The 68,963-nt window shown below is 54.6% G+C and overlaps 1 protein-coding gene and 1 long non-coding RNA gene across 2 annotated transcripts in view; both read right to left on the bottom strand.

The window, feature by feature from the left end:
* Nucleotides 1–15,944: 15,944 nt before the first annotated feature.
* Nucleotides 15,945–19,326, bottom strand: LOC140365391 (uncharacterized). Its single transcript, XR_011927822.1, has 2 exons — nt 19,202–19,326; nt 15,945–17,505 (listed from the first exon to the last, which is right to left on the bottom strand). It is a non-coding gene; the product is annotated as an uncharacterized lncRNA (long non-coding RNA).
* A 36,930-nt stretch (nt 19,327–56,256) lies between these two features.
* dcps (decapping enzyme, scavenger) overlaps nt 56,257–68,963 on the bottom strand; it is a 17,592-nt gene continuing 4,885 nt past the window's right edge. Inside the window, exons 3-6 of the mRNA XM_072451780.1 lie at nt 67,481–67,626; nt 64,696–64,809; nt 63,705–63,815; nt 56,257–56,999 (exon numbers count right to left, since the gene is read on the bottom strand). Of these exons, the coding sequence (XP_072307881.1) occupies nt 56,733–56,999; nt 63,705–63,815; nt 64,696–64,809; nt 67,481–67,626 (638 nt within the window). The 3' untranslated portion in view covers nt 56,257–56,732. The remainder of the gene's footprint in view (nt 57,000–63,704; nt 63,816–64,695; nt 64,810–67,480; nt 67,627–68,963) is intronic.

Below are 68,963 nucleotides of genomic sequence, written 5' to 3'. Positions count from 1 at the left end.
GTTTAATTCAGACTGACTGATCAGGATATGCATTTATTTTCAACTTAAAACTGTCAGCAAATGTTTACCTGCGCTGCCCGGTGGTGGAGTGGTTAAGGTGGCAGCACACATGCCAGGCTCCGTGTGCAGTCGGCCTCGCTCTCATCCCCATTTCACGCTAAAGCTGTGCTGTCTATTAAAGCCTACGGGCCAAAAAATCCTTAAAAAAAAGGAAACGTTTACCTTTATCGCTCTATTCAGTTTTAGATTCTATGTCGGATGCCCCCTACTGGCCATAAGGGGAAGTAAAGCATTGGAAATGACAAATCAGCAGCAGCTATTGCTTGCTCCTGCTAATGTTGCCTTCTTACCGCAATTATTCTGAGATTATTACTACTGCTGCCGTTGCTAACACTACTACTATTACCACTACAGTTACAACTACTACCCCCACTACGAATACTACACTGCTGGTTCTTTTGCTGACAAGAATCTTGGAACAACCACATTGTCACCTCACATCACACACAAAGATAAGAAAGTCAAAACAAAAATCATCAACATTGAAAATCCATGCCCAAAAATTTAAAAAAACAAAAACAAATTAAAAAGTCCACTTTTCTCCCTTCACGCTGCCTCTGTACTTTCTGTGTTGTGATGATTTCAGCTTTAAAAAATGCTGTCTAACTTTTTCCAGCATGTGACCCACTTCAATCATAAAAACCTTGTGGAAAACGGCGAAAGACGTTTTTAAACACTTTTTGATTTTTCAAAGCCAGTATTTTCCAATGAGTCAATACATTTCCCTAAATTATGGACAGATTCGATGTATTGAAGTGGATGGAGTGGCAGTGATTGTATTGTATGGGCGTATGAAGCAGTTGAAAGGTGCTGTAGTGGTTTTAATGAGAGAGCCATGTGTGAAGAGAGCAGGTCTGGACTGGATCAGGAGCAGGCGCTGGCCAAAGAGAAAATTACACAAAATCATTTGCTTCTTGTGTAGGTTGACATTAATTTAAATGTATTATATTATGCTAAGATGTTTTTTTATTTACATTGTCTTTATGTCCACAGACACAAAGAGCAGAAATGGGACTTTGTTTTTACATTATGATTAATGAACAATATTTCAGGGACAGAAATCTCACACTAACATTCATTTCACCTATTTTTCATCTAATTCCACTTGAGGAACACTCATTGTGTTTTCTATAGACTGAAATTATGAATGACTTCCATCTTACATTTACAGGATTGACATTTTAAAACGATATATAAAAACTAAAAAGCATATGGGGACATGTGATGCTCTACCAGACACACAAAAAACCTTGATGACAAACATTTGTCTTGAATTCGGTGCATTTCTTCCCATATCCCACTCCATAATTATGAGAAATTTGAATTGGTTTAGCGTTGTGTGTTCCTGTTCTGGCAGTGATTTTTCAGACAGTCTTGACGGCTCCTGAAGGGGACACTAATATGTGCTAACAGATGTAGCAGATGTGCAGACACATGTTTACAAAGGCTGTTCTCTCCCCCGCTCGTCTTCATCTCCATTCTCTCTCTCCGGTTGTAGAGCAGCTTCATTCAACTTTTGAGGTGTTCACATGCATCAAAATGAGGTCTAATGCAAATTATCTTAGCACTGGATTCTTTCATGAAATACTTTGCCTGATTTATTAATAAACGACAAACACAAGATAACAAAAGACAATCCTTTTTCATAAAATACTTTGCCTGATTTATTAACAAACGACAAACACAAGATAACAAAAGACAATCCTTACACATAAATCATAAACAAATGCAGCAAAACAAAGCTGTAAAAGTTTGGGAAAACTTTATTTTGCTAGCTTACTTACTTAAAATATTGGGACTCTTTACGATGGTCCAACGTCAATAACTAAAATCAGTGGTCATCTGACAGACCCATTGACTCTGGACAGAGGGGTGGGCAGGTTATGCCTAGTCCCCCCTCTTGTTTGCTTTGTACTTGGAACCATTGCCCAATATATTTGTACAAAAGGCCCCTCGGCCCCTGTTTCTATGCTCTCGTAGTTCATGGGGCGACCACTAGAGGCGCGCCAGCACCACAGGGTGTCTTATGGACATCCCTGCATTCCACCCTTTATTCTTTCCTCCTGCATCACCTTGACGTGGTTGTTGTTGTAGTTGTTGTTGTTGTTTTATGGCGGTTGGCATCCAATTGTTGCATTACCGCCAGACTTTATTGTTGTTGTTGTTGTTGTTGTTGTTGTTTTATGGCGGTTGGCATCCAATTGTTGTTGTTGTTGTTGTTGTTGTTGTTTTATGGCGGTTGGCATCCGAGTGTTGCATTACCGCCAGACTTTATTCCTCAGACGTTTCGTAGTCCTCAGACTCTGTCGTAGTCCGTAAAAGTACTCCTCCCATTGCTTTGGCGTTACAAAGCCCATGAGGTCATGATGTGTTTTTGTGACTAGAATAGTTGTTGTGTCAGAGACCAACCGGCTTTATTCCAGGGAGACTCTTCTTCACCTTCCTCGCCCTCTTTGACGGTCGGTGCTTTGGGAAGTACAAAGCCCATGAGCTCCACACTTGGAACCCATTCATATGACATATATACTTGTACCACTGTGTTTATGTGTCATTGTTTTCAAAGCCCATGGGATCAAAGCGGAAAGAATGAACTCGGCTCCACTCCAGGGAGACTCCTCCCCACCCTCCTCGCCCTCCTTGACGTTCGGCGCCCCGGAAGCACAAAGCCCATGAGATCATGGGACGTCTTTGTTGTTTTACAAAGCCCATGAGGTCATGGGACGTCTTTGTCGTTTTATCCCTTAGAAGTCCTTCTTCCATCACTTTGGCGTTTCTAGGCCCATGAAGTCCAAGCGCGTTAGAACATCCTCTTGCTCCTCATCCTCGGCTCAGTCTCCAACACCCCCCACCTCTATAAACGTTTACCCAGCCCTGTGCTACATAAGTAAGCAACCACAGCCTGACACAAACCCTGTGACTGGATCGCCAGAACGTTCCGCAGATTGAACTCCCGCCCATTATTCCGAAACCACAAGGCCAACCCGGCCCTTTCCCTATCATAAGCCTCACAGCAAATCAGCACATGCTCGACAGTCTCTGGCACCCGACAGTGACCACACAGACCGGTCGGATGTTTGCCTATCCTACTTAGTGACCAATTGAGTCCAGTATGGCCAATCCTCATGCGGGCGAAGGCCCTTTCCTCCCACGCGTTCCTGCCCATAGACCCGCAAGGACCCACACTACCCTGTATGTGATAGAGATGCCGTCCAGTAACACAGTGGCTCCAAAATTCCTGCCAAAGGCCGACCACATGACTCTTGATAACAGGCTTGATTTCAGATTTGCTTAACTCAACCGCCACATCAATTGATGGCCGCCGAAGGGAACGTTTAGCCAGTGCATCAGCCATTTCGTTACCATCCACCCCCACATGCGCAGGGACCCAAATGAAGGAAACCCTCACATCCTTCCTGGACAGGGAGAGCATCAGACAGAAGATGCCATTCAACACATCCTGTCTGCAATCCGATTTCCCAGATTTAATGCTTTGCAATGCAGAAAGGCTGTCAGAGGCCACCACAATGCCGTTACCGCCAGACTTTATTCCTCAGACTTTTCGTAGTCCTCAGACTCTGTCGTAGTCCGTAAAAGTACTCCTTCCATTGCTTTGGTGTTACAAAGCCCATGAGGTCATGAAATGTCTTTGTGACTAGAATAGTTGTTGTTGTTTCAGAGACCAACCGGCTTTATTCCAGGGAGACTCTTCTTCATCTTCCTCTCCTTCTTTGACGTTCGGTGCTTCCACCGTACAGCTTTATTCTTTAGGCTTCATTCTATAGGCTTTAATATTTCCACTGACGTCGCTGCTTGGTAGCCGTGCGTCTACGAGACGGGGCGAGGACAGGAGACCACCCCCACCCCCATCTCGTCACTCTGATCACTCTGACTCCCCAAAAGCAGACCCCCATCACTCCGACTCCCATTTAGCGCCTTTAGCCTGTTTTCTATATCTGCCCAATCAAGCTCCTTTGTTCCAAGGAATCTCCCTGCAGCTTTAGCAATGATCCTGATCCTTTCAGTTCTGCTTTGAGTCTGAGCAGCACAGTTTACAACATCCACCATAAAAAGTACAAAATCCTCTCTATCCACAACCAGGGTATTCTCATTAATTCTGGAACCTGCACACTTGGGACCTCCACTCTTGAAACCTTCACACTTCTTGGGAGCCACGCTAGTTGTTGTTTTATGGCGGTTGGCATCCAAGTGTTGCATTACCGCCAGACTTTATTCCTCAGACTTTTCGTAGTCCTCAGACTGTCGTAGTCCGTAAAAGTACAGTTTACAACATCCACCATAAAGAGTACAAAATCCTCTCTATCCACAACCAGGGTATTCTCATTAATTCTGGAACCTGCACACTTGGGACCTCCACTCTTGAAACCTTCACACTTCTTGGGAGCCACGCTGGCCTTTCTCATTTCGCCCTGGCTGGGAGCAGCGCTGGCTCCCCTCTCTGTATTTACTCTAAACTCGTTACTTGAAACTTTCTTGACTGCATCTGCATAGGATATACCTTGAGAGACCTTTATTTTCTGCACCTCAGCAGCTCTTTTGCTAAACCTGCATCCCCCGAAGGCAGAGCTATGTTCTTCCCCACAGTTACAGCACTTCAGTTTTGCTCCCACGTCACACTTCCCATACTCGTGGTCTCCTGCACATTTACCACATCTTTGCTTCCCTCTACAGACCGCTGCAATATGCCCAAAGCGCTGGCTTTTAAAGCAACGCAGGGGCGGCGGAACATATGGCCTGACGCTATAGCACATGTACCCAATGAACACCTTACTAGGCAGGCACCTCCCTTCAAGTGTTACCATTACCGACAAGCTGTCACATCTTACCCCAAACCGGGTCACCTTCAAACGCCTAGCGTCCACCACCGTAACTCCAGTCAAATTCTCCTTAACTTCATCCACAGACGTCGCCGTAGGGACACCTACGATAACCCCTCTGACCGTGTTTCTTTCAGCATCAGACACAAGAATGTCCTTTCCACCCAGACGTTTAGTTCCAATCGCCTTCCGTTGCTGAGCCGCGTCCTTGCACACGACCAGCAGCGAGCCATCTCTAAGGACACTCGCACTCTTGATCACTCCCACAGCTACAGTTAGGCTCTTTGACAATGCCACTGAATTCCACTCCTTAAAGGATGCACTATCCTGTGCAAGCTTTATGATCACCTTACAGTCTCTGCTCTCACCCCGGATATCAATAGCTTCAGCCTCATCCTGCTGCTCATTCCCAGAACCCTCGGACGAGCTAAGGGACTTTTTACGTTTCCGGGCACGTGCAGGCAGAAAAGGCTGCTCCTCCACGCCGTCCAGAACGTCTTCCATCCCCGATCCACTCTCCTCCGCCATCACCCGTCTCTCCAGACCGGGTGTCTGGAGAGCAGATGGGGGTCTGCTTGTGGGGAGTCAGAGTGATCAGAGTGACGAGATGGGGGTGGGGGTGGTCTCCTGTCCTCGTCCAGTCTCGTAGACGCACGGCTACCAAGCAGCGACATCAGTGGAAATATTAAAGCCTATAGAATGAAGCCTAAAGAATAAAGCTGTACGGTGGAAGCACCGAACGTCAAAGAAGGAGAGGAAGATGAAGAAGAGTCTCCCTGGAATAAAGCCGGTTGGTCTCTGAAACAACAACAACTATTCTAGTCACAAAGACATATCATGACCTCATGGGCTTTGTAACACCAAAGCAATGGAAGGAGTACTTTTACGGACTACGACAGAGTCTGAGGACTACGACAAAGTCTGAGGAATAAAGTCTGGCGGTAATGCAACACTTGGATGCCAACCGCCATAAAACAACAACAACAACAACAACAACAACTATTGCAGCGGTCTGTAGAGGGAGGCAAAGATGTGGTAAATGTGCAGGAGATCACGAGTATGGGAAGTGTGACGTGGGAGCAAAACTGAAGTGCTATAACTGTGGGGAAGAACGTAGCTTTTGGTGTTACAAAGCCCATGAGGTCATGATATGACTTTATTCCTCAGACTTTTCGTAGTCCTCAGACTGTCGTAGTCCGTAAAATAACTCCTTCCATTGCTTTGGTGTTACAAAGCCCATGAGGTCATGATATGTCTTTGTGACTAGAATAGTTGTTGTTGTTGTTGTTGTTGTTTTATGGCGGTTGGCATCCGAGTGTTGCATTACCGCCAGACTTTATTCCTCAGACGTTTCGTAGTCCTCAGACTCTGTCGTAGTCCGTAAAAGTACTCCTCCCATTGCTTTGGCGTACAAAGCCCATGAGGTCATGATGTGTTTTTGTGACTAGAATAGTTGTTGTGTCAGAGACCAACCGGCTTTATTCCAGGGAGACTCCTCCCCACCTTCCTCGCCCTCCTCGACGTTCGGTTAGAAGTCCTTCTTCCATCACTTTGGCGTTTCTAGGCCCACGAAGTCCAAGCGCGTTAGGACATCCTCTTGCTCCTCATCCTCGGCTCAGTCTCCAACACCCCCCACCTCTATAAACGTTTACCCAGCCCTGTGCTACATAAGTAAGCAACCACAGCCTGACACAAACCCTGTGACTGGATTGCCAGAACGTTCCGCAGATTGAACTCCCGCCCATTATTCCGAAACCACAAGGCCAACCCGGCCCTTTCCCTATCATAAGCCTCACAGCAAATCAGCACATGCTCGACAGTCTCTGGCACCTGACAGTGACCACACAGACCGGTCGGATGTTTGCCTATCCTACTCAGTGACCAATTGAGTCCAGTATGGCCAATCCTCATGCGGGCGAAGGCCCTTTCCTCCCACGCGTTCCTGCCCATAGACCCGCAAGGACCCACACTACCCTGTATGTGATAGAGATGCCGTCCAGTAACACAGTGGCTCCAAAATTCCTGCCAAAGGCCGACCACATGACTCTTGATAACGGGCTTGATTTCAGACTTGCCCAACTCAACCGCCACATCAATTGATGGCCGCCGAAGGGAACGTTTAGCCAGTGCATCAGCCATTTCGTTACCATCCACCCCCACATGCGCAGGGACCCAAATGAAGGAAACCCTCACATCCTTCCTGGACAGGGAGAGCATCAGACAGCAGATGCCATTCAACACATCCTGTCTGCAATCCGATTTCCCAGATTTAATGCTTTGCAATGCAGAAAGGCTGTCAGAGGCCACCACAATGCCGCAACACTGCAAAGCAGATTCCGCCCATTCCAACGCCAACCGTATCGCTATGAGTTCCGACGTGAAAACAGAAAGGCGATCTGTCAACCTCTTCTTGACCGCTAGCCCCAGGTCAGGCACAAAATAAGCGGCGCCAGTACGCCCACTCTCAGGATCCCTAGACCCGTCGGTATAAATAAACACATCACCTGAGTGCTTATCGATGATCGCTTGAACGGCAAACTGCGGTGCCCTCCCAGCGACTCCTCTAAGCTTGCCATGCAAGCTAACATCAACAGGAGCCGGGACAAACTTCCACGGAGCTATAGCAGACAAAGCCACCGACGGGCTCACACGCAGATCACCAACCCCCGCAAGCCGCGCCTTCGCATTTCCTACCTGGCTGAAAACCATACCGCCAGCCTCACTCTGCCCCCCATCAACCCTGAGAAAGTCCCTCACCGGGTGAGAGCTCGTATGACCTTGCACATTCACCCAGTAAGCCAACAGAAGTTCTAGCCTCCGGAGCCGTAACGGCAATTCCCCCAACTCAACCTGCAGCGCCGAGACAGGGGAGGTCCTAAAAGCCCTACAGCAGATGCGCAAGGCCTGGGCTTGCTCCACATCAAGCTTCTTTAAGTTAGTCTCAGCCGCAGACATGTAGGCTATACAGCCATAATCAATAGCCGCCCTCATGACGGCCCGATAAATACCCAGGAGCGACCTTCTGCTGGCCCCCCAGTCCTGGCCGGATAGACAACGAAGCAAGTTATTCACCCTTTTGCATTTACCACTGACCTCATCAATGTGCCGACGCCAACTAAGCCTCTCGTCAAAGGTGACCCCCAAGAACCTCACCTCCCTGACCTGTTCGAGCACCTGCCCATGCAGTCGAAGGGAGACGTCCCTATGCCCATTGAAGAAACAGATCACTTGAGACTTCCGTACGGACAGTTTAAACCCCCACTTCAGGGTCCACTGCTCCACCTGCTGTATTGCTCTTTGCAGTTTCGCCTCGTAAAACCGGAGATTCCTCCCTCTCACCCATAGAGCGCCATCGTCAGCATAAAGGCTCCTCCCAACAGACCCATCCACGTCGTCAAAGATGTCCTTAATCATAACATTGAACAAGATAGGGCTACACACACTCCCCTGCGGGATCCCATTCTCCACCCCATAGACCCCAGAGTAAGCAGCGCCCACTCTGGTTTGGATACGCCGGCCAGACAGAAAGCTCCGGACCCAGTTAAACAGTTTACCCTTCACACCACACTTCCGCAGCTTAATGAGGAGCCCATCCTTCCAAACCATATCGTACGCCTTCTCCACATCAAAGAGCACCGCAATAACCTTTTCTTTCTGAGCCCTGGCCAGCTGGATATCAGATTCCAAACACAACACGGAATCCATGGTGTTCCTGCCCCTACGGAAACCACTCTGGTGCGCAGGAAGCAAACCCCGACTCTCCAAGAAGTAATCCAACCGCTCGGTAACCATGCGCTCCATCGTTTTCCCGAGCTGCGACGTCAAGGCAATCGGCCTATAACTTGAAGGGTCAGACGCTGGCCTACCCGGCTTCAGAACCGGCACCACCGTAGACTGTTTCCACGCAGATGGAACACAACCTGAATCCCAAACACGGTTGAAAAGACCCAGGACTAGCCCAAGCGTGTCATCAGTCAAATGAGAGAGCATGTCATAGCACACCTCATCTCTACCCGGGGCTGTCTGTTTCGCCTTAGAAAGTGCTCTCCTTAGCTCAAACAAACTAAACGGAAGGTCAAGGTCATCTTGAGTCGAAGGCTGGTGCCCAATCAGCTCAGAATTCTGGGCCAAAGTACTCTCCCTGTAGTGCCTTTCCGCAGGTGAGAGATTGTCAGAGCTGTGCACCGACACAAAGGTGCTGGCCAACAGTTCAGCTTTGTCAACGTCGCTGACTGCTTCAACACCATTCAGTACTAGGACCGGGGTCCCATGACGGCGCTCAACCCCATGCATCCGCTTAATCATCCCCCAAACATCCCCGAGACGCGTTTCTCTCCCAATTTTGGAACAATACCGCCTCCAATAGGCACTCTTGGCCGTTCTCACAGTTTTCCGCACAACAGCGCGGGCCCTCTTGTAGTCAATGAGGGCACCCTCAGTGTGGGCAACCCTTAGCCGGCGAAACGCCGCATTTCTCGCCCTAACAGCATGACCACATGCTTCAGTCCACCACGGCACCCGCTTCCTATGTCCACTACCACCACTCTTAGGAATCGTGCCTACCGCTGACTGCGTGATGAGCGAGACAATTGCACTATTGAGATCATCCACCTGAGTCAATCCTCCTTCCTGCAGAACCCTAGAACCATCATCAGCTTTCCTCAGGAAAGCCCCCCAGTTCGCCCTTGCCAACTGCCACCTCTGGATCCTCGTCCCCCTGACCACACAGCTCCCAAAGCCAATCACGGTGCGGACTAGATAGTGATCGCTACCAAAAGAAAGATTACCAAGAACCTCCCAACTACAAACACCAGCTAACTCCTTGGACACAAGTGTAAGATCTATTGCACTTTCCGCACCGGTCCCCATATCATAGCGGGTCCCACCCCCATCATTCAGACAAACCAACTCCCTTTGATTGATAAAACCCTCTACCACCTGCCCATGCCTATCGGTACCACTACCGCCCCACAAAGCGCTATGCGCATTAAAATCCCCACACCACACGGCCTTTCCCCGAACATCCTTACCGATACTATGCAAGGACTCTAACGTTAACTCACCACACGGATTATAAAGGTTAACCACAGTAACAGCTTCACCACCCAGCCAGACCCTCACCGCCAGGGCCTCCGGCGCTTTACTCACACTGACAACAACGTAATTTAGGTCATCTCGAACAAACACAGCCACACCTCCGCCTCTACCCTGCTCCCTATCATTCCTAACACACACATACCCTTGTATCCCAAAACCCCACCTAGGTCGTAACCAAGTCTCCTGCACGCACATAACGTGAGGCTTGTTCAACAAGGTAGAGACAAAATGCTTAAATTCCTGGCCATTAGCACAAAGACTACGCGCATTCCATTGCAAGACAACCACCGCCATTATGAGCCCCCGGAACCTGACGGCGCATCGGGAGCCCCCCCACTCCCACTGCCAGAATGGGGCAGGGCGCCCTCCCGCAGCGCATCCTCTATCTCCGTCCACTCGGGGCCCCCAGCTCCAAAGTACTTCCCTGCAGCCTTAGCGATGATCTTAGTCTTTTCGGATCTCTTCTTGGTTTGCCCAGTACAGTTAATCACTTCCACTATAAAGAGGAAGAAATCTTTCCTCTTCACAACCAGTACATCCTCCGCACCCACAGGGCCTCTGCCCGTGGAAGGCACACTCACAGGCATCCCAGTGAGGACCTCCCCCTGGCCGCGGGCAACGCTGCCCCCTCCCCTGTCGCCTAGGACACCAGCAGCACTGGCAGCCCCCACTGCATCCACCGTCACCTGACTACCAGACACCTTCTTGACCGCATCCGCGTAGGATATGCCTTGAGAGGCCCTAACTTTTTGCACCTCAGCAGCCCTCTTGCTGAACACGCATCCCCCGTAGGCAGAGCTATGCTCTCCCCCACAGTTACAGCACTTGAGTTTTGCTCCGTCGTCACACTTCCCATACTCGTGGTCTCCTGCACATTTACCACACTTCTGCTTCCCTCTACAGACCGCTGCAATATGCCCAAAGCGCTGGCACTTGAAGCAACGCAGGGGCGGCAGAACATATGGGCGTACGCCATAGCGCATGTACCCAACGCACACCACACGAGGCAGGATCCCACCTTCAAATCTAATCATTATCGACAGGCTGTCACACCTTACCCCATCCCGGGTCATCTTCAACCGCCTAGCATCCACCACCTTAGCTCCAGTCAAATTCTCCTTTATGTCATCCACAGATGTCGTCGTAGGGACGCCTACTATAACTCCCCTAACCGTGCCTCTTACAGCATCAGACACAAGAATGTCCTTCCCCCCCAGAGACTTAGCTTCAATCGCCTTCCTTTGCTGAGCCACGTCCTTGCACACGACCAGCAGCGAGCCATCCCTAAGGACACTCGCATGCTTGACCACTCCCACAGCTACAGTCAGGCTCCTTGTCAACGCCATCGGATCCCACCCCTTAAAGGACGCATTATCCTGCGCGAGCTTTATGAACACCTTACACTCTGAACTCACATCCCCGACATCTGCAACCCCCTCGCCCTGCTCCTCACTGAGAGAGCCCTCCATAGACGAGCAAGAAGACGCCCTACGCTGCACAGGATCAGTGGCTCCAGGGGGGTCCTCCCCGCTGTTCATATCGTCACCGACCAGGTCACGCTTCCTCTTCTTCTTCCCCGTCATACGGACCGAGGCGTTCCTCTATGTTGCCGTAATATCCAAACTGTTGTCGTTGTTGTTTTTTATGGCAGTTGGCATCCAAGTGCACGAGGTATCGTCGTAGATGCCTTTGACGTTCGGTGCTTCCACCTTACAGCTTTATTCTTTAGGCTTCATTCTATAGGCTTTAATATTTCCACTGATGTCGCTGCTTGGTAGCCGTGCGTCTACGAGACTGGACGAGGACAGGAGACCACCCCCACCCCCATCTCGTCACTCTGATCACTCTGACTCCCCAAAAGCAGACCCCCATCACTCCGACTCTCATTTAGCGCCTTTAGCCTGTTTTCTATATCTGCCCAATCAAGCTCCTTTGTTCCAAGGAATCTCCCTGCAGCTTTAGCAATGATCCTGATCCTTTCAGTTCTGCTTTGAGTCTGAGCAGCACAGTTTACAACATCCACCATAAAGAGTACAAAATCCTCTCTATCCACAACCAGGGTATTCTCATTAATTCTGGAACTTGCACACTTGGGACCTCCACTCTTGAAACCTTCACACTTCTTGGGAGCCACGCTGGCCTTTCTCATTTCGCCCTGGCTGGGAGCAGCGCTGGCTCCTCTCTCTGTATTTACTCTAAACTCGTTACTTGAAACTTTCTTGACTGCATCTGCATAGGATATACCTTGAAAGACCTTTATTTTATGCACCTCAGCAGCTCTTTTGCTAAACCTGCATCCCCCGTAGGCAGAGCTATGTTCTTCCCCACAGTTACAGCACTTCAGTTTTGCTCCCACGTCACACTTCCCATACTCGTGATCTCCTGCACATTTACCACATCTTTGCCTCCCTCTACAGACCGCTGCAATATGCCCAAAGCGCTGGCACTTAAAGCAACGCAGGGGCGGTGGAACATATGGCCTAACGTCATGGCACATGAACTCAATGAACACCTTACTAGGCAGGCACCTCCCTTCAAGTGTTACCATTACCGACAAGCTGTCACATCTTATCCCAGACCGGGATAAGATGTGACAGACCGCCTAGCGTCCAGCACCTTAGCTCCAGTCAAATTCTCCTTAACTTCATCCACAGACGTCGCCGTAGGGACACCTACGATAACTCCTCTGACCGTGTTTCTTTCAGCATCAGACACAAGAATGTCCTTTCCACCCAGACGTTTAGTTCCAATCGCCTTCCGTTGCTGAGCCGCGTCCTTGCACACGACCAGCAGCAAGCCATCTCTAAGGACACTCGCACTCTTGATCACTCCCACAGCTACAGTTAGGCTCTTTGACAATGCCACTGAATTCCACTCCTTAAAGGATGCACTATCCTGTGCAAGCTTTATGATCACCTTACAGTCTCTGCTCTCACCCCGGATATCAATAGCTTCACCCTCATCCTGCTGCTCATTCCCAGAACCCTCGGACGAGCTAAGGGACTTTTTACGTTTCCGGGCACGTGCAGCCAGAAAAGGCTGCTCCTCCACGCCTTCCAGAACGTCTTCGACCACCGATCCACTCTCCTCCGCTATCTCCCGTCTTGACGTGGTGACACTACATAGCAGCTACATTCCACCTTTGTTCCTTTGATCCTGTGGCAAGGTATATAAGTGGAGAAATGTATTGTGTTGGAGACTGAGCCGAGGATGAGGAGCAAGAGGATGTTCTAACGCGCTTTGACTTCATGGGCCTAGAAACACCAAAGTGATGGAAGAAGGACTTCTAAAGGATAAAACGACAAAGACGTCCCATGACCTCATGGGCTTTGTAAAACAACAAAGACGTCCCATGACCTCATGGGCTTTGTACTTCCAAAGCACCGAACGTCAAAGAGGGAGAGGAAGATGAAGAAGAGTCTCCCTGGAATAAAGCCGGTTGGTCTCTGAAACAACAACAACTATTCTAGTCACAAAGACATATCATGACCTCATGGGCTTTGTAACACCAAAGCAATGGAAGGAGTTCTTTTACGGACTACGACAGTCTGAGGACTACAAAAAGTCTGAGGAATAAAGTCTAGCGGTAATGCAACAATTGGATGCCAACCGCCATAAAACAACAACAACAACAACAACAACAACAACAGCATTGTGCCCGTTATCAAGAGTCATGTGGTCGGCCTTTGGCAGGAATTTTGGAGCCACTGTGTTACTGGACGGCATCTCTATCACATACAGGGTAGTGTGGGTCCTTGCGGGTCTATGGGCAGGAACGCGTGGGAGGAAAGGGCCTTCGCCCGCATGAGGATTGGCCAAACTGGACTCAATTGGTCACTGAGTAGGATAGGCAAACATCCGACCGGTCTGTGTGGTCACTGTCGGGTGCCAGAGACTGTCGAGCATGTGCTGATTTGCTGTGAGGCTTATGATAGAGAAAGGGCCGGGTTGGCCTTGTGGTTTCGGAATAATGGGCGGGAGTTCAATCTGCGGAACGTTCTGGCGATCCAGTCACAGGGTTTGTGTCAGGCTGTGGTTGCTTACTTATGTAGCACAGGGCTGGGTAAACGTTTATAGAGGTGGGGGGTGTTGGAGACTGAGCCGAGGATGAGGAGCAAGAGGATGTTCTAACGCGCTTTGACTTCATGGGCCTAGAAACGCCAAAGTGATGGAAGAGGGACTTCTAAAGGATAAAACGACAACGAAAAGTCTGAGGAATAAAGTCTGGCGGTAATGCAACAATTGGATGCCAACCGCCATAAAACAACAACAACAACAACAACAGCATTGTCTGTATGTACTTTTGAGCCTAAATAAAGCTAATAAAAGCACCTCGTATATTCTAGTCTTTTCTGATCAACCATGGCCTTCAGTAATGCTCTGGTAGGCACTCCCGAGCACTGACTTCTACAAACCCAGAACTAGCACCTTACAGTCCGCACAGTCCGGAGTTATCTCTCCAACAATATTAGACAATCAAAAACAATCCACGGTGTTACAATTGATGGGACGGAACACAAAATTGCCGCTATGCAGATGATGTTCTATTATATTTGAACCAGAAATTTCCATTCCCAATGTGAGGCATTTTCTTCAGAATATTGGTCCAATGTCCGCGTACAAATGAAACGTAAAAAAATGGAAAATTTTCTCTTTCTGGCGACCCCCTTTTGACCTATAGAAAGACCCATCAATTTAAACAATGTTGGAGAAAAACTATACTCCTCTTTTCTCTACTAAAAAACAAGACCTTGAAAATTTGACATTTCTACCATTTGTTCTACTATAAAAATGTATGTTTCGCCCAGATTTCTATATACCAGACTCTCCCAATTTCCATCCCCAACCAGCTGTTTGATGAGTGGAATATAAATCAATCCCAAGATTTTTATGGCAAGGCAAGAAACCTCATATCTGATTAAAAACTCCACAGCTGTAAAAGAAAAGGGAAATTGGGGTTTGCCATGTCTAAAAAATGTCTTTATTTCAGCTCAAATCAGAGCATTTCTGTACTGGTGTGATCCAAAGCATGAAGCTCTAAGGAAAAATATTGAGATTAATGTTGTAATGTTTGGATCCTGCACAGGCCTTACTGGCAGATGACGAACAATTGAGTCATTTGGAGGAAGTTAAGAATCCCTGGGTAAAATCTGTGCTTACAACATGGAAATAACTAATCAAAATGAATGATCTAAACATAGAGGTAAAAATCTGGTTGATTTATGGTCAATGTTTTGGACTTTACGGCACAGATTTGATTTAAACTCTGGATAACAAAAGATGTTTTTATTACCAGCTTGTAAAAGCTAATCACATAAAAAGGTCTGATATGTTGAAAGAATCCTTAAATTTGGAAAAACAGGACTTTTATAGGAGTTATTATAACCAAGACAACAAACAAAGTAATGACCATTATAACCCTCTGACTGAAATTTTATATAAAGCAGACCTTTCAAATCTGTTAAGAAAACGGACCATGCAGCAAGATCCAGCTCCCAATAAAAAACGTATGAGCCAAAACTATCTTTACAAATTATGATTTTTGGTCATATTATGCGTGCCTACATTTTAGAATTACAACTAAATTAGGCCAAACCTCTGCAAAACATACTTTTATAATTTGCTGTGTTATGATATTACCGAGTAGAAACTTCTCTTATCCCAACATAAATACTGGGCTTTGTGGTTGACTCCATTAGAAATCCAATTTGAAAGTGATCCCTCAGTGGTGGTTTTGTCTTTACAGTAAATGTTTCGGACTCACCATCTTTCATTCTTCAAGTGTTTTTTCTTTCTTTTTCTCTATTGCAGGCTCTTCCAACTGGCTGGACTGCTAAAGTTGCCTTTGCTTGAATAAATACCCATTAGTCTACTTCTGGAAGACAAAAAGCATAGCAATGAGACATCATAGTTGTATTTTGGAATGTTTTGGTCAGAAAAGCATTAATACAGTTGTTCCTGAGCCAATACTTTATTATCTGTCTGTTTAAGTACGTACAAAAATGCATACAGTAAATTTAGAAATAATGGGAACCAAAAATGCAGCAAAACAAGATGAGAGATGATTGAAATCAAAACTCGGTGAATGGGAGGATTCCTGAAAGATAAGTCCAAGTGACACACAGATTTACTTGAACTGTGAAAAAGAAAGGAGGGTCTATAAATCAACACCATGTAATTACATTGTTTACAGAAAAAATGTGCAAATAGCATCAAAGAGAAACAAAGTGGACGACATACATGTTGACAACATTTCAAAATTAGTTGAATGTTTAAAGACAGAACATAAGCCTTGCTTTAAAGGTGTACTATGTACATTTTAAGGTGGGGGTCCGCCACCTCCTTGTCTCCATGGATATGTTATTACAGTAGTTTTCTTGGGAATTAAACTTATCTTGCATTTTATTAAATTACAGGTTTTTATTGCTCAAAAACGAGTGATACCAGTTATTTGTTTTGATCCCACACCAAGTAATACTATGACAAGTATGGCTTTATTGATCCAATACAAATACTAATGAATATTCAAATGCTTTGTAGATTTTTCCCTTATTTGTATTTTACATTATCTTTGCTCCAGCCTCCCTTGAACAGCAAAAAATCTCATTGTATTCTAAACAGAGGACACATCAAAAATACTTGTTTTGAAATTACCTCGAAATGTGAAATTGATATGGTTAAAGGGGCACTACGTAACTTTTCCGGCCTAGTCTGTCATCTTGTGTGCTACTGGTGTGCTTTTATATATCACTGGTGAGAAGACCAGATAAATTACATTATATTCTGATTCAAACAGTTTTGAAATGGGGATCGGCTTCACCATTCATTTGACAATTCCCCAAAGAGCTGGGTCGCCTCGCATGGAGCTGGTCTGTAACTTGACCTGCTTGTCTTCGGGCTCTAGGCAAAACAATAAGATGTTTAATAATACTGTTAAGTACAATAAGTAGTTGGTGGACCCTCCAGCAGAAAACATATATATGCTCCTTTAACCAAAACGACTAGCAGCTTTTTTAAAGTTTAATTGGTCTAGTCTGTGCTTGTTGGTCCCAATAGGTAATAAACATGAAACTAAATAGTACCAGAAGACCTTTGCAGCATGGAGTACAATGAGGACTTACATTTAAATAATGTTCTTTTATCAACTGTCTTGTTTTTTTGTTACACTTTCAAATGTTACACATTTCCAAAACACACATGCACATATTCTCCTCATATACAGATTGCTTTATATAAAAAGTGCAATTAAAGATACACATTTCAAAGTATTTAAAGTACTATATTCTCTCTCTCCGGCTGTGATTTATTTGTAGTGGTGTCAGTCTTTCAAAATGGCAGGATTGATGAGACAAAACCTGCTGTGAGTCCATAGTAACATGTCTCCTCTTGTCTGGAGGTTACCACTTTCCCGGGACAGAAACGCCGCACTCGTACCAGCCCACGAACGGGTGGTTTGTCCGGCGGCCGATCACGCCGAAGCTGACCGGCTCCTGTCTGTATGCACGGTAATAACCTGCAACAGAGGAAATGTTAAGGTATTTATTTCAGGAAAGATGATTCTGTGTTATAAGAAAACATCCTCATCATAAATATCATAAGTTATAACTACACACCACCTCTGTGTGGAGATGGCTCCAGCTTCTTGCCAATTATAAGCACAGGTCTGTGCCTAATCTGTTTCTGTACCTAATCTGTGTTGCAATTGCAATGTGTCCCCACCGTGGGACAAATAAAGGTTATCTTATCTTATCTGCTGACGACAGGAAACTCTCCCCCACTGCTCATGTGAAAGATCAAGAATAGAACGATTCTATTAAATTCAGATCACTGATGCTAATAGCAGGAGGAAGGGGAATTTTTGTCTACTTTTTGCAGGGAGAGATTTTGTATTTACAGGAATAGAATTGTGTAATTATTTAACTAATGTATAACAATTGTCACACACTATTGTACTTTTGAAGTGCATGTACAAAAGAAGAAGAAAATAATTGTTTGGATTTCTTCTTAATAAGATTTTATCATTATGAATAAAACATAATGTAATGGACATGTGCCAGCACTAAATAAACTGAAAACGTTTGAAATGTTTGTAATGGTTATAACTTGAGACATTGCAGGGATAGTCGGACAATTGTTTTCCCTTGGTGAAATGCATGTTTAGTGAGGCTAGGTCCTCATGCTTCTTTTCATGTGTTTAATGTATTGTTTTGTTTAGATCTTTTGTAACACTGCGAAGAAAAGGACAAAATGTTGAATTGTGTTTTGTTTTATTCACTCATCTCCACAAGGAGAGTCAGTATTACTTGTTTTCCAGAAATAGTATATATATTATGTTATAAAAACATGAAATAGGGAAGTCTCCACAAAATAGGTCAAGTTCAAGTCATTTAAAGGGGCTGTAGCTACATTCTGTGCAGCTGTAAAAGCATCTATTCAGGTGAAAATGAGTCCATTGTGCTCTGTCTGCATCTAATCATAGAGAGATTTAGCAGGAAGGGCACTGTTCACATGCTAGTTGTTGTTAACGTTACCGTGATGACAAAACTTGCTCTGGTCTTTGAAAATTGTGAAAAAAATGATACATGTGGACTTCTGCAAAGAGTTTAACTAGTTCTATTCTTCACATTTTTAAGACAGAAACTTTTTTAAACTAATCTCATGACTACAATCTAATTAAAAAAATATATCAAAATAAGATCAGTAAATAATAAATGAAATAAACAAGAAATTGATTTAAATTAAATTAATCATTGTGTGTTTTCCGTTTGAGTAGTTAAAGGTTATTACTTTATTTGTGGTTGGAAAAACAGCCTACTGTAATTCAGCAGACTTATCTGGGTGTATTTGACGACTTAAAGCTGAGTCTGAGTCTGAACCGTAATGATGAAAGTAATAATGGTGCTGTAATTAGGAAAGTGTCTGCTAATATAAAGCACATTCATTTGGACATAACCCACCCACACAGAGATGGAGACGTCGGTTTTGCTGGACTGCTGGAAAAACAGCTGCATTGCTTTACTCCAATACAACAATTACAATTTCATATTATTTCATATATTCCCATGCAGCTCTCAAGAATCAAGACTATTTAAACTTAATTCTATGTAAAATAAAATCCATGACAGTAATATTGTCTTGTTTTGTCTGTTCCAGGATTGACTCAATGTTACTGACGTGGTCACTCTTGTGCGTAGCGACAGTTGGTTTACCTTGAGCGGAGGGCAGCGTGTTGGACAGGTGGACGGGGCCTGTCCTCCCATTCCTGTACGAGTCCACAAACTGACAGTGGTCCTCACCCTGTCCCAGCGTGTCCCCTATACTGTAGAAGGGCTCTGAGGAAGACGCACATTACAGGAATGGTCAGTACTGGCAGTATTTTGAAATTACAAATAGTCAGAAAGTCTCTATAGGATTAAATGCAACGTTCGGCCATTAAATGAAGATAAGTTTGTCATCTTAAGAGGAGGAGCCCAGAGCAGAGAGGAGGAGCCCAGAGCAGAGAGAAGGAGGAGCCCAGAGCAGAGAGGAGGAGCCCAGAGCAGAGAGGAGGAGGAGCCCAGGGCAGAGATGAGGAGCCCAGAGCAGAGAGGAGGAGGAGCCCAGGGCAGAGATGAGGAGCCCAGAGCAGAGAGGAGGAGGAGCCCAGAGCAGAGAGGAGGGGCCCAGAGCAGAGAGGAGGAGGAGCCCAGAGCAGAGAGGAGGAGCCCAGAGCAGAGAGGAGGAGGAGCCCAGGGCAGAGATGAGGAGCCCAGAGCAGAGAGGAGGAGGAGCCCAGAGCAGAGAGGAGGGGCCCAGAGCAGAGAGGAGGAGGAGCCCAGGGCAGAGATGAGGAGCCCAGAGCAGAGAGGAGGGGGAGCCCAGAGCAGAGAGGAGGAGACCAGAGCAGAGAGGAGGAGGAGCCCAGAGCAGAGAGGAGGAGCCCAGGGCAGAGAGGAGGAGCCCAGAGCAGAGAGGAGGAGCCCAGGGCAGAGAGGAGGAGCCCAGAGCAGAGAGGAGGAGGAGCCCAGGGCAGAGATGAGGAGCCCAGAGCAGAGAGGAGGAGGAGCCCAGAGCAGAGAGGAGGAGCCCAGGGCAGGGAGGAGGAGCCCAGGGCAGAGAGGAGGAGCCCAGAGCAGAGAGGAGGAGCCCAGAGCAGAGAGGAGGAGGAGCCCAGAGCAGAGAGGAGGAGCCCAGAGCAGAGAGGAGGAGCCCAGAGCAGAGAGGAGGAGGAGCCCAGGGCAGAGAGAAGGAGGAGCCCAGAGCAGAGAGGAGGAGCCCAGAGCAGAGAGAAGGAGGAGCCCAGGGCAGAGATGAGGAGCCCAGAGCAGAGAGGAGGAGGAGCCCAGGGCAGAGAGAAGGAGGAGCCCAGAGCAGAGAGGAGGAGCCCAGAGCAGAGAGAAGGAGGAGCCCAGAGCAGAGAGGAGGAGCCCAGAGCAGAGAGGAGGAGGAGCCCAGGGCAGAGATGAGGAGCCCAGAGCAGAGAGGAGGAGGAGCCCAGGGCAGAGATGAGGAGCCCAGAGCAGAGAGGAGGAGGAGCCCAGAGCAGAGAGGAGGGGCCCAGAGCAGAGAGGAGGAGGAGCCCAGAGCAGAGAGGAGGAGCCCAGAGCAGAGAGAAGGAGGAGCCCAGAGCAGAGAGGAGGAGCCCAGAGCAGAGAGGAGGAGGGGCCCAGAGCAGAGAGGAGGAGCCCAGAGCAGAGAGGAGGAGCCCAGGGGAGAGAGGAGGAGCCCAGGGCAGAGATGAGGAGCCCAGAGCAGAGAGGAGGAGGAGCCCAGAGCAGAGAGGAGGAGCCCAGAGCAGAGAGGAGGAGCCCAGAGCAGAGAGGAGGAGGAGCCCAGAGCAGAGAGGAGGAGCCCAGAGCAGAGAGGAGGAGCTCAGAGCAGAGAGGAGGAGGAGCCCAGAGCAGAGAGGAGGAGGAGCCCAGAGCAGAGAGGAGGAGGAGCCCAGGTCAAAGAGGAGGAGCCCAGAGCAGAGAGGAGGAGGAGCCCAGAGCAGAGAGGAGGAGCCCAGAGCAGAGAGGAGGAGGAGCCCAGAGCAGAGAGGAGGAGCCCAGAGCAGAGAGGAGGGGCCCAGAGTAGAGAGGAGGAGCCCAGAGCAGAGAGGAGGAGCCCAGAGCAGAGAGGAGGAGGAGCCCAGAGCAGAGAGGAGGAGCCCAGAGTAGAGAGGAGGAGCCCAGAGCAGAGAGGAGGAGCCCAGAGCAGAGAGGAGGAGGAGCCCAGAGCAGAGAGGAGGAGGAGCCCAGAGCAGAGAGGAGGAGGAGCCCAGAGCAGAGAGGAGGAGGAGCCCAGGTCAAAGAGGAGGAGCCCAGAGCAGAGAGGAGGAGCCCAGAGCAGAGAGGAGGGGCCCAGAGCAGAGAGGAGGAGCCCAGAGCAGAGAGGAGGAGCCCAGAGCAGAGAGGAGAAGCCCAGAGCAGAGAGGAGGAGCCCAGAGCAGAGAGGAGGAGGAGCCCAGAGCAGAGAGGAGGAGCCCAGAGCAGAGAGGAGGAGCCCAGAGCAGAGAGGAGGAGCCCAGGGCAGAGAGGAGGAGCCCAGGGCAGAGAGGAGGAGCCCAGAGCAGAGAGGAGGAGCCCAGAGCAGAGAGGAGGAGCCCAGAGCAGAGAGGAGGAGACCAGAGCAGAGAGGAGGAGGAGCCCAGAGCAGAGAGGAGGAGCCCAGGGCAGAGAGGAGGAGCCCAGAGCAGAGAGGAGGAGCCCAGGGAAGAGAGGAGGAGCCCAGAGCAGAGAGGAGGAGGAGCCCAGGGCAGAGATGAGGAGCCCAGGGCAGAGAGGAGGAGGAGCCCAGAGCAGAGAGGAGGAGCCCAGGGCAGAGAGGAGGAGCCCAGGGCAGAGAGGAGGAGCCCAGAGCAGAGAGGAGGAGCCCAGAGCAGAGAGGAGGAGCCCAGAGCAGAGAGGAGGAGCCCAGAGCAGAGAGGAGGGGCCCAGGGCAGAGAGGAGGAGCCCAGAGCAGAGAGGAGGTGCCCAGAGGAGGAGCCCAGAGCAGAGAGGAGGAGCCCAGGGCAGAGAGGAGGGGCCCAGAGCAGAGAGGAGGAGCCCAGAGCAGAGAGGAGGAGGAGCCCAGAGCAGAGAGGAGGAGCCCAGAGCAGAGAGGAGGAGCCCAGGGCAGAGAGGAGGGGCCCAGAGCAGAGAGGAGGAGCCCAGAGCAGAGAGGAGGAGCCCAAGGCAGAGAGGAGGAGCCCAGAGCAGAGAGGAGGAGCCCAGAGCAGAGAGGAGGGGCCCAGGGCAGAGAGGAGGAGCCCAGAGCAGAGAGGAGGTTTCCAGAGGAGGAGCCCAGAGCAGAGAGGAGGAGCTCAGGGCAGAGAGGAGGGGCCCAGAGCAGAGAGGAGGAGCCCAGAGGAGGAGCCCAGAGCAGAGAGGAGGAGCCCAGAGCAGAGAAGAGGAGCCCAGAGCAGAGAGGAGGAGCCCAGGGCAGAGAGGAGGAGCCCAGAGCAGAGAGGAGGAGGAGCCCAGAGCAGAGAGGAGGAGCCCAGAGCAGAGAGGAGGAGCCCAGAGCAGAGAGGAGGAGCCCAGAGCAGAGAGGAGGAGGAGCCCAGAGCAGAGAGGAGGAGGAGCCCAGAGCAGAGAGGAGGAGGAGCCCAGGTCAAAGAGGAGGAGCCCAGAGCAGAGAGGAGGAGGAGCCCAGAGCAGAGAGGAGGAGCCCAGAGCAGAGAGGAGGAGGAGCCCAGAGCAGAGAGGAGGAGCCCAGAGCAGAGAGGAGGGGCCCAGAGCAGAGAGGAGGAGCCCAGAGTAGAGAGGAGGAGCCCAGAGCAGAGAGGAGGAGCCCAGAGCAGAGAGGAGGAGGAGCCCAGAGCAGAGAGGAGGAGCCCAGAGCAGAGAGGAGGAGCCCAGAGCAGAGAGGAGGAGCCCAGAGGAGAGAGGAGGAGGAGCCCAGGGCAGAGAGAAGGAGGAGCCCAGAGCAGAGAGGAGGAGCCCAGAGCAGAGAGAAGGAGGAGCCCAGGGCAGAGATGAGGAGCCCAGAGCAGAGAGGAGGAGGAGCCCAGGGCAGAGATGAGGAGCCCAGAGCAGAGAGGAGGAGGAGCCCAGAGCAGAGAGGAGGGGCCCAGAGCAGAGAGGAGGAGGAGCCCAGAGCAGAGAGGAGGGGCCCAGAGCAGAGAGGAGGAGGAGCCCAGATCAGAGAGGAGGAGGAGCCCAGAGCAGAGAGGAGGAGGAGCCCAGAGCAGAGAGGAGGAGCCCAGAGCAGAGAGGAGGAGGAGCCCAGAGCAGAGAGGAGGAGCCCAGAGCAGAGAGGAGGAGGAGCCCAGAGCAGAGAGGAGGAGGAGCCCAGAGCAGAGAGGAGGAGCCCAGAGCAGAGAGGAGGAGCCCAGAGCAGAGAGGAGGAGGAGCCCAGGGCAGAGAGAAGGAGGAGCCCAGAGCAGAGAGGAGGAGCCCAGAGCAGAGAGGAGGAGGAGCCCAGAGCAGAGAGGAGGAGGAGCCCAGAGCAGAGAGGAGGAGCCCAGAGCAGAGAGGAGGGGCCCAGAGCAGAGAGGAGGAGCCCAGAGTAGAGAGGAGGAGCCCAGAGCAGAGAGGAGGAGCCCAGAGCAGAGAGGAGGGGCCCAGAGCAGAGAGGAGGAGCCCAGAGTAGAGAGGAGGAGCCCAGAGCAGAGAGGAGGAGCCCAGAGCAGAGAGGAGGAGGAGCCCAGAGCAGAGGAGGAGCCCAGAGCAGAGAGGAGGAGCCCAGGGCAGAGAGGAGGAGCCCAGAGCAGAGAGGAGGATTCCAGAGGAGGAGCCCAGAGCAGAGAGGAGGAGCCCAGGGCAGAGAGGAGGGGCCCAGAGCAGAGAGGAGGAGCCCAGAGGAGGAGCCCAGAGCAGAGAGGAGGAGCCCAGAGCAGAGAAGAGGAGCCCAGAGCAGAGAGGAGGAGGAGCCCAGGTCAAAGAGGAGGAGCCCAGAGCAGAGAGGAGGAGGAGCCCAGAGCAGAGAGGAGGAGCCCAGAGCAGAGAGGAGGAGGAGCCCAGAGCAGAGAGGAGGAGCCCAGAGCAGAGAGGAGGGGCCCAGAGCAGAGAGGAGGAGCCCAGAGTAGAGAGGAGGAGCCCAGAGCAGAGAGGAGGAGCCCAGAGCAGAGAGGAGGAGGAGCCCAGAGCAGAGAGGAGGAGGAGCCCAGAGCAGAGAGGAGGAGGAACCCAGAGCAGAGAGGAGGAGGAGCTCAGGTCAAAGAGGAGGAGCCCAGAGCAGAGAGGAGGAGGAGCCCAGAGTAGAGAGGAGGAGCCCAGAGCAGAGAGGAGGAGGAGCCCAGAGCAGAGAGGAGGAGCCAAGAGCAGAGAGGAGGGGCCCAGAGCAGAGAGGAGGAGCCCAGAGTAGAGAGGAGGAGCCCAGAGCAGAGAGGAGGAGCCCAGAGCAGAGAGGAGGGGCCCAGAGCAGAGAGGAGGAGCCCAGAGTAGAGAGGAGGAGCCCAGAGCAGAGAGGAGGAGCCCAGAGCAGAGAGGAGGAGGAGCCCAGAGCAGAGAGGAGGAGCCCAGGGCAGAGAGGAGGAGCCCAGAGCAGAGAGGAGGAGCCCAGGGCAGAGAGGAGGAGCCCAGGGCAGAGAGGAGGAGCCCAGAGCAGAGAGGAGGAGCCCAGAGCAGAGAGGAGGAGCCCAGAGCAGAGAGGAGGAGCCCAGAGCAGAGAGGAGGAGGAGCCCAGAGCAGAGAGGAGGAGCCCAGAGCAGAGAGGAGGAGCCCAGAGCAGAGAGGAGGAGGAGCCCAGAGCAGAGAGGAGGAGCCCAGAGCAGAGAGGAGGAGCCCAGAGCAGAGAGGAGGAGGAGCCCAGAGCAGAGAGGAGGAGGAGCCCAGAGCAGAGAGGAGGAGCCCAGAGCAGAGAGGAGGAGGAGCCCAGAGCAGAGAGGAGGAGCCCAGAGCAGAGAGGAGGGGCCCAGAGCAGAGAGGAGGAGCCCAGAGTAGAGAGGAGGAGCCCAGAGCAGAGAGGAGGAGCCCAGAGCAGAGAGGAGGAGGAGCCCAGAGCAGAGAGGAGGAGCCCAGAGCAGAGAGGAGGAGCCAAGAGCAGAGAGGAGGAGGAGCCCAGAGCAGAGAGGAGGAGGAGCCCAGGTCAAAGAGGAGGAGCCCAGAGCAGAGAGGAGGAGGAGCCCAGAGCAGAGAGGAGGAGCCCAGAGCAGAGAGGAGGAGGAGCCCAGAGCAGAGAGGAGGAGGAGCCCAGAGCAGAGAGGAGGAGGAGCCCAGAGCAGAGAGGAGGAGCCCAGAGCAGAGAGGAGGAGGAGCCCAGAGCAGAGAGGAGGGGCCCAGAGCAGAGAGGAGGGGCCCAGAGCAGAGAGGAGGAGCCCAGAGTAGAGAGGAGGAGCCCAGAGCAGAGAGGAGGAGCCCAGAGCAGAGAGGAGGAGGAGCCCAGAGCAGAGAGGAGGAGCCCAGGGCAGAGAGGAGGAGCCCAGAGCAGAGAGGAGGAGCCCAGAGCAGAGAGGAGGAGCCCAGGGCAGAGAGGAGGGGCCCAGAGCAGAGAGGAGGAGCCCAGAGCAGAGAGGAGGAGCCCAAGGCAGAGAGGAGGAGCCCAGAGCAGAGAGGAGGAGCCCAGAGCAGAGAGGAGGGGCCCAGGGCAGAGAGGAGGAGCCCAGAGCAGAGAGGAGGAGCCCAGAGGAGGAGCCCAGAGCAGAGAGGAGGAGCCCAGGGCAGAGAGGAGGAGCCCAGAGCAGAGAGGAGGAGCCCAGAGGAGGAGCCCAGAGCAGAGAGGAGGAGCCCAGAGCAGAGAGGAGGAGCCCAGAGCAGAGAGGAGGAGCCCAGGGCAGAGAGGAGGAGACCAGAGCAGAGAGGAGGAGCCCAGAGCAGAGAGGAGGAGGAGCCCAGAGCAGAGAGGAGGAGCCCAGAGCAGAGAGGAGGAGGAACCCAGAGCAGAGAGGAGGAGGAGCTCAGGTCAAAGAGGAGGAGCCCAGAGCAGAGAGGAGGAGGAGCCCAGAGTTGAGAGGAGGAGCCCAGAGCAGAGAGGAGGAGGAGCCCAGAGCAGAGAGGAGGAGCCAAGAGCAGAGAGGAGGGGCCCAGAGCAGAGAGGAGGAGCCCAGAGTAGAGAGGAGGAGCCCAGAGCAGAGAGGAGGAGCCCAGAGCAGAGAGGAGGGGCCCAGAGCAGAGAGGAGGAGCCCAGAGTAGAGAGGAGGAGCCCAGAGCAGAGAGGAGGAGCCCAGAGCAGAGAGGAGGAGGAGCCCAGAGCAGAGAGGAGGAGCCCAGGGCAGAGAGGAGGAGCCCAGAGCAGAGAGGAGGGGCCCAGAGCAGAGAGGAGGAGCCCAGGGCAGAGAGGAGGAGCCCAGGGCAGAGAGGAGGAGCCCAGAGCAGAGAGGAGGAGCCCAGAGCAGAGAGGAGGAGCCCAGAGCAGAGAGGAGGAGCCCAGAGCAGAGAGGAGGAGGAGCCCAGAGCAGAGAGGAGGATCCCAGAGCAGAGAGGAGGAGCCCAGAGCAGAGAGGAGGAGGAGCCCAGAGCAGAGAGGAGGAGCCCAGAGCAGAGAGGAGGAGCCCAGAGCAGAGAGGAGGAGGAGCCCAGAGCAGAGAGGAGGAGGAGCCCAGAGCAGAGAGGAGGAGCCCAGAGCAGAGAGGAGGAGGAGCCCAGAGCAGAGAGGAGGAGCCCAGAGCAGAGAGGAGGGGCCCAGAGCAGAGAGGAGGAGCCCAGAGTAGAGAGGAGGAGCCCAGAGCAGAGAGGAGGAGCCCAGAGCAGAGAGGAGGAGGAGCCCAGAGCAGAGAGGAGGAGCCCAGAGCAGAGAGGAGGAGCCAAGAGCAGAGAGGAGGAGGAGCCCAGAGCAGAGAGGAGGAGGAGCCCAGGTCAAAGAGGAGGAGCCCAGAGCAGAGAGGAGGAGGAGCCCAGAGCAGAGAGGAGGAGCCCAGAGCAGAGAGGAGGAGGAGCCCAGAGCAGAGAGGAGGAGGAGCCCAGAGCAGAGAGGAGGAGGAGCCCAGAGCAGAGAGGAGGAGCCCAGAGCAGAGAGGAGGAGGAGCCCAGAGCAGAGAGGAGGGGCCCAGAGCAGAGAGGAGGGGCCCAGAGCAGAGAGGAGGAGCCCAGAGTAGAGAGGAGGAGCCCAGAGCAGAGAGGAGGAGCCCAGAGCAGAGAGGAGGAGGAGCCCAGAGCAGAGAGGAGGAGCCCAGGGCAGAGAGGAGGAGCCCAGAGCAGAGAGGAGGAGCCCAGAGCAGAGAGGAGGAGCCCAGAGCAGAGAGGAGGAGCCCAGAGCAGAGAGGAGGAGCCCAGGGCAGAGAGGAGGAGCCCAGGGCAGAGAGGAGGAGCCCAGAGCAGAGAGGAGGAGCCCAGAGCAGAGAGGAGGAGCCCAGAGCAGAGAGGAGGAGACCAGAGCAGAGAGGAGGAGGAGCCCAGAGCAGAGAGGAGGAGCCCAGGGCAGAGAGGAGGAGCCCAGAGCAGAGAGGAGGAGCCCAGGGAAGAGAGGAGGAGCCCAGAGCAGAGAGGAGGAGGAGCCCAGGGCAGAGATGAGGAGCCCAGGGCAGAGAGGAGGAGGAGCCCAGAGCAGAGAGGAGGAGCCCAGGGCAGAGAGGAGGAGCCCAGGGCAGAGAGGAGGAGCCCAGAGCAGAGAGGAGGAGCCCAGAGCAGAGAGGAGGAGCCCAGAGCAGAGAGGAGGAGCCCAGAGCAGAGAGGAGGGGCCCAGGGCAGAGAGGAGGAGCCCAGAGCAGAGAGGAGGTGCCCAGAGGAGGAGCCCAGAGCAGAGAGGAGGAGCCCAGGGCAGAGAGGAGGGGCCCAGAGCAGAGAGGAGGAGCCCAGAGCAGAGAGGAGGAGGAGCCCAGAGCAGAGAGGAGGAGCCCAGAGCAGAGAGGAGGAGCCCAGGGCAGAGAGGAGGGGCCCAGAGCAGAGAGGAGGAGCCCAGAGCAGAGAGGAGGAGCCCAAGGCAGAGAGGAGGAGCCCAGAGCAGAGAGGAGGAGCCCAGAGCAGAGAGGAGGGGCCCAGGGCAGAGAGGAGGAGCCCAGAGCAGAGAGGAGGTTTCCAGAGGAGGAGCCCAGAGCAGAGAGGAGGAGCTCAGGGCAGAGAGGAGGGGCCCAGAGCAGAGAGGAGGAGCCCAGAGGAGGAGCCCAGAGCAGAGAGGAGGAGCCCAGAGCAGAGAAGAGGAGCCCAGAGCAGAGAGGAGGAGCCCAGGGCAGAGAGGAGGAGCCCAGAGCAGAGAGGAGGAGGAGCCCAGAGCAGAGAGGAGGAGCCCAGAGCAGAGAGGAGGAGCCCAGAGCAGAGAGGAGGAGCCCAGAGCAGAGAGGAGGAGGAGCCCAGAGCAGAGAGGAGGAGGAGCCCAGAGCAGAGAGGAGGAGGAGCCCAGGTCAAAGAGGAGGAGCCCAGAGCAGAGAGGAGGAGGAGCCCAGAGCAGAGAGGAGGAGCCCAGAGCAGAGAGGAGGAGGAGCCCAGAGCAGAGAGGAGGAGCCCAGAGCAGAGAGGAGGGGCCCAGAGCAGAGAGGAGGAGCCCAGAGTAGAGAGGAGGAGCCCAGAGCAGAGAGGAGGAGCCCAGAGCAGAGAGGAGGAGGAGCCCAGAGCAGAGAGGAGGAGCCCAGAGCAGAGAGGAGGAGCCCAGAGCAGAGAGGAGGAGCCCAGAGGAGAGAGGAGGAGGAGCCCAGGGCAGAGAGAAGGAGGAGCCCAGAGCAGAGAGGAGGAGCCCAGAGCAGAGAGAAGGAGGAGCCCAGGGCAGAGATGAGGAGCCCAGAGCAGAGAGGAGGAGGAGCCCAGGGCAGAGATGAGGAGCCCAGAGCAGAGAGGAGGAGGAGCCCAGAGCAGAGAGGAGGGGCCCAGAGCAGAGAGGAGGAGGAGCCCAGAGCAGAGAGGAGGGGCCCAGAGCAGAGAGGAGGAGGAGCCCAGATCAGAGAGGAGGAGGAGCCCAGAGCAGAGAGGAGGAGGAGCCCAGAGCAGAGAGGAGGAGCCCAGAGCAGAGAGGAGGAGGAGCCCAGAGCAGAGAGGAGGAGCCCAGAGCAGAGAGGAGGAGGAGCCCAGAGCAGAGAGGAGGAGGAGCCCAGAGCAGAGAGGAGGAGCCCAGAGCAGAGAGGAGGAGCCCAGAGCAGAGAGGAGGAGGAGCCCAGGGCAGAGAGAAGGAGGAGCCCAGAGCAGAGAGGAGGAGCCCAGAGCAGAGAGGAGGAGGAGCCCAGAGCAGAGAGGAGGAGGAGCCCAGAGCAGAGAGGAGGAGCCCAGAGCAGAGAGGAGGAGGAGCCCAGAGCAGAGAGGAGGAGCCCAGAGCAGAGAGGAGGGGCCCAGAGCAGAGAGGAGGAGCCCAGAGTAGAGAGGAGGAGCCCAGAGCAGAGAGGAGGAGCCCAGAGCAGAGAGGAGGGGCCCAGAGCAGAGAGGAGGAGCCCAGAGTAGAGAGGAGGAGCCCAGAGCAGAGAGGAGGAGCCCAGAGCAGAGAGGAGGGGCCCAGAGCAGAGAGGAGGAGCCCAGAGTAGAGAGGAGGAGCCCAGAGCAGAGAGGAGGAGCCCAGAGCAGAGAGGAGGAGGAGCCCAGAGCAGAGGAGGAGCCCAGAGCAGAGAGGAGGAGCCCAGGGCAGAGAGGAGGAGCCCAGAGCAGAGAGGAGGATTCCAGAGGAGGAGCCCAGAGCAGAGAGGAGGAGCCCAGGGCAGAGAGGAGGGGCCCAGAGCAGAGAGGAGGAGCCCAGAGGAGGAGCCCAGAGCAGAGAGGAGGAGCCCAGGGCAGAGAGGAGGAGCCCAGAGCAGAGAGGAGGATTCCAGAGGAGGAGCCCAGAGCAGAGAGGAGGAGCCCAGGGCAGAGAGGAGGGGCCCAGAGCAGAGAGGAGGAGCCCAGAGGAGGAGCCCAGAGCAGAGAGGAGGAGCCCAGAGCAGAGAGGAGGAGGAGCCCAGAGCAGAGAGGAGGAGCCCAGAGCAGAGAGGAGGGGCCCAGAGCAGAGAGGAGGAGCCCAGAGTAGAGAGGAGGAGCCCAGAGCAGAGAGGAGGAGCCCAGAGCAGAGAGGAGGAGGAGCCCAGAGCAGAGAGGAGGAGGAGCCCAGAGCAGAGAGGAGGAGGAACCCAGAGCAGAGAGGAGGAGGAGCTCAGGTCAAAGAGGAGGAGCCCAGAGCAGAGAGGAGGAGGAGCCCAGAGTAGAGAGGAGGAGCCCAGAGCAGAGAGGAGGAGGAGCCCAGAGCAGAGAGGAGGAGCCAAGAGCAGAGAGGAGGGGCCCAGAGCAGAGAGGAGGAGCCCAGAGTAGAGAGGAGGAGCCCAGAGCAGAGAGGAGGAGCCCAGAGCAGAGAGGAGGGGCCCAGAGCAGAGAGGAGGAGCCCAGAGTAGAGAGGAGGAGCCCAGAGCAGAGAGGAGGAGCCCAGAGCAGAGAGGAGGAGGAGCCCAGAGCAGAGAGGAGGAGCCCAGGGCAGAGAGGAGGAGCCCAGAGCAGAGAGGAGGAGCCCAGGGCAGAGAGGAGGAGCCCAGGGCAGAGAGGAGGAGCCCAGAGCAGAGAGGAGGAGCCCAGAGCAGAGAGGAGGAGCCCAGAGCAGAGAGGAGGAGCCCAGAGCAGAGAGGAGGAGGAGCCCAGAGCAGAGAGGAGGAGCCCAGAGCAGAGAGGAGGAGCCCAGAGCAGAGAGGAGGAGGAGCCCAGAGCAGAGAGGAGGAGCCCAGAGCAGAGAGGAGGAGCCCAGAGCAGAGAGGAGGAGGAGCCCAGAGCAGAGAGGAGGAGGAGCCCAGAGCAGAGAGGAGGAGCCCAGAGCAGAGAGGAGGAGGAGCCCAGAGCAGAGAGGAGGAGCCCAGAGCAGAGAGGAGGGCCCAGAGCAGAGAGGAGGAGCCCAGAGTAGAGAGGAGGAGCCCAGAGCAGAGAGGAGGAGCCCAGAGCAGAGAGGAGGAGGAGCCCAGAGCAGAGAGGAGGAGCCCAGAGCAGAGAGGAGGAGCCAAGAGCAGAGAGGAGGAGGAGCCCAGAGCAGAGAGGAGGAGGAGCCCAGGTCAAAGAGGAGGAGCCCAGAGCAGAGAGGAGGAGGAGCCCAGAGCAGAGAGGAGGAGCCCAGAGCAGAGAGGAGGAGGAGCCCAGAGCAGAGAGGAGGAGGAGCCCAGAGCAGAGAGGAGGAGGAGCCCAGAGCAGAGAGGAGGAGCCCAGAGCAGAGAGGAGGAGGAGCCCAGAGCAGAGAGGAGGGCCCAGAGCAGAGAGGAGGGGCCCAGAGCAGAGAGGAGGAGCCCAGAGTAGAGAGGAGGAGCCCAGAGCAGAGAGGAGGAGCCCAGAGCAGAGAGGAGGAGGAGCCCAGAGCAGAGAGGAGGAGCCCAGGGCAGAGAGGAGGAGCCCAGAGCAGAGAGGAGGAGCCCAGAGCAGAGAGGAGGAGCCCAGGGCAGAGAGGAGGGGCCCAGAGCAGAGAGGAGGAGCCCAGAGAGCAGAGAGGAGGAGCCCAAGGCAGAGAGGAGGAGCCCAGAGCAGAGAGGAGGAGCCCAGAGCAGAGAGGAGGGGCCCAGGGCAGAGAGGAGGAGCCCAGAGCAGAGAGGAGGAGCCCAGAGGAGGAGCCCAGAGCAGAGAGGAGGAGCCCAGGGCAGAGAGGAGGAGCCCAGAGCAGAGAGGAGGAGCCCAGAGGAGGAGCCCAGAGCAGAGAGGAGGAGCCCAGAGCAGAGAGGAGGAGCCCAGAGCAGAGAGGAGGAGCCCAGGGCAGAGAGGAGGAGACCAGAGCAGAGAGGAGGAGCCCAGAGCAGAGAGGAGGAGGAGCCCAGAGCAGAGAGGAGGAGCCCAGAGCAGAGAGGAGGAGGAACCCAGAGCAGAGAGGAGGAGGAGCTCAGGTCAAAGAGGAGGAGCCCAGAGCAGAGAGGAGGAGGAGCCCAGAGTTGAGAGGAGGAGCCCAGAGCAGAGAGGAGGAGGAGCCCAGAGCAGAGAGGAGGAGCCAAGAGCAGAGAGGAGGGGCCCAGAGCAGAGAGGAGGAGCCCAGAGTAGAGAGGAGGAGCCCAGAGCAGAGAGGAGGAGGAGCCCAGAGCAGAGAGGAGGAGGAGCCCAGAGCAGAGAGGAGGAGCCCAGAGCAGAGAGGAGGAGGAGCCCAGAGCAGAGAGGAGGAGCCCAGAGCAGAGAGGAGGAGGAGCCCAGAGCAGAGAGGAGGAGGAGCCCAGAGCAGAGAGGAGGAGCCCAGAGCAGAGAGGAGGAGCCCAGAGCAGAGAGGAGGAGGAGCCCAGGGCAGAGAGAAGGAGGAGCCCAGAGCAGAGAGGAGGAGCCCAGAGCAGAGAGGAGGAGGAGCCCAGAGCAGAGAGGAGGAGGAGCCCAGAGCAGAGAGGAGGAGCCCAGAGCAGAGAGGAGGAGGAGCCCAGAGCAGAGAGGAGGAGCCCAGAGCAGAGAGGAGGGGCCCAGAGCAGAGAGGAGGAGCCCAGAGTAGAGAGGAGGAGCCCAGAGCAGAGAGGAGGAGCCCAGAGCAGAGAGGAGGGGCCCAGAGCAAAGAGGAGGAGCCCAGAGTAGAGAGGAGGAGCCCAGAGCAGAGAGGAGGAGCCCAGAGCAGAGAGGAGGAGGAGCCCAGAGCAGAGGAGGAGCCCAGAGCAGAGAGGAGGAGCCCAGGGCAGAGAGGAGGAGCCCAGAGCAGAGAGGAGGATTCCAGAGGAGGAGCCCAGAGCAGAGAGGAGGAGCCCAGGGCAGAGAGGAGGGGCCCAGAGCAGAGAGGAGGAGCCCAGAGGAGGAGCCCAGAGCAGAGAGGAGGAGCCCAGAGCAGAGAGGAGGAGGAGCCCAGAGCAGAGAGGAGGAGCCCAGAGCAGAGAGGAGGGGCCCAGAGCAGAGAGGAGGAGCCCAGAGTAGAGAGGAGGAGCCCAGAGCAGAGAGGAGGAGCCCAGAGCAGAGAGGAGGAGGAGCCCAGAGCAGAGAGGAGGAGGAGCCCAGAGCAGAGAGGAGGAGGAACCCAGAGCAGAGAGGAGGAGGAGCTCAGGTCAAAGAGGAGGAGCCCAGAGCAGAGAGGAGGAGGAGCCCAGAGTAGAGAGGAGGAGCCCAGAGCAGAGAGGAGGAGGAGCCCAGAGCAGAGAGGAGGAGCCAAGAGCAGAGAGGAGGGGCCCAGAGCAGAGAGGAGGAGCCCAGAGTAGAGAGGAGGAGCCCAGAGCAGAGAGGAGGAGCCCAGAGCAGAGAGGAGGGGCCCAGAGCAGAGAGGAGGAGCCCAGAGTAGAGAGGAGGAGCCCAGAGCAGAGAGGAGGAGCCCAGAGCAGAGAGGAGGAGGAGCCCAGAGCAGAGAGGAGGAGCCCAGGGCAGAGAGGAGGAGCCCAGAGCAGAGAGGAGGAGCCCAGGGCAGAGAGGAGGAGCCCAGGGCAGAGAGGAGGAGCCCAGAGCAGAGAGGAGGAGCCCAGAGCAGAGAGGAGGAGCCCAGAGCAGAGAGGAGGAGCCCAGAGCAGAGAGGAGGAGGAGCCCAGAGCAGAGAGGAGGAGCCCAGAGCAGAGAGGAGGAGCCCAGAGCAGAGAGGAGGAGGAGCCCAGAGCAGAGAGGAGGAGCCCAGAGCAGAGAGGAGGAGCCCAGAGCAGAGAGGAGGAGGAGCCCAGAGCAGAGAGGAGGAGGAGCCCAGAGCAGAGAGGAGGAGCCCAGAGCAGAGAGGAGGAGGAGCCCAGAGCAGAGAGGAGGAGCCCAGAGCAGAGAGGAGGGGCCCAGAGCAGAGAGGAGGAGCCCAGAGTAGAGAGGAGGAGCCCAGAGCAGAGAGGAGGAGCCCAGAGCAGAGAGGAGGAGGAGCCCAGAGCAGAGAGGAGGAGCCCAGAGCAGAGAGGAGGAGCCAAGAGCAGAGAGGAGGAGGAGCCCAGAGCAGAGAGGAGGAGGAGCCCAGGTCAAAGAGGAGGAGCCCAGAGCAGAGAGGAGGAGGAGCCCAGAGCAGAGAGGAGGAGCCCAGAGCAGAGAGGAGGAGGAGCCCAGAGCAGAGAGGAGGAGGAGCCCAGAGCAGAGAGGAGGAGGAGCCCAGAGCAGAGAGGAGGAGCCCAGAGCAGAGAGGAGGAGGAGCCCAGAGCAGAGAGGAGGGGCCCAGAGCAGAGAGGAGGGGCCCAGAGCAGAGAGGAGGAGCCCAGAGTAGAGAGGAGGAGCCCAGAGCAGAGAGGAGGAGCCCAGAGCAGAGAGGAGGAGGAGCCCAGAGCAGAGAGGAGGAGCCCAGGGCAGAGAGGAGGAGCCCAGAGCAGAGAGGAGGAGCCCAGAGCAGAGAGGAGGAGCCCAGGGCAGAGAGGAGGGGCCCAGAGCAGAGAGGAGGAGCCCAGAGCAGAGAGGAGGAGCCCAAGGCAGAGAGGAGGAGCCCAGAGCAGAGAGGAGGAGCCCAGAGCAGAGAGGAGGGGCCCAGGGCAGAGAGGAGGAGCCCAGAGCAGAGAGGAGGAGCCCAGAGGAGGAGCCCAGAGCAGAGAGGAGGAGCCCAGGGCAGAGAGGAGGAGCCCAGAGCAGAGAGGAGGAGCCCAGAGGAGGAGCCCAGAGCAGAGAGGAGGAGCCCAGAGCAGAGAGGAGGAGCCCAGAGCAGAGAGGAGGAGCCCAGGGCAGAGAGGAGGAGACCAGAGCAGAGAGGAGGAGCCCAGAGCAGAGAGGAGGAGGAGCCCAGAGCAGAGAGGAGGAGCCCAGAGCAGAGAGGAGGAGGAACCCAGAGCAGAGAGGAGGAGGAGCTCAGGTCAAAGAGGAGGAGCCCAGAGCAGAGAGGAGGAGGAGCCCAGAGTTGAGAGGAGGAGCCCAGAGCAGAGAGGAGGAGGAGCCCAGAGCAGAGAGGAGGAGCCAAGAGCAGAGAGGAGGGGCCCAGAGCAGAGAGGAGGAGCCCAGAGTAGAGAGGAGGAGCCCAGAGCAGAGAGGAGGAGCCCAGAGCAGAGAGGAGGGGCCCAGAGCAGAGAGGAGGAGCCCAGAGTAGAGAGGAGGAGCCCAGAGCAGAGAGGAGGAGCCCAGAGCAGAGAGGAGGAGGAGCCCAGAGCAGAGAGGAGGAGCCCAGGGCAGAGAGGAGGAGCCCAGAGCAGAGAGGAGGGGCCCAGAGCAGAGAGGAGGAGCCCAGGGCAGAGAGGAGGAGCCCAGGGCAGAGAGGAGGAGCCCAGAGCAGAGAGGAGGAGCCCAGAGCAGAGAGGAGGAGCCCAGAGCAGAGAGGAGGAGCCCAGAGCAGAGAGGAGGAGGAGCCCAGAGCAGAGAGGAGGATCCCAGAGCAGAGAGGAGGAGCCCAGAGCAGAGAGGAGGAGGAGCCCAGAGCAGAGAGGAGGAGCCCAGAGCAGAGAGGAGGAGCCCAGAGCAGAGAGGAGGAGGAGCCCAGAGCAGAGAGGAGGAGGAGCCCAGAGCAGAGAGGAGGAGCCCAGAGCAGAGAGGAGGAGGAGCCCAGAGCAGAGAGGAGGAGCCCAGAGCAGAGAGGAGGGGCCCAGAGCAGAGAGGAGGAGCCCAGAGTAGAGAGGAGGAGCCCAGAGCAGAGAGGAGGAGCCCAGAGCAGAGAGGAGGAGGAGCCCAGAGCAGAGAGGAGGAGCCCAGAGCAGAGAGGAGGAGCCAAGAGCAGAGAGGAGGAGGAGCCCAGAGCAGAGAGGAGGAGGAGCCCAGGTCAAAGAGGAGGAGCCCAGAGCAGAGAGGAGGAGGAGCCCAGAGCAGAGAGGAGGAGCCCAGAGCAGAGAGGAGGAGGAGCCCAGAGCAGAGAGGAGGAGGAGCCCAGAGCAGAGAGGAGGAGGAGCCCAGAGCAGAGAGGAGGAGCCCAGAGCAGAGAGGAGGAGGAGCCCAGAGCAGAGAGGAGGGGCCCAGAGCAGAGAGGAGGGGCCCAGAGCAGAGAGGAGGAGCCCAGAGTAGAGAGGAGGAGCCCAGAGCAGAGAGGAGGAGCCCAGAGCAGAGAGGAGGAGGAGCCCAGAGCAGAGAGGAGGAGCCCAGGGCAGAGAGGAGGAGCCCAGAGCAGAGAGGAGGAGCCCAGAGCAGAGAGGAGGAGCCCAGGGCAGAGAGGAGGAGGAGCCCAGAGCAGAGAGGAGGAGCCCAGAGCAGAGAGGAGGAGGAGCCCAGAGCAGAGAGGAGGAGGAGCCCAGAGCAGAGAGGAGGAGGGGCCCAGGTCAAAGAGGAGGAGCCCAGAGCAGAGAGGAGGAGGAGCCCAGAGCAGAGAGGAGGAGCCCAGAGATGAGAGGAGGAGGAGCCCAGAGCAGAGAGGAGGAGCCCAGAGCAGAGAGGAGGGGCCCAGAGCAGAGAGGAGGGGCCCAGAGCAGAGAGGAGGAGCCCAGAGTAGAGAGGAGGAGCCCAGAGCGGAGAGGAGGAGCCCAGAGCAGAGAGGAGGAGGAGCCCAGAGCAGAGAGGAGGAGCCCAGGGCAGAGAGGAGGAGCCCAGAGCAGAGAGGAGGAGCCCAGAGCAGAGAGGAGGAGCCCAGGGCAGAGAGGAGGAGCCCAGAGCAGAGAGGAGGAGCCCAGAGGAGGAGCCCAGAGCAGAGAGGAGGAGCCCAGAGCAGAGAGGAGGAGCCCAGAGCAGAGAGGAGGAGCCCAGAGCAGAGAGGAGGAGACCAGAGCAGAGAGGAGGAGGAGCCCAGAGCAGAGAGGAGGAGCCCAGGGCAGAGAGGAGGAGCCCAGAGCAGAGAGGAGGAGCCCAGGGCAGAGAGGAGGAGCCCAGAGCAGAGAGGAGGAGCCCAGAGCAGAGAGGAGGAGGAGCCAAGGGCAGAGATGAGGAGCCCAGAGCAGAGAGGAGGAGGAGCCCAGAGCAGAGAGGAGGAGCCCAGGGCAGGGAGGAGGAGCCCAGGGCAGAGAGGAGGGGCCCAGAGCAGAGAGGAGGAGCCCAGAGCAGAGAGGAGGAGCCCAAGGCAGAGAGGAGGAGCCCAGAGCAGAGATGAGGAGCCCAGAGCAGAGAGGAGGAGGAGCCCAGAGCAGAGAGGAGGAGCCCAGGGCAGGGAGGAGGAGCCCAGGGCAGAGAGGAGGGGCCCAGAGCAGAGAGGAGGAGCCCAGAGCAGAGAGGAGGAGCCCAAGGCAGAGAGGAGGAGCCCAGAGCAGAGAGGAGGAGCCCAGAGCAGAGAGGAGGGGCCCAGGGCAGAGAGGAGGAGCCCAGAGCAGAGAGGAGGAGCCCAGAGGAGGAGCCCAGAGCAGAGAGGAGGAGCCCAGGGCAGAGAGGAGGAGCCCAGAGCAGAGAGGAGGAGCCCAGAGCAGAGAGGAGGAGCCCAGAGCAGAGAGGAGGAGCCCAGGGCAGAGAGGAGGAGACCAGAGCAGAGAGGAGGAGCCCAGGGCAGAGAGGAGGAGCCCAGAGCAGAGAGGAGGAGCCCAGAGCAGAGAGGAGGAGCCCAGGGCAGAGAGGAGGAGGAGCCCAGAGCAGAGAGGAGGAGCCCAGAGCAGAGAGGAGGAGGAGCCCAGAGCAGAGAGGAGGAGGAGCCCAGAGCAGAGAGGAGGAGGGGCCCAGGTCAAAGAGGAGGAGCCCAGAGCAGAGAGGAGGAGGAGCCCAGAGCAGAGAGGAGGAGCCCAGAGATGAGAGGAGGAGGAGCCCAGAGCAGAGAGGAGGAGCCCAGAGCAGAGAGGAGGGGCCCAGAGCAGAGAGGAGGGGCCCAGAGCAGAGAGGAGGAGCCCAGAGTAGAGAGGAGGAGCCCAGAGCGGAGAGGAGGAGCCCAGAGCAGAGAGGAGGAGGAGCCCAGAGCAGAGAGGAGGAGCCCAGGGCAGAGAGGAGGAGCCCAGAGCAGAGAGGAGGAGCCCAGAGCAGAGAGGAGGAGCCCAGGGCAGAGAGGAGGAGCCCAGAGCAGAGAGGAGGAGCCCAGAGGAGGAGCCCAGAGCAGAGAGGAGGAGCCCAGAGCAGAGAGGAGGAGCCCAGAGCAGAGAGGAGGAGCCCAGAGCAGAGAGGAGGAGACCAGAGCAGAGAGGAGGAGGAGCCCAGAGCAGAGAGGAGGAGCCCAGGGCAGAGAGGAGGAGCCCAGAGCAGAGAGGAGGAGCCCAGGGCAGAGAGGAGGAGCCCAGAGCAGAGAGGAGGAGCCCAGAGCAGAGAGGAGGAGGAGCCAAGGGCAGAGATGAGGAGCCCAGAGCAGAGAGGAGGAGGAGCCCAGAGCAGAGAGGAGGAGCCCAGGGCAGGGAGGAGGAGCCCAGGGCAGAGAGGAGGGGCCCAGAGCAGAGAGGAGGAGCCCAGAGCAGAGAGGAGGAGCCCAAGGCAGAGAGGAGGAGCCCAGAGCAGAGAGGAGGAGCCCAGAGCAGAGAGGAGGGGCCCAGGGCAGAGAGGAGGAGCCCAGAGCAGAGAGGAGGAGCCCAGAGGAGGAGCCCAGAGCAGAGAGGAGGAGCCCAGGGCAGAGAGGAGGAGCCCAGAGCAGAGAGGAGGAGCCCAGAGCAGAGAGGAGGAGCCCAGAGCAGAGAGGAGGAGCCCAGGGCAGAGAGGAGGAGACCAGAGCAGAGAGGAGGAGCCCAGAGCAGAGAGGAGGAGGAGCCCAGAGCAGAGAGGAGGAGCCCAGAGCAGAGAGGAGGAGGAGCCCAGAGCAGAGAGGAGGAGCCCAGAGCAGAGAGGAGGAGCCCAGAGCAGAGAGGAGGAGGAGCCCAGAGCAGAGAGGAGGAGGAGCCCAGAGCAGAGAGGAGGAGGAGCCCAGGTCAAAGAGGAGGAGCCCAGAGCAGAGAGGAGGAGGAGCCCAGAGCAGAGAGGAGGAGCCCAGAGCAGAGAGGAGGAGGAGCCCAGAGCAGAGAGGAGGAGCCCAGAGCAGAGAGGAGGGGCCCAGAGCAGAGAGGAGGAGCCCAGAGTAGAGAGGAGGAGCCCAGAGCAGAGAGGAGGAGCCCAGAGCAGAGAGGAGGAGGAGCCCAGAGCAGAGAGGAGGAGGAGCCCAGAGCAGAGAGGAGGAGGAGCCCAGAGCAGAGAGGAGGAGGAGCCCAGGTCAAAGAGGATGAGCCCAGAGCAGAGAGGAGGAGGAGCCCAGAGCAGAGAGGAGGAGCCCAGAGCAGAGAGGAGGAGGAGCCCAGAGCAGAGAGGAGGGGCCCAGAGCAGAGAGGAGGGGCCCAGAGCAGAGAGGAGGAGCCCAGAGTAGAGAGGAGGAGCCCAGAGCAGAGAGGAGGAGCCCAGAGCAGAGAGGAGGAGGAGCCCAGAGCAGAGAGGAGGAGCCCAGGGCAGAGAGGAGGAGCCCAGAGCAGAGAGGAGGAGCCCAGAGCAGAGAGGAGGAGCCCAGGGCAGAGAGGAGGAGCCCAGAGCAGAGAGGAGGAGCCCAGAGGAGGAGCCCAGAGCAGAGAGGAGGAGCCCAGAGCAGAGAGGAGGAGCCCAGAGCAGAGAGGAGGAGCCCAGAGCAGAGAGGAGGAGGAGCCCAGGGCAGAGAGGAGGAGCCCAGAGCAGAGAGGAGGAGGAGCCCAGAGCAGAGAGGAGGAGCCCAGAGCAGAGAGGAGGAGCCCAGAGCAGAGAGGAGGAGCCCAGGCAGAGAGGAGGAGCCCAGAGCAGAGAGGAGGAGCCCAGAGCAGAGAGGAGGAGCCCAGAGCAGAGAGGAGGAGCCCAGAGCAGAGAGGAGGAGCCCAGGGCAGAGAGGAGGAGCCCAGAGCAGAGAGGAGGAGCCCAGAGGAGGAGCCCAGAGCAGAGAGGAGGAGCCCAGGGCAGAGAGGAGGGGCCCAGAGCAGAGAGGAGGAGCCCAGAGCAGAGAGGAGGAGGAGCCCAGAGCAGAGAGGAGGAGCCCAGAGCAGAGAGGAGGAGCCCAGGGCAGAGAGGAGGGGCCCAGAGCAGAGAGGAGGAGCCCAGAGCAGAGAGGAGGAGCCCAAGGCAGAGAGGAGGAGCCCAGAGCAGAGAGGAGGAGCCCAGAGCAGAGAGGAGGGGCCCAGGGCAGAGAGGAGGAGCCCAGAGCAGAGAGGAGGATTCCAGAGGGGGAGCCCAGAGCAGAGAGGAGGAGCCCAGGGCAGAGAGGAGGGGCCCAGAGCAGAGAGGAGGAGCCCAGAGGAGGAGCCCAGAGCAGAGAGGAGGAGCCCAGAGCAGAGAAGAGGAGCCCAGAGCAGAGAGGAGGAGCCCAGGGCAGAGAGGAGGAGCCCAGAGCAGAGAGGAGGAGGAGCACAGAGCAGAGAGGAGGAGCCCAGAGCAGAGAGGAGGAGCCCAGAGCAGAGAGGAGGAGGAGCCCAGAGCAGAGAGGAGGAGGAGCCCAGAGCAGAGAGGAGGAGGAGCCCAGAGCAGAGAGGAGGAGCCCAGAGCAGAGAGGAGGAGGAGCCCAGAGCAGAGAGGAGGAGCCCAGAGCAGAGAGGAGGAGGAGCCCAGAGCAGAGAGGAGGAGCCCAGAGCAGAGAGGAGGGGCCCAGAGCAGAGAGGAGGAGCCCAGAGTAGAGAGGAGGAGCCCAGAGCAGAGAGGAGGAGCCCAGAGCAGAGAGGAGGAGGAGCCCAGAGCAGAGAGGAGGAGGAGCCCAGAGCAGAGAGGAGGAGGAACCCAGAGCAGAGAGGAGGAGGAGCTCAGGTCAAAGAGGAGGAGCCCAGAGCAGAGAGGAGGAGGAGACCAGAGTAGAGAGGAGGAGCCCAGAGCAGAGAGGAGGAGGAGCCCAGAGCAGAGAGGAGGAGCCCAGAGCAGAGAGGAGGGGCCCAGAGCAGAGAGGAGGAGCCCAGAGTAGAGAGGAGGAGCCCAGAGCAGAGAGGAGGAGCCCAGAGCAGAGAGGAGGGGCCCAGAGCAGAGAGGAGGAGCCCAGAGTAGAGAGGAGGAGCCCAGAGCAGAGAGGAGGAGCCCAGAGCAGAGAGGAGGAGGAGCCCAGAGCAGAGAGGAGGAGCCCAGGGCAGAGAGGAGGAGCCCAGAGCAGAGAGGAGGAGCCCAGGGCAGAGAGGAGGAGCCCAGGGCAGAGAGGAGGAGCCCAGAGCAGAGAGGAGGAGCCCAGAGCAGAGAGGAGGAGCCCAGAGCAGAGAGGAGGAGGAGCCCAGAGCAGAGAGGAGGAGCCCAGAGCAGAGAGGAGGAGCCCAGAGCAGAGAGGAGGAGGAGCCCAGAGCAGAGAGGAGGAGCCCAGAGCAGAGAGGAGGAGCCCAGAGCAGAGAGGAGGAGCCCAGAGCAGAGAGGAGGAGGAGCCCAGAGCAGAGAGGAGGAGGAGCCCAGAGCAGAGAGGAGGAGCCCAGAGCAGAGAGGAGGAGGAGCCCAGAGCAGAGAGGAGGAGCCCAGAGCAGAGAGGAGGGGCCCAGAGCAGAGAGGAGGAGCCCAGAGTAGAGAGGAGGAGCCCAGAGCAGAGAGGAGGAGCCCAGAGCAGAGAGGAGGAGGAGCCCAGAGCAGAGAGGAGGAGCCCAGAGCAGAGAGGAGGAGCCAAGAGCAGAGAGGAGGAGGAGCCCAGAGCAGAGAGGAGGAGCCCAGAGCAGAGAGGAGGGGCCCAGAGCAGAGAGGAGGAGCCCAGAGTAGAGAGGAGGAGCCCAGAGCGGAGAGGAGGAGCCCAGAGCAGAGAGGAGGAGGAGCCCAGAGCAGAGAGGAGGAGCCCAGGGCAGAGAGGAGGAGCCCAGAGCAGAGAGGAGGAGCCCAGAGCAGAGAGGAGGAGCCCAGGGCAGAGAGGAGGAGCCCAGAGCAGAGAGGAGGAGCCCAGAGGAGGAGCCCAGAGCAGAGAGGAGGAGCCCAGAGCAGAGAGGAGGAGCCCAGAGCAGAGAGGAGGAGGAGCCCAGGGAAGAGAGGAGGAGTCCAGAGCAGAGAGGAGGAGACCAGGGTAGAGAGGAGGAGCCCAGAGCAGAGAGGAGGAGCCCAGAGCAGAGAGGAGGAGCCCAGAGCAGAGAGGAGGAGCCCAGAGCAGAGAGGAGGAGGAGCCCAGAGCAGAGAGGAGGAGCCCAGGGCAGAGAGGAGGAGCCCAGAGCAGAGAGGAGGAGCCCAGGGCAGAGAGGAGGAGCCCAGAGCAGAGAGGAGGAGCCCAGAGCAGAGAGGAGGAGGAGCCCAGGGCAGAGATGAGGAGCCCAGAGCAGAGAGGAGGAGGAGCCCAGAGCAGAGAGGAGGAGCCCAGGGCAGGGAGGAGGAGCCCAGGGCAGAGAGGAGGGGCCCAGAGCAGAGAGGAGGAGCCCAGAGCAGAGAGGAGGAGCCCAAGGCAGAGAGGAGGAGCCCAGAGCAGAGAGGAGGAGCCCAGAGCAGAGAGGAGGGGCCCAGGGCAGAGAGGAGGAGCCCAGAGCAGAGAGGAGGAGGAACCCAGAGCAGAGAGGAGGAGCCCAGAGGAGGAGCCCAGAGCAGAGAGGAGGAGCCCAGAGGAGGAGCCCAGAGCAGAGAGGAGGAGCCCAGGGCAGAGAGGAGGAGCCCAGAGCAGAGAGGAGGAGCCCAGAGGAGGAGCCCAGAGCAGAGAGGAGGAGCCCAGAGCAGAGAGGAGGAGCCCAGAGCAGAGAGGAGGAGCCCAGGGCAGAGAGGAGGAGACCAGAGCAGAGAGGAGGAGCCCAGAGCAGAGAGGAGGAGGAGCCCAGAGCAGAGAGGAGGAGCCCAGAGCAGAGAGGAGGAGGAGCCCAGAGCAGAGAGGAGGAGCCCAGAGCAGAGAGGAGGAGCCCAGAGCAGAGAGGAGGAGGAGCCCAGAGCAGAGAGGAGGAGGAGCCCAGGTCAAAGAGGAGGAGCCCAGAGCAGAGAGGAGGAGGAGCCCAGAGCAGAGAGGAGGAGCCCAGAGCAGAGAGGAGGAGGAGCCCAGAGCAGAGAGGAGGAGCCCAGAGCAGAGAGGAGGGGCCCAGAGCAGAGAGGAGGAGCCCAGAGTAGAGAGGAGGGGCCCAGAGCAGAGAGGAGGAGCCCAGAGCAGAGAGGAGGAGGAGCCCAGAGCAGAGAGGAGGAGGAGCCCAGAGCAGAGAGGAGGAGGAGCCCAGAGCAGAGAGGAGGAGGAGCCCAGAGCAGAGAGGAGGAGGAGCCCAGGTCAAAGAGGAGGAGCCCAGAGCAGAGAGGAGGAGGAGCCCAGAGCAGAGAGGAGGAGCCCAGAGCAGAGAGGAGGAGGAGCCCAGAGCAGAGAGGAGGAGCCCAGAGCAGAGAGGAGGGGCCCAGAGCAGAGAGGAGGAGCCCAGAGTAGAGAGGAGGAGCCCAGAGCAGAGAGGAGGAGCCCAGAGCAGAGAGGAGGAGGAGCCCAGAGCAGAGAGGAGGAGCCCAGGGCAGAGAGGAGGAGCCCAGAGCAGAGAGGAGGAGCCCAGAGCAGAGAGGAGGAGCCCAGGGCAGAGAGGAGGAGCCCAGAGCAGAGAGGAGGAGCCCAGAGGAGGAGCCCAGAGCAGAGAGGAGGAGCCCAGAGCAGAGAGGAGGAGCCCAGAGCAGAGAGGAGGAGCCCAGAGCAGAGAGGAGGAGCCCAGGGCAGAGATGAGGAGCCCAGGGCAGAGAGGAGGAGCCCAGAGCAGAGAGGAGGAGCCCAGGGCAGGGAGGAGTAGCCCAGGGCAGAGAGGAGGAGCCCACAGCAGAGGGGAGGAGCCCAGGGCAGAGAGGAGGAGCCCAGAGCAGAGAGGAGGAGCCCAGAGCAGAGAGGAGGAGCCCAGGGCAGAGAGGAGGGGCCCAGAGCAGAGAGGAGGAGCCCAGAGCAGAGAGGAGGAGCCCAAGGCAGAGAGGAGGAGCCCAGAGCAGAGAGGAGGAGCCCAGAGCAGAGAGGAGGGGCCCAGGGCAGAGAGGAGGAGCCCAGAGCAGAGAGGAGGAGCCCAGAGGAGGAGCCCAGAGCAGAGAGGAGGAGCCCAGGGCAGAGAGGAGGAGCCCAGAGCAGAGAGGAGGAGCCCAGAGGAGGAGCCCAGAGCAGAGAGGAGGAGCCCAGAGCAGAGAGGAGGAGCCCAGAGCAGAGAGGAGGAGCCCAGGGCAGAGAGGAGGAGACCAGAGCAGAGAGGAGGAGCCCAGAGCAGAGAGGAGGAGGAGCCCAGAGCAGAGAGGAGGAGCCCAGAGCAGAGAGGAGGAGGAACCCAGAGCAGAGAGGAGGAGGAGCTCAGGTCAAAGAGGAGGAGCCCAGAGCAGAGAGGAGGAGGAGCCCAGAGTAGAGAGGAGGAGCCCAGAGCAGAGAGGAGGAGGAGCCCAGAGCAGAGAGGAGGAGCCAAGAGCAGAGAGGAGGGGCCCAGAGCAGAGAGGAGGAGCCCAGAGTAGAGAGGAGGAGCCCAGAGCAGAGAGGAGGAGCCCAGAGCAGAGAGGAGGGGCCCAGAGCAGAGAGGAGGAGCCCAGAGTAGAGAGGAGGAGCCCAGAGCAGAGAGGAGGAGCCCAGAGCAGAGAGGAGGAGGAGCCCAGAGCAGAGAGGAGGAGCCCAGGGCAGAGAGGAGGGGCCCAGAGCAGAGAGGAGGAGCCCAGAGCAGAGAGGAGGAGCCCAGAGCAGAGAGGAGGAGCCCAGAGCAGAGAGGAGGAGCCCAGAGCAGAGAGGAGGAGGAGCCCAGAGCAGAGAGGAGGAGCCCAGAGCAGAGAGGAGGAGCCCAGAGCAGAGAGGAGGAGGAGCCCAGAGCAGAGAGGAGGAGCCCAGAGCAGAGAGGAGGAGCCCAGAGCAGAGAGGAGGAGGAGCCCAGAGCAGAGAGGAGGAGGAGCCCAGAGCAGAGAGGAGGAGCCCAGAGCAGAGAGGAGGAGGAGCCCAGAGCAGAGAGGAGGAGCCCAGGGCAGAGAGGAGGAGCCCAGAGCAGAGAGGAGGAGCCCAGAGCAGAGAGGAGGAGCCCAGAGCAGAGAGGAGGAGCCCAGAGCAGAGAGGAGGAGGAGCCCAGAGCAGAGAGGAGGAGCCCAGAGCAGAGAGGAGGAGCCCAGAGCAGAGAGGAGGAGGAGCCCAGAGCAGAGAGGAGGAGCCCAGAGCAGAGAGGAGGAGCCCAGAGCAGAGAGGAGGAGGAGCCCAGAGCAGAGAGGAGGAGGAGCCCAGAGCAGAGAGGAGGGGCCCAGAGCAGAGAGGAGGAGGAGCCCAGAGCAGAGAGGAGGAGCCCAGAGCAGAGAGGAGGGGCCCAGAGCAGAGAGGAGGAGCCCAGAGTAGAGAGGAGGAGCCCAGAGCAGAGAGGAGGAGCCCAGAGCAGAGAGGAGGAGGAGCCCAGAGCAGAGAGGAGGAGCCCAGAGCAGAGAGGAGGAGCCAAGAGCAGAGAGGAGGAGGAGCCCAGAGCAGAGAGGAGGAGGAGCCCAGGTCAAAGAGGAGGAGCCCAGAGCAGAGAGGAGGAGGAGCCCAGAGCAGAGAGGAGGAGCCCAGAGCAGAGAGGAGGAGGAGCCCAGAGCAGAGAGGAGGAGGAGCCCAGAGCAGAGAGGAGGAGGAGCCCAGAGCAGAGAGGAGGAGCCCAGAGCAGAGAGGAGGAGGAGCCCAGAGCAGAGAGGAGGGGCCCAGAGCAGAGAGGAGGGGCCCAGAGCAGAGAGGAGGAGCCCAGAGTAGAGAGGAGGAGCCCAGAGCAGAGAGGAGGAGCCCAGAGCAGAGAGGAGGGGCCCAGAGCAGAGAGGAGGAGGAGCCCAGAGCAGAGAGGAGGAGCCCAGAGCAGAGAGGAGGGGCCCAGAGCAGAGAGGAGGAGCCCAGAGTAGAGAGGAGGAGCCCAGAGCAGAGAGGAGGAGCCCAGAGCAGAGAGGAGGAGGAGCCCAGAGCAGAGAGGAGGAGCCCAGAGCAGAGAGGAGGAGCCAAGAGCAGAGAGGAGGAGGAGCCCAGAGCAGAGAGGAGGAGGAGCCCAGGTCAAAGAGGAGGAGCCCAGAGCAGAGAGGAGGAGGAGCCCAGAGCAGAGAGGAGGAGCCCAGAGCAGAGAGGAGGAGGAGCCCAGAGCAGAGAGGAGGAGGAGCCCAGAGCAGAGAGGAGGAGGAGCCCAGAGCAGAGAGGAGGAGCCCAGAGCAGAGAGGAGGAGGAGCCCAGAGCAGAGAGGAGGGGCCCAGAGCAGAGAGGAGGGGCCCAGAGCAGAGAGGAGGAGCCCAGAGTAGAGAGGAGGAGCCCAGAGCAGAGAGGAGGAGCCCAGAGCAGAGAGGAGGAGGAGCCCAGAGCAGAGAGGAGGAGCCCAGGGCAGAGAGGAGGAGCCCAGAGCAGAGAGGAGGAGCCCAGAGCAGAGAGGAGGAGGAGCCCAGAGCAGAGAGGAGGAGCCCAGAGCAGAGAGGAGGAGCCAAGAGCAGAGAGGAGGAGGAGCCCAGAGCAGAGAGGAGGAGGAGCCCAGGTCAAAGAGGAGGAGCCCAGAGCAGAGAGGAGGAGGAGCCCAGAGCAGAGAGGAGGAGCCCAGAGCAGAGAGGAGGAGGAGCCCAGAGCAGAGAGGAGGAGGAGCCCAGAGCAGAGAGGAGGAGGAGCCCAGAGCAGAGAGGAGGAGCCCAGAGCAGAGAGGAGGAGGAGCCCAGAGCAGAGAGGAGGGGCCCAGAGCAGAGAGGAGGGGCCCAGAGCAGAGAGGAGGAGCCCAGAGTAGAGAGGAGGAGCCCAGAGCAGAGAGGAGGAGCCCAGAGCAGAGAGGAGGAGGAGCCCAGAGCAGAGAGGAGGAGCCCAGGGCAGAGAGGAGGAGCCCAGAGCAGAGAGGAGGAGCCCAGAGCAGAGAGGAGGAGCCCAGGGCAGAGAGGAGGAGGAGCCCAGAGCAGAGAGGAGGAGCCCAGAGCAGAGAGGAGGAGGAGCCCAGAGCAGAGAGGAGGAGGAGCCCAGAGCAGAGAGGAGGAGGGGCCCAGGTCAAAGAGGAGGAGCCCAGAGCAGAGAGGAGGAGGAGCCCAGAGCAGAGAGGAGGAGCCCAGAGATGAGAGGAGGAGGAGCCCAGAGCAGAGAGGAGGAGCCCAGAGCAGAGAGGAGGGGCCCAGAGCAGAGAGGAGGGGCCCAGAGCAGAGAGGAGGAGCCCAGAGTAGAGAGGAGGAGCCCAGAGCGGAGAGGAGGAGCCCAGAGCAGAGAGGAGGAGGAGCCCAGAGCAGAGAGGAGGAGCCCAGGGCAGAGAGGAGGAGCCCAGAGCAGAGAGGAGGAGCCCAGAGCAGAGAGGAGGAGCCCAGGGCAGAGAGGAGGAGCCCAGAGCAGAGAGGAGGAGCCCAGAGGAGGAGCCCAGAGCAGAGAGGAGGAGCCCAGAGCAGAGAGGAGGAGCCCAGAGCAGAGAGGAGGAGCCCAGAGCAGAGAGGAGGAGACCAGAGCAGAGAGGAGGAGGAGCCCAGAGCAGAGAGGAGGAGCCCAGGGCAGAGAGGAGGAGCCCAGAGCAGAGAGGAGGAGCCCAGGGCAGAGAGGAGGAGCCCAGAGCAGAGAGGAGGAGCCCAGAGCAGAGAGGAGGAGGAGCCCAGGGCAGAGATGAGGAGCCCAGAGCAGAGAGGAGGAGGAGCCCAGAGCAGAGAGGAGGAGCCCAGGGCAGGGAGGAGGAGCCCAGGGCAGAGAGAAGGGGCCCAGAGCAGAGAGGAGGAGCCCAGAGCAGAGAGGAGGAGCCCAAGGCAGAGAGGAGGAGCCCAGAGCAGAGAGGAGGAGCCCAGAGCAGAGAGGAGGGGCCCAGGGCAGAGAGGAGGAGCCCAGAGCAGAGAGGAGGAGCCCAGAGGAGGAGCCCAGAGCAGAGAGGAGGAGCCCAGGGCAGAGAGGAGGAGCCCAGAGCAGAGAGGAGGAGCCCAGAGGAGGAGCCCAGAGCAGAGAGGAGGAGCCCAGAGCAGAGAGAAGGAGCCCAGAGCAGAGAGGAGGAGCCCAGGGCAGAGAGGAGGAGACCAGAGCAGAGAGGAGGAGCCCAGAGCAGAGAGGAGGAGGAGCCCAGAGCAGAGAGGAGGAGCCCAGAGCAGAGAGGAGGAGGAGCCCAGAGCAGAGAGGAGGAGCCCAGAGCAGAGAGGAGGAGCCCAGAGCAGAGAGGAGGAGGAGCCCAGAGCAGAGAGGAGGAGGAGCCCAGAGCAGAGAGGAGGAGGAGCCCAGGTCAAAGAGGAGGAGCCCAGAGCAGAGAGGAGGAGGAGCCCAGAGCAGAGAGGAGGAGCCCAGAGCAGAGAGGAGGAGGAGCCCAGAGCAGAGAGGAGGAGCCCAGAGCAGAGAGGAGGGGCCCAGAGCAGAGAGGAGGAGCCCAGAGTAGAGAGGAGGAGCCCAGAGCAGAGAGGAGGAGCCCAGAGCAGAGAGGAGGAGGAGCCCAGAGCAGAGAGGAGGAGGAGCCCAGAGCAGAGAGGAGGAGGAGCCCAGAGCAGAGAGGAGGAGGAGCCCAGGTCAAAGAGGATGAGCCCAGAGCAGAGAGGAGGAGGAGCCCAGAGCAGAGAGGAGGAGCCCAGAGCAGAGAGGAGGAGGAGCCCAGAGCAGAGAGGAGGGGCCCAGAGCAGAGAGGAGGGGCCCAGAGCAGAGAGGAGGAGCCCAGAGTAGAGAGGAGGAGCCCAGAGCAGAGAGGAGGAGCCCAGAGCAGAGAGGAGGAGGAGCCCAGAGCAGAGAGGAGGAGCCCAGGGCAGAGAGGAGGAGCCCAGAGCAGAGAGGAGGAGCCCAGAGCAGAGAGGAGGAGCCCAGGGCAGAGAGGAGGAGCCCAGAGCAGAGAGGAGGAGCCCAGAGGAGGAGCCCAGAGCAGAGAGGAGGAGCCCAGAGCAGAGAGGAGGAGCCCAGAGCAGAGAGGAGGAGCCCAGAGCAGAGAGGAGGAGGAGCCCAGGGCAGAGAGGAGGAGCCCAGAGCAGAGAGGAGGAGGAGCGCAGAGCAGAGAGGAGGAGCCCAGAGCAGAGAGGAGGAGCCCAGAGCAGAGAGGAGGAGCCCAGGCAGAGAGGAGGAGCCCAGAGCAGAGAGGAGGAGCCCAGAGCAGAGAGGAGGAGCCCAGAGCAGAGAGGAGGAGCCCAGAGCAGAGAGGAGGAGCCCAGAGCAGAGAGGAGGAGCCCAGAGCAGAGAGGAGGAGCCCAGGGCAGAGAGGAGGAGCCCAGAGCAGAGAGGAGGAGCCCAGAGGAGGAGCCCAGAGCAGAGAGGAGGAGCCCAGGGCAGAGAGGAGGGGCCCAGAGCAGAGAGGAGGAGCCCAGAGCAGAGAGGAGGAGGAGCCCAGAGCAGAGAGGAGGAGCCCAGAGCAGAGAGGAGGAGCCCAGGGCAGAGAGGAGGGGCCCAGAGCAGAGAGGAGGAGCCCAGAGCAGAGAGGAGGAGCCCAAGGCAGAGAGGAGGAGCCCAGAGCAGAGAGGAGGAGCCCAGAGCAGAGAGGAGGGGCCCTAGGCAGAGAGGAGGAGCCCAGAGCAGAGAGGAGGATTCCAGAGGAGGAGCCCAGAGCAGAGAGGAGGAGCCCAGGGCAGAGAGGAGGGGCCCAGAGCAGAGAGGAGGAGCCCAGAGCAGAGAGGAGGAGGAGCCCAGAGCAGAGAGGAGGAGGAACCCAGAGCAGAGAGGAGGAGGAGCTCAGGTCAAAGAGGAGGAGCCCAGAGCAGAGAGGAGGAGGAGACCAGAGTAGAGAGGAGGAGCCCAGAGCAGAGAGGAGGAGGAGCCCAGAGCAGAGAGGAGGAGCCCAGAGCAGAGAGGAGGGGCCCAGAGCAGAGAGGAGGAGCCCAGAGTAGAGAGGAGGAGCCCAGAGCAGAGAGGAGGAGCCCAGAGCAGAGAGGAGGGGCCCAGAGCAGAGAGGAGGAGCCCAGATAAGAGAGGAGGAGCCCAGAGCAGAGAGGAGGAGCCCAGAGCAGAGAGGAGGAGGAGCCCAGAGCAGAGAGGAGGAGCCCAGGGCAGAGAGGAGGAGCCCAGAGCAGAGAGGAGGAGCCCAGAGCAGAGAGGAGGAGCCCAGGGCAGAGAGGAGGAGCCCAGGGCAGAGAGGAGGAGCCCAGAGCAGAGAGGAGGAGCCCAGAGCAGAGAGGGGAGCCCAGAGCAGAGAGGAGGAGGAGCCCAGAGCAGAGAGGAGGAGCCCAGAGCAGAGAGGAGGAGCCCAGAGCAGAGAGGAGGAGGAGCCCAGAGCAGAGAGGAGGAGCCCAGAGCAGAGAGGAGGAGCCCAGAGCAGAGAGGAGGAGCCCAGAGCAGAGAGGAGGAGGAGCCCAGAGCAGAGAGGAGGAGGAGCCCAGAGCAGAGAGGAGGAGCCCAGAGCAGAGAGGAGGAGGAGCCCAGAGCAGAGAGGAGGAGCCCAGAGCAGAGAGGAGGGGCCCAGAGCAGAGAGGAGGAGCCCAGAGTAGAGAGGAGGAGCCCAGAGCAGAGAGGAGGAGCCCAGAGCAGAGAGGAGGAGGAGCCCAGAGCAGAGAGGAGGAGCCCAGAGCAGAGAGGAGGAGCCAAGAGCAGAGAAGAGGAGGAGCCCAGAGCAGAGAGGAGGAGCCCAGAGCAGAGAGGAGGGGCCCAGAGCAGAGAGGAGGAGCCCAGAGTAGAGAGGAGGAGCCCAGAGCGGAGAGGAGGAGCCCAGAGCAGAGAGGAGGAGGAGCCCAGAGCAGAGAGGAGGAGCCAAGGGCAGAGAGGAGGAGCCCAGAGCAGAGAGGAGGAGCCCAGAGCAGAGAGGAGGAGCCCAGGGCAGAGAGGAGGAGCCCAGAGCAGAGAGGAGGAGCCCAGAGGAGGAGCCCAGAGCAGAGAGGAGGAGCCCAGAGCAGAGAGGAGGAGCCCAGAGCAGAGAGGAGGAGGAGCCCAGGGAAGAGAGGAGGAGTCCAGAGCAGAGAGGAGGAGACCAGGGTAGAGAGGAGGAGCCCAGAGCAGAGAGGAGGAGCCCAGAGCAGAGAGGAGGAGCCCAGAGCAGAGAGGAGGAGCCCAGAGCAGAGAGGAGGAGGAGCCCAGAGCAGAGAGGAGGAGCCCAGGGCAGAGAGGAGGAGCCCAGAGCAGAGAGGAGGAGCCCAGGGCAGAGAGGAGGAGCCCAGAGCAGAGAGGAGGAGCCCAGAGCAGAGAGGAGGAGGAGCCCAGGGCAGAGATGAGGAGCCCAGAGCAGAGAGGAGGAGGAGCCCAGAGCAGAGAGGAGGAGCCCAGGGCAGGGAGGAGGAGCCCAGGGCAGAGAGGAGGGGCCCAGAGCAGAGAGGAGGAGCCCAGAGCAGAGAGGAGGAGCCCAAGGCAGAGAGGAGGAGCCCAGAGCAGAGAGGAGGAGCCCAGAGCAGAGAGGAGGGGCCCAGGGCAGAGAGGAGGAGCCCAGAGCAGAGAGGAGGAGGAACCCAGAGCAGAGAGGAGGAGCCCAGAGGAGGAGCCCAGAGCAGAGAGGAGGAGCCCAGAGGAGGAGCCCAGAGCAGAGAGGAGGAGCCCAGGGCAGAGAGGAGGAGCCCAGAGCAGAGAGGAGGAGCCCAGAGGAGGAGCCCAGAGCAGAGAGGAGGAGCCCAGAGCAGAGAGGAGGAGCCCAGAGCAGAGAGGAGGAGCCCAGGGCAGAGAGGAGGAGACCAGAGCAGAGAGGAGGAGCCCAGAGCAGAGAGGAGGAGGAGCCCAGAGCAGAGAGGAGGAGCCCAGAGCAGAGAGGAGGAGGAGCCCAGAGCAGAGAGGAGGAGCCCAGAGCAGAGAGGAGGAGCCCAGAGCAGAGAGGAGGAGGAGCCCAGAGCAGAGAGGAGGGGCCCAGAGCAGAGAGGAGGAGCCCAGAGTAGAGAGGAGGAGCCCAGAGCAGAGAGGAGGAGCCCAGAGCAGAGAGGAGGAGGAGCCCAGAGCAGAGAGGAGGAGCCCAGGGCAGAGAGGAGGAGCCCAGAGCAGAGAGGAGGAGCCCAGAGCAGAGAGGAGGAGCCCAGGGCAGAGAGGAGGAGCCCAGAGCAGAGAGGAGGAGCCCAGAGGAGGAGCCCAGAGCAGAGAGGAGGAGCCCAGAGCAGAGAGGAGGAGCCCAGAGCAGAGAGGAGGAGCCAAGAGCAGAGAGGAGGAGGAGCCCAGGGCAGAGAGGAGGAGCCCAGAGCAGAGAGGAGGAGCCCAGGGTAGAGAGGAGGAGCCCAGAGCAGAGAGGAGGAGCCCAGAGCAGAGAGGAGGAGGCCAGAGCAGAGAGGAGGAGACCAGAGCAGAGAGGAGGAGGAGCCCAGAGCAGAGAGGAGGAGCCCAGGGCAGAGAGGAGGAGCCCAGAGCAGAGAGGAGGAGCCCAGGGCAGAGAGGAGGAGCCCAGAGCAGAGAGGAGGAGCCCAGAGCAGAGAGGAGGAGCCCAGGGCAGAGATGAGGAGCCCAGGGCAGAGAGGAGGAGCCCAGAGCAGAGAGGAGGAGCCCAGAGCAGAGAGGAGGAGCCCAGGGCAGAGAGGAGGAGCCCAGAGCAGAGAGGAGGAGCCCAGAGCAGAGAGGAGGAGGAGCCCAGAGCAGAGAGGAGGAGCCCAGAGCAGAGAGGAGGAGCCCAGGGCAGGGAGGAGTAGCCCAGGGCAGAGAGGAGGAGCCCACAGCAGAGGGGAGGAGCCCAGAGCAGAGAGGAAGAGCCCAGAGCAGAGAGAAGGAGGAGCCCAGAGCAAAGAGCAGGAGCCCAGGGCAGAGAGGAGGAGCCCAGAGCAGAGAGGAGGAGCCCAGAGCAGAGAGGAGGAGCCCAGAGCAGAGAGGAGGAGCCCAGGGCAGGGAGGAGGGGCCCAGAGCAGAGAGGAGGAGCCCAGAGCAGAGAGGAGGAGCCCAGGGCAGGGAGGAGCCCAGGGCAGAGAGGAGGAGCCCACAGCAGAGAGAAGGAGGAGCCCAGAGCAGAGAGGAGGAGCCCAGGGCAGAGAGGAGGAGCCCAGAGCAGAGAGGAGGAGCCCAGAGCAAAGAGGAGGAGCCCAGAGCAGAGAGGAGGAGCTAAAGCTCTCCTTGCTCTAAGTTTAGAGCTGTTTAAACATGTTTAGACATTCAGTTTAATCTGATCCAACTCCTCTTGAATTAAGCTTTTTATTATAGGGCCCCTGTTGGCCCCTGTTGGCCCCTGCTGGCCCCTGCTGGCCCTTGCTGGCCCTTGCTGGCCCCTGTTGGCCCCTGTTGGCCCCTGCTGGCCCCTGCTGGCCCCTGCTGGCCCCTGCTGGCCCCTGCTGGCCCCTGCTGGCCCCTGCTGGCCCCTGCTGGGCCCTGTAGGACCCCATCCTGGGTGCAGTAGCTGCAGTTCCTGCAGTGGCCAGAGGGGGCGTGTCTTCACATGGTCACATGATGAGTCATAGTGAGTGACCACACCCACCACAACCTCCAACTGAACATTGTCTCTCTTCACCACAACAAAGTTTGAAACTAACATCTGGAAACCATCTCTCCCTCCTCTCTCTCTCTCCCTCTTTCTCCCTCTCTCTCTTCCCTCTCTCTCTCTCCCTCCTCTCTCTCTCTCTCTCTCCCTCTCTCTCTCTCTCCCTCTCTCTCTCCCTCCTCTCTCTCTCTCCCTCTCCCTCCTCTCTCTCTCTCTCTCTCTCTCTCTCCCTCTCTCTCCTCTCTCTCTCTCTCTCTCTCTCCCTCTTTTCCTGCTTCAGTTGGAGAAACTCGATCCTCTCGTCGCTCTGACGTTTCTGGGTCAAAAACACTGAATATTGGAGGAAAACTTCAACTTCTGACCAAGTTTCAAAAGTACTGCTAGTATAGAAGTAGTAGTAGTAAGACACTGCTACTTTGTCGAAATTGCCCCTGACCTGTTGGTGCCCCAAGAGTCAGTCCTGGGACCCCTTCTCTTAAACCTCTACATGCTAAACATGGAGCGGCCTCCTGCTGGTGCCAGAGTCAGGACTAAACATGGAGCGGCCTCCTGCTGGTGCCAGAGTCAGGACTAAACATGGAGCGGCCTCCTGCTGGTGCCAGAGTCAGGACTAAACATGGACCGGCCTCCTGCTGGTGCCAGAGTCAGGACTAAACATGGACCGGCCTCCTGCTGGTGCCAGAGTCAGGACTAAACATGGACCGGCCTCCTGCTGGTGCCAGAGTCAGGACTAAACATGGACCGGCCTCCTGCTGGTGCCAGAGTCAGGACTAAACATGGACCGGCCTCCTGCTGGTGTCCAGAGTCAGGACTAAACATGGACCGGCCTCCTGCTGGTGCCAGAGTCAGGACTAAACATGGAGCGGCCTCCTGCTGGTGCCAGAGTCAGGACTAAACATGGACCGGCCTCCTGCTGGTGCCAGAGTCAGGACTAAACAGGGACCGGCCTCCTGCTGGTGCCAGAGTCAGGACTAAACATGGAGCGGCCTCCTGCTGGTGCCAGAGTCAGGACTAAACATGGACCAGCCTCCTGCTGGTGCCAGAGTCAGGACTAAACATGGACCGGCCTCCTGCTGGTGCCAGAGTCAGGACTAAACATGGACCGGCCTCCTGCTGGTGCCAGAGTCAGGACTAAACATGGACCGGCCTCCTGCTGGTGTCCAGAGTCAGGACTAAACATGGAGCGGCCTCCTGCTGGTGCCAGAGTCAGGACTAAACATGGAGCGGCCTCCTGCTGGTGCCAGAGTCAGGACTAAACATGGAGCGGCCTCCTGCTGGTGCCAGAGTCAGGACTAAACATGGAGCGGCCTCCTGCTGGTGCCAGAGTCAGGACTAAACATGGACCGGCCTCCTGCTGGTGCCAGAGTCAGGACTAAACATGGACCGGCCTCCTTCTGGTGCCAGAGTCAGGACTAAACATGGACCGGCCTCCTGCTGGTGCCAGAGTCAGGACTAAACATGGACCGGCCTCCTGCTGGTGTCCAGAGTCAGGACTAAACATGGAGCGGCCTCCTGCTGGTGTCCAGAGTCAGGACTAAACATGGAGCGGCCTCCTGCTGGTGCCAGAGTCAGGACTAAACATGGACCGGCCTCCTGCTGGTGCCAGAGTCAGGACTAAACATGGACCGGCCTCCTGCTGGTGCCAGAGTCAGGACTAAACATGGAGCGGCCTCCTGCTGGTGCCAGAGTCAGGACTAAACATGGAGCGGCCTCCTGCTGGTGCCAGAGTCAGGACTAAACATGGACCGGCCTCCTGCTGGTGCCAGAGTCAGGACTAAACATGGAGCGGCCTCCTGCTGGTGCCAGAGTCAGGACTAAACATGGAGCGGCCTCCTGCTGGTGCCAGAGTCAGGACTAAACATGGACCGGCCTCCTGCTGGTGCCAGAGTCAGGACTAAACATGGAGCGGCCTCCTGCTGGTGCCAGAGTCAGGACTAAACATGGACCGGCCTCCTGCTGGTGCCAGAGTCAGGACTAAACATGGAGCGGCCTCCTGCTGGTGCCAGGACTTCAGTTTTATGTTAAACTCATTCATCTAGAACACGTGACCATGTCCTCTCTGTGACCAGAGACACGCCCACTTCTGGACCACAGCCCCAAACCCGCCTCCATCCTCCACGTGCGCGCGAGTCAAGCGAGACGCAGCAGAGACGCATCCAACACGCATCCAAGACGCATCCAAGAGGAGCGCTTTGCCTTCACCTGGAGTAAGAATAATGAGATAAAAGTGTTGGAGAGACTCACGGCGCGTCCCGTGCGTCCCGTGCGTCCCGTGCGTCCTCAAACGGGCTCAGGGTGAAGTTGTCCCGCAGTGACCGAAACCACGACATGATCCCGCGCCACAAGTCGCCGCCCGTGATTGGATTAGCGCCGATCCGCTTCACTCCAGACTCTCTTACCTCCCCCTTTCTCCCCCTCTGTGCACGCGCGTGCACACACACACATGTGTGCGTGTGCACGCGCGTGTGCGCAGAGGGGCGGGGCTAAAACAATGTAAGGAATGAGCCCAGAAGAAAGTCAAGGGCGCGTGCGCGTGACGCGCGTCTGAAGTTTGGATGAAACTGACCTTTGTTTGGGACAAACAGTGTTTTATATAAATGTGATGGAAATAAACTTTAAGAATCTTTAAGTTTTCCACCAATGAAACACTTCAACACAGACATGGGCAAACTACGGCCCGCGGGCCACATACGGCCCGTTTGTCTTTATAATCCGGCCCGCCAAACATGCCAAGTAATATTTAAAAAATAAATAAAATTGAAAAACTAGTTTTTCTTTTGGCCCTTAGGCCAGACCTGGGCATTTGTGGCCCCAGGGGCCATACTCTATTTTGTAACCGTCTGTAACATGTGTCCTTAATAAATATAACATGAAAGGAATTAAATAATTCCTATAAATACTAATAAATAATAAAATAAAATAATAATAGATTCAATAGCCTGTATTTGACAGAAAAGTGATATTTTATCTGATATCTAATTTATATATATATATATATATATATATATATATATATATATATATATATATATATATATAAATATATGTATATATTTTCACACCAAAGATCGAGGGCCGACCTGGATTTGAATCTGGCCCTCGGAAGAAAATAATTGCCCTGATATCATATAATAATAATATAATATAATAATATGATATAACAATATAATATGATATAATATAATAATATGATATAATATAATAATAATATAATAATATGATATAATATAATAATATAATAATATGATATAATAATATCTAATATTTGTCTGAACTAAACTCTTTATTCACTTTATGAAAGATTCAAGTTTGACACGAGATGTTTCTGAAGCTCCAAAATCCTGGACCCGCAGGTCCTGGACCCGCGGGTCCTGGACCTGCGGGTCCAGGACCTGCGGGTCCAGGATAAACTCCAGTTGCAGTTATTTCTCTGATGAAAGACATTATTTCACATGTTTCTCTGGTTTTATGTTGGTATCAGAATTTAGATGATTTTTAATTTTCTGACAAAAACAAAACTTCATCTGATTCTGTTCCAGCTCTAAAACCAAAACTCAGTTTTCATTGTAGTAGATTTGATCCAGGTTTAGTTTGGTCTGAAGTAAATCACAAACAACATTTTATGTCATTTTATGTGTAAAAAAGGAACATAAACTCTCCACATCTGTGACAGTGGCGCCACCTTGTGTTCACAATGTGTCAGCTCAACTGAAGCAAACAACTAAAACAAAGTCAATTATTTATTTATTCAGTTATATTTTCAACATCATGAAATAAAAATACAACTGACGGATAAAAAAGTACAAAAAACATGATGGAATTTACATTAGAATGACCGGAATAAACCGGGTCTGAACCGGGTCTCTCGCGGGGTCTCTCGTGGGGTCTCTCGTGGGGTCTCTCACGGGGTCTCTCACGGGGTCTCTCACAGGGTCTCTCACGGGTCCCTCGTGGGTCTCTCACGGGGTCTCTCGCGGGGTCTCTCACAGGTCTCTTACGGGTCTCTCGAGGGGTCTCTCACGGGTCTCTGGCGGGTCTCTCGTGGGGTCTCCCACGGGTCTCCCACGGGGTCTCTCACAGGTCTCTTACGGGTCTCTCGAGGGGTCTCTCGCGGGGTCTCTCGTAGGGTCTCTCACGGGTCTCTGGCGGGTCTCTAGTGGGGTCTCTCGCGGGTCTCTTGCAGGGTCTCTCGCGGGTCTCTGGCGGGGTCTCTCGTGGGGTCTCTAGTGGGGTCTCTCGCGGGTCTCTTACAGGTCTCTCGCGGGGTCTCTCATGGGGTCTCTCGTGGGGTCTCTCGCGGGGTCTCTCCCGGGTCTCTGGCGGGTCTCTAGTGGGGTCTCTCGCGGGTCTCTTGCAGGGTCTCTCGCGGGTCTCTGGCGGGTCTCTGGCGGGTCTCTCGTGGGTCTCTCACGGGGTCTCTCGCGGGTCTAGATCTTGCCTGCGTCCCTGTACTTCTGGAGCAGGCTGTCGTCGGCCCGCAGGGGGCAGTAGAGCGTCCTGGTCTGGTAGAAGCGGGCGTGGCTCTGGATGTTCTGGAGGACGTCCTGCAGGAGGTGAGCTCGCTCCACGCCGCAGCCTGGAGCCTCGAAGCCCAGACGGGTGAAGTGCACGTGCAGGTGGAAGTACGAGGGCTGATAGTGAAGGTACACGCGCAGTTTAGAGCGCGGGACGCCAAAGGTATCCAAGATGGCCGCCTGAACGACAGGATACAGTATTTATATAGTATGCAGAGAGTATTTATACAGTATTAATATAGTATTTATATAGTTTGCAAGCAGTATTTATATAGTATTTATATAGTCTGCAAGCAGTATTTATATAGTATTTATATAGTCTGCAAGCAGTATTTATATAGTATTTATATAGTCTGCACGCAGTATTTATATAGTATTTATATAGTCTGCAAGCAGTATTTATATAGTATTTATATAGTCTGCAAGCAGTATTTATATAGTATTTATATAGTCTGCATACAGTATTTATATAGTCTGCAAGCAGTATTTATATAGTATTTATATAGTCTGCAAGCAGTATTTATATAGTCTGCATACAGTATTTATATAGTCTGCACGCAGTATTTATATAGTCTGCAAGAAGTATTTATATAGTATTTATAGTCTGCAAGCAGTATTTATATAGTATTAATATAGTCTGCACGCAGTATTTATATAGTATTTATATAGTCTGCAAGCAGTATTTATATAGTATTTATATAGTCTGCAAGCAGTATTTATATAGTCTGCACGTAGTATTTATATAGTCTGCAAGCAGTATTTATATAGTCTGCAAGAAGTATTTATATAGTATTTATATAGTCTGCATACAGTATTTATATAGTATTTATATAGTCTGCACGCAGTATTTATATAGTATTTATAGTCTGCAAGCAGCATTTATATAGTCTGCAAGAAGTATTTATATAGTCTGCACGCAGTATTTATATAGTCTGCATACAGTATTTATATAGTATTTATAGTCTGCACGCAGTATTTATACAGTATTAATATAGTATTTATATAGTATTTATATAGTCTGCACGCAGTATTTATATAGTCTGCAAGCAGTATTTATATAGTCTGCACGCAGTATTTATATAGTCTGCATACAGTATTTATATAGTCTGCACGTAGTATTTATATAGTCTGCAAGAAGTATTTATATAGTATTTATAGTCTGTACGCAGTATTTATATAGTCTGCAAGAAGTATTTATATAGTCTGTACGCAGTATTTATATAGTCTGCACGCAGTATTTATATAGTCTGCAAGTAGTATTTATATAGTCTGCACGCAGTATTTATATAGTCTGCAAGAAGTATTTATATAGTCTGCACGCAGTATTTATATAGTATTTATATAGTCTGCAAGCAGTATTTATATAGTATTTATAGTCTGCAAGCAGTATTTATATAGTATTTATAGTCTGCAAGCAGTATTTATATAGTCTGCAAGAAGTATTTATATAGTCTGCACGCAGTATTTATATAGTATTTATATAGTCTGCACGCAGTATTTATATAGTATTTATAGTCTGCAAGCAGTATTTATATAGTCTGCAAGAAGTATTTATATAGTCTGCACGCAGTATTTATATAGTCTGCAAGTAGTATTTATATAGTCTGCAAGTAGTATTTATATAGTCTGCACGCAGTATTTATATAGTCTGCATACAGTATTTATATAGTATTTATATAGTCTGCAAGCAGTATTTATATAGTCTGCAAGAAGTATTTATTTAGTATTTATAGTCTGCACGCAGTATTTATACAGTATTAATATAGTATTTATATAGTATTTATATAGTATTTATATAGTCTGCATACAGTATTTATATAGTATTTATAGTCTGCAAGCAGTATTTATATAGTATTTATAGTCTGCAAGAAGTATTTATATAGTATTTATATAGTCTGCAAGCAGTATTTATATAGTCTGCAAGCAGTATTTATATAGTATTTATAGTCTGCATACAGTATTTATATAGTATTTATATAGTCTGCACGCAGTATTTATATAGTATTTATAGTCTGCAAGCAGTATTTATATAGTATTTATATAGTCTGCATACAGTATTTATATAGTATTTATATAGTCTGCACGCAGTATTTATATAGTATTTATAGTCTGCAAGCAGTATTTATATAGTATTTATATAGTCTGCATACAGTATTTATATAGTATTTATATAGTCTGCACGCAGTATTTATATAGTATTTATAGTCTGCAAGCAGTATTTATATAGTCTGCAAGAAGTATTTATATAGTCTGCACGCAGTATTTATATAGTATTTATATAGTCTGTACGCAGTATTTATATAGTCTGCAAGAAGTATTTATATAGTCTGCACGCAGTATTTATATAGTCTGCAAGTAGTATTTATATAGTCTGCAAGAAGTATTTATATAGTCTGCACGCAGTATTTATATAGTATTTATATAGTCTGCAAGCAGTATTTATATAGTATTTATAGTCTGCAAGCAGTATTTATATAGTATTTATAGTCTGCAAGCAGTATTTATATAGTCTGCAAGAAGTATTTATATAGTCTGCACGCAGTATTTATATAGTATTTATATAGTCTGCATACAGTATTTATATAGTATTTATATAGTCTGCAAGCAGTATTTATATAGTATTTATATAGTCTGCATACAGTATTTATATAGTATTTATATAGTCTGCACGCAGTATTTATATAGTATTTATAGTCTGCAAGCAGTATTTATATAGTCTGCAAGAAGTATTTATATAGTCTGCACGCAGTATTTATATAGTATTTATATAGTCTGCATACAGTATTTATATAGTATTTATATAGTCTGCAAGCAGTATTTATATAGTATTTATATAGTCTGCATAGAGAGTATTTATACAGTATTAATATAGTATTTATATAGTCTGCAAGCAGTATTTATATAGTATTTATAGTCTGCAAGCAGTATTTATGTAGTCTGCAAGAAGTATTTATATAGTCTGCACGCAGTATTTATATAGTATTTATATAGTCTGCATACAGTATTTATATAGTATTTATATAGTCTGCACGCAGTATTTATATAGTATTTATAGTCTGCAAGCAGTATTTATATAGTATTTATATAGTCTGCAAGCAGTATTTATATAGTCTGCATACAGTATTTATATAGTATTTATATAGTCTGCAAGCAGTATTTATATAGTATTTATATAGTCTGCATAGAGTATTTGTATAGTCTGTAGAGAGTATTTATACAGTATTAATATAGTATTTATATAGTCTGCAAGCAGTATTTATATAGTATTTATAGTCTGCAAGCAGTATTTATATAGTATTTATATAGTCTGCAAGCAGTATTTATATAGTATTTATAGTCTGCAAGCAGTATTTATATAGTATTTATATAGTCTGCATACAGTATTTATATAGTATTTATAGTCTGCAAGCAGTATTTATATAGTATTTATATAGTCTGCATACAGTATTTATATAGTATTTATATAGTCTGCACGCAGTATTTATATAGTATTTATAGTCTGCAAGCAGTATTTATGTAGTATTTATATAGTCTGCAAGCAGTATTTATATAGTATTTATATAGTCTGCATACAGTATTTATATAGTATTTATATAGTCTGCACGCAGTATTTATATAGTATTTATAGTCTGCAAGCAGTATTTATGTAGTATTTATATAGTCTGCAAGCAGTATTTATATAGTATTTATATAGTCTGCATAGAGTATTTGTATAGTCTGTAGAGAGTATTTATAATTAATAATATAGTATTTATGTAGTCTGCACGCAGTATTTATATAGTCTGCAAGCAGTATTTATATAGTATTTATAGTCTGCAAGCAGTATTTATATAGTCTGCAAGAAGTATTTATATAGTCTGCAAGCAGTATTTATATAGTATTTATATAGTCTGCAAGCAGTATTTATATAGTATTTATATAGTCTGCACGCAGTATTTATATAGTCTGCAAGCAGTATTTATATAGTATTTATATAGTCTGCACGCAGTATTTATATAGTCTGCAAGAAGTATTTATATAGTCTGCACGCAGTATTTATATAGTCTGCACGTAGTATTTATATAGTCTGCAAGAAGTATTTATATAGTATTTATAGTCTGCAAGCAGTATTTATATAGTATTTATATAGTCTGCATACAGTATTTATATAGTATTTATATAGTCTGCACGCAGTATTTATACAGTCTGCACGTAGTATTTATATAGTCTGCAAGCAGTATTTATATAGTATTTATAGTCTGCACGCAGTATTTATATAGTATTTATATAGTCTGCACGCAGTATTTATATAGTCTTTATATAGTCTGCAAGCAGTATTTATATAGTCTTTATATAGTCTGCAAGCAGTATTTATATAGTATTTATATAGTCTGCATAGAGTACTTGTATAGTCTGTAGAGTATTTATACAGTATTAATATAGTATTTATATAGTCTGCAAGCAGTATTTATATAGTATTTATAGTCTGCAAGCAGTATTTATGTAGTATTTATATAGTCTGCAAGCAGTATTTATATAGTATTTATATAGTCTGCAAGCAGTATTTATATAGTATTTATATAGTCTGCAAGCAGTATTTATATAGTATTTATATAGTCTGCAAGCAGTATTTATATAGTATTTATATAGTCTGCAAGCAGTATTTATATAGTATTTATATAGTCTGCAAGCAGTATTTATATAGTATTTATATAGTCTGCAAGCAGTATTTATATAGTCTGCACGCAGTATTTATATAGTATTTATATAGTCTGCAAGCAGTATTTATATAGTATTTATATAGTCTGCAAGCAGTATTTATATAGTCTGCAAGAAGTATTTATATAGTCTGCACGCAGTATTTATATAGTCTGCAAGCAGTATTTATATAGTATTTATATAGTCTGCAAGCAGTATTTATATAGTATTTATATAGTCTGCAAGCAGTATTTATATAGTATTTATATAGTCTGCAAGCAGTATTTATATAGTATTTATATAGTCTGCACGCAGTATTTATATAGTATTTATATAGTCTGCAAGCAGTATTTATATAGTATTTATATAGTCTGCAAGCAGTATTTATATAGTATTTATAGTCTGCAAGCAGTATTTATATAGTCTGCAAGAAGTATTTATATAGTCTGCACGCAGTATTTATATAGTATTTATATAGTCTGCACGCAGTATTTATATAGTCTGCACGCAGTATTTATATAGTCTGCACGTAGTATTTATATAGTCTGCAAGAAGTATTTATATAGTATTTATAGTCTGCAAGCAGTATTTATATAGTATTTATATAGTCTGCACGCAGTATTTATATAGTCTGCACGTAGTATTTATATAGTCTGCAAGCAGTATTTATATAGTATTTATATAGTCTGCACGCAGTATTTATATAGTATTTATATAGTCTGCACGCAGTATTTATATAGTATTTATAGTCTGCAAGCAGTATTTATATAGTCTGCATACAGTATTTATATAGTATTTATAGTCTGCATGCAGTATTTATATAGTCTGCACGCAGTATTTATATAGTCTGCATACAGTATTTATATAGTATTTATAGTCTGCAAGTAGTATTTATATAGTCTGCACGCAGTATTTATATAGTCTGCATACAGTATTTATATAGTATTTATAGTCTGCACGCAGTATTTATATAGTCTGCAAGTAGTATTTATATAGTCTGCACGCAGTATTTATATAGTCTGCACGCAGTATTTATATAGTATTTATATAGTCTGCATACAGTATTTATATAGTCTGCAAGCAGTATTTATATAGTATTTATAGTCTGCACGCAGTATTTATATAGTCTGCAAGCAGTATTTATATAGTCTGGACGCAGTATTTATATAGTCTGCATACAGTATTTACATAGTATTTATATAGTCTGCATACAGTATTTATATAGTATTTATATAGTCTGCATACAGTATTTATATAGTATTTATATAGTCTGCATACAGTATTTATATAGTATTTATATAGTCTGCACACAGTATTTATATAGTCTGCAAGCAGTATTTATATAGTCTGGACGCAGTATTTATATAGTCTGCATACAGTATTTATATAGTATTTATATAGTCTGCACGCAGTATTTATATAGTATTTATATAGTCTGCACGCAGTATTTATATTGTCTGCACGCAGTATTTATATAGTCTGCAAGCAGTATTTATATAGTATTTATAGTCTGCATGCAGTATTTATATAGTCTGGACGCAGTATTTATATAGTATTTACATAGTCTGCACGCAGTATTTATATAGTCTGCAAGCAGTATTTATATAGTATTTATATAGTCTGCAGCCCACCGTTAGCCTCCACACTGTTGGAGCATTAGCGTTAGCCTCTCACCTGTACAGGTAACACTGGTGGAGTATTAGCGTTAGCGTTAGCTTCCCACTTGTACAGGTAACACTGGTGGAGCATTAGCATTAGCCTCTCACCTGTACAGGTATCACTGGTGGAGCATTAGCGTTAGCCTCTCACCTGTACAGGTAACATTGGTGGAGTATTAGCGTTAGCCTCTCACCTGTACAGGTAACACTGGTGGAGCATTAGCGTTAGCCTCTCACCTGTACAGGTAACACTGGTGGAGAATTAGCATTAGCATTAGCCTCTCACCTGTACAGGTAACACTGGTGGAGCATTAGCATTAGCCTCTCACCTGTACAGCTAACACTGGTGGAGAATTAGCATTAGCCTCTCACCTGTACAGCTAACACTGGTGGAGAATTAGCATTAGCCACTCACCTGTACAGCTAACACTGGTGGAGAATTAGCATTAGCCTCTCACCTGTACAGCTAACACTGGTGGAGAATTAGCATTAGCCTCTCACCTGTACAGGTAACACTGGTGGAGAATTAGCATTAGCATTAGCCTCTCACCTGTCCTTTGTGGAGGATGTTCTTGAGCAGAGGCAGATGTTCTGAGCTCAAGTCTCTGAGGCTCTTTATGTCCCGAATGTGAGAGATCGCAATGAGGTACAAGTCATCCACCTGCAACAGAGAGAGAGGGACTAAACCAGGACTAAACCAGGACTAAACCAGGACTAAACCAGGTCTAAACCAGGACTAAACCAGGTCTAAACCAGGTCTAAACAAGGACTAAACCAGGACTAAACCAGGACTAAACCAGGACTAAACCAGGACTAAACCAGGACTAAACCAGGTCTAAACAAGGACTAAACCAGGACTAAACCAGGACTAAACCAGGACTAAACCAGGTCTAAACCAGGACTAAACCAGGACTAAACCAGGCCTAAACCAGGTCTAAACAAGGACTAAACCAGGACTAAACCAGGACTAAACCAGGACTAAACCAGGTCTAAACCAGGACTAAACCAGGACTAAACCAGGCCTAAACCAGGTCTAAACAAGGACTAAACCAGGACTAAACCAGGACTAAACCAGGTCTAAACCAGGTCTAAACCAGGACTAAACAAGGTCCAAACCAGGTCCAAACCAGGTCTAAACCAGGACTAAACCAGGTCTAAACCAGGTCCAAACCAGGACTAAACCAGGACTAAACCAGGTCTAAACCAGGTCCAAACCAGGTCCAAACCAGGTCTAAACCAGGTCTAAACCAGATCTAAACCAGGTCTAAACCAGGACTAAACCAGGTCCAAACCAGGTCTAAACCAGGTCTAAACCAGGACTAAACCAGGTCCAAACCAGGTCTAAACCAGGTCCAAACCAAGTCTAAACCAGGTCCAAACCAGGTCTAAACCAGGTCCAAACCAGGTCTAAACCAGGACTAAACCAGGACTAAACCAGGTCTAAACCAGGTCTAAACCAGGACTAAACCAGGTCTAAACCAGGACTAAACCAGGTCTAAACCAGGACTAAACCATATGTGATAGTAGAATTCTCTCTTGACCTGTTTCTGGTTCCATTTGAAGTCGGGCAGGAGGACGAAGCCCGTTTCTGGATCTGGATCTTCAAACACGATCCTCTCAGACTCCGCCTTCTTCTCCAGGATGTTATAAACCCACTGGACACAAACAGACCTGCACACTACAGCGCCTCCTCTGGACAGAGCTGCACACTACAGCGCTTCCTCTGGACACTACAGCGCCTCCTCTGGACAGAGCTGCACACTACAGCGCTTCCTCTGGACACTACAGCGCCTCCTCTGGACACTACAGCGCCTCCTCTGGACACTACAGCGCCTCCTCTGGACACTACAGCGCTTCCTCTGCACACTACAGCGCCTCCTCTGCACACTACAGCGCTTCCTCTGCACACTACAGCGCCTCCTCTGGACACTACAGCGCCTCCTCTGGACACTACAGCGCTTCCTCTGGACACTACAGCGCCTCCTCTGCACACTACAGCGCCTCCTCTGGACACTACAGCGCTTCCTCTGGACACTACAGCGCCTCCTCTGGACACTACAGCGCTTCCTCTGCACACTACAGCGCTTCCTCTGCACACTACAGCGCCTCCTCTGGACACTACAGCGCCTCCTCTGGACAGACATGCACACTACAGCGCCTCCTCTGGACAGACCTGCACACTACAGCGCTTCCTCTGGACACTACAGCGCCTCCTCTGGACACTACAGCGCCTCCTCTGCACACTACAGCGCCTCCTCTGGACACTACAGCGCCTCCTCTGGACAGACCTGCACACTACAGCGCCTCCTCTGGACAGAGCTGCACACTACAGCGCTTCCTCTGGACACTACAGCGCCTCCTCTGGACACTACAGCGCCTCCTCTGGACACTACAGCGCCTCCTCTGGACACTACAGCGCTTCCTCTGCACACTACAGCGCCTCCTCTGCACACTACAGCGCTTCCTCTGCACACTACAGCGCCTCCTCTGGACACTACAGCGCCTCCTCTGGACACTACAGCGCTTCCTCTGGACACTACAGCGCCTCCTCTGCACACTACAGCGCCTCCTCTGGACACTACAGCGCTTCCTCTGGACACTACAGCGCCTCCTCTGGACACTACAGCGCTTCCTCTGCACACTACAGCGCTTCCTCTGCACACTACAGCGCCTCCTCTGGACACTACAGCGCCTCCTCTGGACAGACATGCACACTACAGCGCCTCCTCTGGACAGACCTGCACACTACAGCGCTTCCTCTGGACACTACAGCGCCTCCTCTGGACACTACAGCGCCTCCTCTGCACACTACAGCGCCTCCTCTGGACACTACAGCGCCTCCTCTGGACAGACCTGCACACTACAGCGCCTCCTCTGGACAGACCTGCACACTACAGCGCTTCCTCTGGACACTACAGCGCCTCCTCTGGACACTACAGCGCCTCCTCTGGACACTACAGCGCCTCCTCTGGACACTACAGCGCCTCCTCTGGACACTACAGCGCCTCCTCTGCACACTACAGCGCCTCCTCTGGACACTACAGCGCCTCCTCTGGACAGACCTGCACACTACAGCGCCTCCTCTGGACAGACCTGCACACTACGGGGCTTCCTCTGGACACTACAGCGCCTCCTCTGGACACTACAGCGCCTCCTCTGGACACTACAGCGCCTCCTCTGGACACTACAGCGCCTCCTCTGGACAGACCTGCACACTACAGCGCCTCCTCTGGACAGACCTGCACACTACAGCGCTTCCTCTGGACACTACAGCGCCTCCTCTGGACACTACAGCGCCTCCTCTGGACACTACAGCGCCTCCTCTGGACACTACAGCGCCTCCTTCGGACACTCCTCTGGACACTACAGCGCCTCCTCTGGACACTACAGCGCCTCCTCTGCACACTACAGCGCCTCCTCTGGACACTACAGCGCCTCCTCTGGACAGACCTGCACACTACAGCGCCTCCTCTGGACAGACCTGCACACTACGGGGCTTCCTCTGGACACTACAGCGCCTCCTCTGGACACTACAGCGCCTCCTCTGGACACTACAGCGCCTCCTCTGGACAGACCTGCACACTACAGCGCCTCCTCTGGACAGACCTGCACACTACAGCGCTTCCTCTGGACACTACAGCGCCTCCTCTGGACACTACAGCGCCTCCTCTGGACACTACAGCGCCTCCTCTGGACACTACAGCGCCTCCTCTGGACACTACAGCACCTCCTTCGGACACTCCTCTGGACACTACAGCGCCTCCTCTGGACACTACAGCGCCTCCTCTGGACACTACAGCGCCTCCTCTGGACACTACAGTTCCTCCTCTGCACACTACAGCGCCTCCTCTGGACACTACAGCGCCTCCTCTGGACACTAAAGCGCCTCCTCTCCTCTGGACACTACAGCGCCTCCTCTGGACACTACAGCGCCTCCTCTGGACACTACAGCGTCTCCACTGCACACTACAGCGCCTCCTCTGGACACTACAGCGCCTCCTCTGGACACTACAGCGCCTCCTCTGCACACTACAGCGCCTCCTCTGGACACTACAGCGCCTCCTCTGGACACTAAAGCGCCTCCTCTGGACACTACAGCGCCTCCTTTGGACACTCCTCTGGACACTACAGCGCCTCCTTTGGACACTCCTCTGGACACTACAGCGCCTCCTTTGGACACTCCTCTGGACACTATAGCGCCTCCTCTGCACACTACAGCGCCTCCTCTGGACACTACAGCTCCTCTTCTGCACACTACAGCGCCTCCTCTGGACACTACAGCGCCTCCTCTGGACACTACAGCGCCTCCTCCGGACACACACAGACCTGCACGCTGAAGCGCTGCTCCTGGATGAAGGGCAGGGTGATGGAGAGATAATCCTGGGCCGTCTCCTCGAGGAGGAAACTCTCCTGACGCTGATACTTCTGGATGTGTTTCTGAGTCGCCGGAAACACCAGCGTCGCCTTGATCTCTGGACAAACACATTTTATATAAGTTTCATCTGTAAGTCCTGTGTGATTATTCAGTAGGTTATGATCAGGAGAAGTTCCTGTCCCAGTGAGGTCTGGTCTGGTACCGTTGAGGTCCGGTCTGGTCTGGTACCGTTGAGGTCCGGTCTGGTCTGGTACCGTTGAGGTTCGATTTGGTCTGGTACCGTTGAGGTTCAGTCTGGTACCGTTGAGGTCTGGACCGGTACCGTTGAGGTCTGGTCTGGTACCGTTGAGGTTCGATTTGGTCTGGTACCGTTGAGGTTCAGTCTGGTACCGTTGAGGTTCGATTTGGTCTGGTACCGTTCAGGTTCAGTCTGGTCTGGTACCGTTGAGGTCCGGTCTGGTCTGGTACCGTTGAGGTTCAGTCTGGTACCGTTGAGGTCCGGTCTGGTACCGTTCAGGTTCGATTTGGTCTGGTACCGTTGAGGTTCAGTCTGGTACCGTTGAGGTTCAGTCTGGTACCGTTGAGGTTCGATTTGGTCTGGTACCGTTGAGGTTCAGTCTGGTACCGTTGAGGTTCGATTTGGTCTGGTACCGTTGAGGTCCGGTCTGGTCTGGTACCGTTGAGGTTCAGTCTGGTACCGTTGAGGTTCGATTTGGTCTGGTACCGTTGAGGTTCAGTCTGGTACCGTTGAGGTTCGATTTGGTCTGGTACCGTTGAGGTTCAGTCTGGTACCGTTGAGGTTCGATTTGGTCTGGTACCGTTGAGGTTCAGTCTGGTACCGTTGAGGTTCGATTTGGTCTGGTACCGTTGAGGTTCGATTTGGTCGGGTACCTTTGAGGTCTGGACCGGTACCGTTGAGGTTCGATTTGGTCTGGTACCGTTGAGGTTCAGTCTGGTACCGTTGAGGTTCGATTTGGTCTGGTACCGTTCAGGTTCAGTCTGGTCTGGTACCGTTGAGGTCCGGTCTGGTACCGTTGAGGTTCAGTCTGGTACCGTTGAGGTCCGGTCTGGTACCGTTGAGGTTCGATTTGGTCTGGTACCGTTGAGGTTCAGTCTGGTACCGTTGAGGTTCAGTCTGGTACCGTTGAGGTTCGATTTGGTCTGGTACCGTTGAGGTTCGATTTGGTCTGGTACCGTTGAGGTCTGGACTGGTACCGTTGAGGTCCGGTCTGGTCTGGTACCGTTGAGGTTCAGTCTGGTACCGTTGAGGTCCGGTCTGGTACCGTTGAGGTTCGATTTGGTCTGGTACCGTTGAGGTTCAGTCTGGTACCGTTGAGGTTCAGTCTGGTACCGTTGAGGTTCGATTTGGTCTGGTACCATTGAGGTTCGATTTGGTCTGGTACCGTTGAGGTCTGGACTGGTACCGTTGAGGTC

This window comes from Eucyclogobius newberryi, unplaced genomic scaffold (genome assembly GCF_026437365.1).
Source record: "Eucyclogobius newberryi isolate DKJ021-1_F unplaced genomic scaffold, fEucNew1.0.hap1 SCAF_1, whole genome shotgun sequence".
Lineage (NCBI taxonomy): Eukaryota > Metazoa > Chordata > Actinopteri > Gobiiformes > Gobiidae > Eucyclogobius > Eucyclogobius newberryi.
This window is presented reverse-complemented; position numbering and strand designations above follow the sequence as displayed.